At 45.6% G+C, this 72,089-nt stretch overlaps 1 protein-coding gene across 1 annotated transcript; it reads left to right on the forward strand.

The window, feature by feature from the left end:
* The first annotated feature begins 24,839 nt into the window (after positions 1 to 24,839).
* On the forward strand, positions 24,840 to 54,553 carry SLCO4A1 (solute carrier organic anion transporter family member 4A1). Its single transcript, XM_063120829.1, has 11 exons — positions 24,840 to 25,789; positions 33,450 to 33,540; positions 36,527 to 36,648; positions 37,299 to 37,410; positions 44,752 to 44,906; positions 46,266 to 46,461; positions 47,639 to 47,804; positions 49,781 to 49,953; positions 50,374 to 50,438; positions 52,207 to 52,355; positions 54,374 to 54,553. Exons 1-11 carry the CDS (start codon positions 24,976 to 24,978, stop codon positions 54,521 to 54,523), a joined length of 2,193 nt encoding a protein of 730 aa, XP_062976899.1. The 5' UTR covers positions 24,840 to 24,975; the 3' UTR covers positions 54,524 to 54,553.
* The last annotated feature ends 17,536 nt before the right edge of the window (positions 54,554 to 72,089 follow it).

Consider the following 72,089-nt stretch of genomic DNA (forward strand, 5'->3'; position numbering starts at 1 on the left):
CCTGTGTGTCACCTAGATGAACGGGTTTGACCCCTGGACGATCCAGGGATAAACCTTAGGTCTAGCTATGGCCCTAGTTGGTCCAAAAGGTCGGGATCATCCGCTTCCTTCCTCCATCCAACCAGAGCAGTTTCACCAGGCCACGTCATTTGGGTGCTGATCCTAGCCCGGCAAAGACAGAGAGGGGGATGGAGATTGGAAACGGCCAGGGAAAGGCGAGGCAGCTCCTTGCACTTGAAAAGAAGTGGGGTGGGAGAGCCGGAAAGTGGTTGGGGGAGGAAAGCGCTTCTTCGATCGGAACTGCAAAATATGCTGCTGTTCATGGTATGCAAAATCCCTTTGAAGGATTTGCGATTTCCAAGGAAACCTACCCCCCCCCACCTCCGGTGACAGCTGCCGGGCAGTGCTGATGTTTCTCAGGAGAGTGAGCGCCCATTTGCTCGGCTACTGTCTCTCCCGCTGCTGGAAAATGAACCATTCGGAATGCCAACAGATGCTTGCGCCTGACAATGGAAACATTATCCGCCCTTCTTTCCCTTTATCTTGGAAAGAAATGCCACGTCCATTTTTGGCAGCGTGTTGTTGCTGGGTTGTTGTTGTTTTTTTATCCTTGGCTCTGGGAATGAATTGGTGGCCCGATCAACCCCTCTTTGTTTCGAAAGGGCATCCTGGGAAGAAAGTAGTTTCACAAGCCCTGCCCCTGAGCTGATGTCTCTTTCTTAAGCCTTTGGTTGCTTTGGGGAAGTTCCCCCTTTCTCCCCCAAGCTCCAGAATTTGCATTTGGTTTCTTGGATCGTACTTTCAAAGAGGAACCCAGGAAGTGGCCTTATGATAGGTCTGACTATCTGTTCATCCAGCCCAGTTTTGTCTACTCCTGGGGTGCTCCGTGTTGGCCTGCAACTCCCATGATCCCTCACTCTTGGCTAGGGAGTTGTAGGCTGAAATATCTGGAGCGCCACCAGTGGCCTGCCCCGGGTCTGCTCCAACTAGCAGTGGTTCTAGGGTGATCAGGTGCCCTACTTGGTATTTAGTAACCTATGGCTGTGAGAGCTGGACCATAAGGAAAGCTGAGCGAAGGAAGATAGATGCTTTTGAACTGTGGTGTTGGAGGAAAATTCTGAGAGTGCCTTGGACTGCAAGAAGATCAAACCAGTCCATACTCCAGGAAATAAAGCCAGACTGCTCACTTGAGGGAATGGTATTAAAGGCAAAGCTGAAGGACTTTGGCCACATAATGAGAAGACAGGATACTCTGGAGAAGAGGCTGATGCTGGGGAAAGTGGAAGGCAAAAGGAAGAGGGGCCGACCAAGGGCAAGATGGATGGATGATATTCTGGAGATGAAGGACTTGACCTTGGGGGAGCTAGGGGTGGCGACGGCCGACAGAAAGCTCTGGCATGGGCTGGTCCATGAAGTCACGAAGAGTCGGAAGCGACTGAACGAATAAACAACAACAAACTTCACAGAGGAGAGTCCTCTATTTGAAGGTGGCCTTTATTTGAAGGACTGTCCGGTCTAAATCTGGTTTTAAGCTTGTGAGTCATCAGAAGGGGGTGCAAGTTGCCTATCAACAGATAACACCTGGACAAATAACACTGGGGTGTGTGTGTCTTCACAACACTGCTTTGCTGCTCCTTCCTGTTGAAACCCTGCAGCCTCTCTGCTGCGGGGTGGGGGCGGGAAATCCCCAAGGCAGAAGGGAGCGTGGGCTTTCTGGAGGCCATCTGGCTTACTGAGGCCCACACACACACACCCTTTGCCAGGCCTCACCACACCCCTGGTGACCGTTCCGTTCTTGCCATCTGTCCTGGAATGCCCCCCTCTCGATGCCGAAGCGAGGTCACACGGTGGAAGGTCTGTGGTGACCTCGCTTCAAAGCAAGAAGTTGGGTAGGTCCCCGGCTTTTTAAATTCACAGTTTTGGGGGAAAGCCCCACGGTGGCCGTGAGTTGGCAGCTGCATCGTATAACCAATGCAGCGCCACCACGCAGCCACGGCGGGGCAAATAAGGCTATTGGGCGGTATAGAAATGCAATAAATAAATAAATAAAATATAGGCAGCCCCCCGGTTTGGACAAATTCACGGAGAAGGCTGTCAGTGGCTGCTGGTCATGATGGCTATGTGCTACTTCCAGTATCAGATGGCAGTAAGCCTATATGCCCCCTTTGCTGTGGAACATGGGTGATAGGGTGCTGTTGCACTCGGGTTCAGCCTATGGGTTTTCCATGGGAAGCTGCTCAGCCACAAGGCTAGATGGAACTTGGTCTGATCCAGCAGGGTTCTTCTTATAGTCTTAGGATCTCTTTCCCCAATTTAGCATCACTTAAACTTACTAACAATTTTCTCTTTTAAGGCCTATTCCACCAGGTTGAAGAATTCCTTTTTGGGGCTCTGCACAATGAAGATCGCTTCATGTGAACATATGCTTAACTGCTTTGGTTTTAAATTAAAATGCATTTATCCTGATTTACGCAAAACTCCCATGTCCCCCAATCTGATGTTTTTATTACATTTATACCCCACCGTTTTTCCTCTTGCAAGGAACCCAAGGTGGCTTACCTAGCACAAAGTACTAGATCTAATACTTGTGCAAGGTTCAAGATGGGGCTACTGCTAAGGGTCAGAAGCTTCTCAGCGTCAGAATAATACGACTAGATACAACCCAAGAGCTTGGCCAGGAAAGGGTTATACTTTTTGCCATCTGGGAGAGATTTTTTTTGGCAGAAATATTCACAGCTCATAAGCATTGCATGTCAATTATCATTTTCCCATGCTCATTCAGCTAACAAAAGTTTAGTTTTTCACTCAGATCATTGCTATTGACGGGGGTGGGGGTGGAGGATGTCGTGCTGTGAACGAAGCACGTAGTTTGCTTGTATGCAAGATTCTTTGTTATCAGGACTGTTGGTAATGTTTGTGGCAAACGTTTGCATCGCCTTGCACACAGCAAGACCTAGATAGGCTTTTTCTTGTTTTGTGGGGAAGGTTCTTCCGGTGAACTTGTACAAAATGTTTAGCTGTTATTTGAAAGCTAGGCATTGTGGTTAAGATGGAGCTGTTTTAATCCTCCATTAATAGAGAAGTAGGCTATCAATCAAATTAAAATACCTGCAGGATGCTATTAGCTTAAGTATGACACTGTTTGCATGTTAAAAAAAAAATTACGTCTTCATTGAGAACTTCCCTTTTAAGTAGAACAGAATAAGTGCAAAGACCTCATCAGAGTCAATAATGCCCTCCAATATAAAGTGCAGACATTTACCAGAATAAGTGTGCCTGTGGTTGGTCCTGGGTGTACCTGACCCAACAGATTTTAAAGCATAAAACAACACATTGGGCCATTAACATCTATATAATGTAATTCTAACAGTTGCATAAGTATAGCAGTGCAACAGTCATGAGTTGTGTATTACCCGTAAGAGCAACAAATTTAGCAGAATTGCTAGCCACAGCCCTTGCGACTCAAGAAGCACTTTGCACGTATACGTCATTTCACAACTCTGTGAGTCAGGCAAACAAATAGTTACGTGAAGCACATCGTTGCTGCGATTTTTCACCATTGCATCAACTGCAGATATAACAGCAGCCTTTGTCCTTGGTGTCAGGCGCGGCAGGTCCTACCAGGTCTGAAGTTGCCTGTCTTGATGTCCTAGGCAAGCTAGACTCAACCCGGGGTTTGATCAATTCTAGGCCTAGGTCTATTAGGAAGAGACATCTTTGGAGATATCCACACCCACAGCTGGCTCCAGGTTTTGGATAGCAAGACACCACAGTGAGTCTACCTTTTCACTATCTTTGTCAACAGCTGCTGTTGCTCCTCACCTTCTCTCTCATCAGAGAGCGTGTTCAGAGGAGGGCAACCAGGATGAGCAGGGGTCTGAAACAAAGCCCTATGAAGAGACACTGAAAGAACTGGGCATGTTTAGCCTGGAGAAGAGAAGATTGAGGGGAGACATGAGAGCACTCTTCAAATACTTAAAAGGTTGTCACACAGAGGAGGGCCAGGATCTCTTGTTGATCCTCCCAGAGTGCAGGACACAGAATAACGGGTTCAAGTTAAAGGAAGCCAGATTCCGGCTGGACATCAGGAAAAACTTCCTGACTGTTAGAGCAGTACGACAATGGAATCAGTTGCCTGGTGAGGTTGTGGGCTCTCCCACACTAGAGGCCTTCAAGAGGCAGCTGGAAAACCATCTGTCAGGGATGCTTTAGGGTGGATTCCTGCATTGAGCAGGGGGTTGGACTCGATGGCCTTGTAGGCCCCTTCCAACTCTGCTATTCTATTCTATGATCATGTTCACCACTTGCTTGCTTGACAGGCAGAGAGCCAGTGAGCAAGTAGGCCGTGGCTTCTGCTCCTCCTCCTTCTCACCACCACTGTTATCTGGGCCAGAATGAGGGGCAGGTGAAAGCGCAGGTTGCAAGGGGGAGGAGGAGAAAGTCCAGTGGGCCCTTGCTGGGATATGGACCCTCAGCAGGTGCCCAACTATGCCTTTTCTTGATCCTGGCTTTGTTCACACTAACCGTCATGGATTGTTTAGCTTCCCCCTCCCCCCCCCAAAAAAATAGGCATTTAAACAGGCAATTTCTACTATATTTGAAAAATCTCTCTGACAATGCTTGGAAAGTATGCAAATGTTTTCCCCCAAAACTGATGTGTTATTTACATGAAGGTGGTGAATCATTACCCTTTCATTCACTTTGTCCTGGGATTTGGAGGGATGCCCTGTTTACTTCTGGATTAAGACAAAGAACTATAAGAATTGCTGTCCATCAACAGTTAGCATCTGGACAGCAAACTGAACAGGTCAGCTGGTCAGTCGTCCAACACTAAAGTGAGATGTGCTCTTTTTCAATTTAAATTACAAGATTTATTTCAAAGTTTGTATCTATACATATAAATTGGCACATGTGAATTTTATGCGAACTGCTGTCCTCTTTTTTGACAACCCTTAGGTGGCCACCTTAGCGGAGAGGGATTTACGAGGCCATGTTGAAATTGTGAAGTATAATTCAGCCTAATATATATTGGAACGCTGTGAGATAACTGAAAACCATAAGACTTCCACGATTCTTTCACACACACACACACACACACACACACACACACACACACACACACCCCTGCTCCCATCTTCAAAACAGTGCTTATTCATTTGTACAATTTCATCCTGGACCATCTACAGTGGCATGATTTGGACATCATATTTTAATCATAGTTTAGAACCCCAGCCATGCTTCGAGCTTCCACATTTGCAAACTAACCATGGTTGAGAGGTACTTGTCTGTTTCTATTTCCCAACTGCTTAGCACTCTTAGGCTCTCGGTGCACTGCCTTCCAGTGGTAGAGAACATGCCGTAATGATGATTTGTCAATTTCAGATGCCACACCAAATCCATGCATTGGAAACTGCTTCAAACCATGGTTTCTAATTCTAGCTTGTTAGCCAAAGACAAACTATGGCTTGCAATTCAGATATCACACTAAATCGTAGTTACTTTTTCTTAGCTGGGATTTGTACGATGCCTGAATTGAAGCCAGTGTGCCATGCAATTGATAATTTGTTGTTGTTTATTCGTTCTGTCATTTCCGACTCTTCGTGACTTCATGGACCAGCCCACGCCAGAGCTTTCTGTCGGCTGTCGCCACCCCTAGCTCCCCCAAGGTCAAGTCTGTCACCTCCAGAATATCATCCCTCCATCTTGCCCTTGGTCGGCCCCTCTTCCTTTTGCCTTCCACTTTCCCTAGCATCAGCCTCTTCTCCAGGGTATCCTGTCTTCTCATTATGTGGCCAAAGTCCTTCAGCTTTGCCTTTAATACCATTCCCTCAAGTGAGCAGCCTGGCTTTATTTCCTGGAGTATGGACTGGTTTGGTCTTCTTGCAGTCCAAGGCACTCTCAGAATTTTCCTCCAACACCACAGTTCAAAAGCATCTATCTTCCTTCGCTCAGCTTTCCTTATGGTCCAGCTCTCGCAGCCTGGCAATTGATATTTGGCAATTAGGAATTGATAATACATGCACTTATTTCCCATCTGATAACCGCTGGAAAGTATGCAAATGTTTCCCCAAAAGCTGGTGCTTTATTTACATGGAGATGCGGAATGATTACCCTTTAATTTGCTTTGTCCTGGGAGTTGAGCCAGAAATAATGAGTCAAATAATGCCTGTCCTTTCTCCATATTTTTCAAATGTATAATAAGGTTTCTCTGAGCAGAGAGAAGGAGGTAAGATCAAAATACAGCTGATGCTGGTTTCTTTCAGCCTTCCTAAAATGCAATATCATACCTTTTAAAGTGCTGCCTCTTTAAAAGCAAAACAGGCATTTGTATTGATATATGCAGGTACACAACTCCATTTGGACCCTTTCACATGGAACGAAGCCAGAAATAGATTCTGAATCCATTTCCATTACAGGCTGCCAAAATAAATCTATTGATCATGAATTGGAAACAAACTAAAGAGGAGGGCCGGACTGGAATGTCATTTGACTCTGGGCTTACCCAGTACGATAAAAACAAAACATCATAATTGGTGACAATAATTGGCACATTCATTTTTTCCTATGACCTTTAAGAAAACAATTTCTGGTAAGAGAAAAAAATAAACAAATAACTCCGTAAGAGGGTTCACAACTATTCATGTAATTTATGTTAGTCTGTAACATCTAGTGTATTGCACACACACACACACACACACACACACACAATCCATTCAACTTTTCCCCGCTTATATTTTCCAGAATGGCAAATGCTAGGGTGACCCTATGAAAAGGAGGACAGGGCTCCTGTATCTTTAACAGTTGCATAGAAAAGGGAATTTCTGCAAGTGTCATTTGTATATATGGGGAACCTGGGGAAATTCCCTCTTCATCACAACAGTTAAAGCTGCAGGAGCTATACTAGAGTGACCAGATTTAAAAGAGGGCAGGGCACCTGCAGCTTTAACTGTTGTGATGAAGAAGAAATTTCACCAGGTTCCCCATATATACAAATGACACCTGATGAAATTTCCTTTTCAATAGAACTGTTAAAGATACAGGAGCCCTGTCCTCCTTTTCATAGGGTCACCCTAGATAACACCTCACTCTCCCATCATGCCTCACTGAACTTCGCTTGCCATTTTTATGTCAAGACTGCCAGTACTTTGTTCATAGCTATTGGACAAATCCTTTCCAAACAGGACTATGGGTAAACTCCAGCATAAGTCCAACTTAGAGCAGACCCATTGAAATGAATGGGTCTTAAGTTAATCGTGACTAACTGAAGTCCCATTCATTTCAATGGGTCTGCTCTAAGTAGGACTTATTTTGGATTTTTACCCTATGTGTTTCGGCTTCAACTCGTTCCATCCAGCATCCTTATGGTCACCTATGATTTCTCGGGTGGTATATAGCAACGAAGACCCCACCCAAAATAATAATAATTCTAGGCCCACCTCTATGATCCTGGAAGAACTTCAAATGGGACTCTGCCTCAATCCCTTCAGAATTTGACAAACCTTATATAGAGAATAAATTCTTGTAATAAATTGTGCATTGCTATAGGTTCACACCCTCGCTCAAAAGTAACCCTCAAAAGTGAACAAGCCTTAAGTCCCTTTTTGTTTCACTTCCTTAACCAAGATTCGCTTTATTTTTAGCTCTCTGGAGAGCTGTGTAGATAAATTTATCTTTGTGGTACTTTCATTACGAAGGCCAGATACGTATCTGAGATGGATGGATATTAATAGGTTAGTTATAAGCACACAAGTTAGGTATTATTGAGTCCAGCACCTCTCAGGTAAAAACACCATTAAACAAGGCCCAAAGTGTCATTAATTCCAAAGCATTTAAACTCTACACTTACAATATTGTCAAGCTCAGCTAATCACTATGAAAACAAATGTCTTCCTGTAAGCCAACCTAGATACCAGCCACCACTTATCCAGAGAACATTCAACATTGTTGCAATCTGTAGCCTAGAGAGTGCTCTGGAGTGCACTTTTATTACTCTTTATCTCTAGCAAGGGCAGGCATAGAATAAACCTTACAGAATTCTCTTTGCCATTAAGTGCATCTTGTCCAATACAAATTTTGCGTCGTGGGTAGGTGCAATCAGTACCTTTATCAAGGCTATTGCCTGATTAAAGACATTGTAGGTGATTAACGATATGATGTTTAACTCATGAATGAGCTGCTTAAGTCGGCATATATTTGCATAAGGATTCAACTGTCATTCTGAACGTTGGGTGGGGGAAGCATTTGTTTTTGGAAGATTTGCATATTTATTTATTTGTTACTAGGGATGTGCTCCGCTTCTAATCGGACCGGAGAAGCAGTAGCGGAGCGGGGGGGCTTCGCCTGCCCTTAAGGCGGAGGCGAAGAGGATTGGGGGGCCGGCGGAGCGTGGCGAAGAGGATCGAGGTGAAGGTGGATCCTTCGCCTCAATCCGGAGCTCCGCCGGAAAGGTAAGTGGGGTTTACCGGGCCCTGTCGCTGTCGCCCATGCGGCGACGGCAGCAGGGCCCGGTAACGCCCCCCGCCCTCCTCTCCCTTACCTGCCTCCATCCGCGGTCCGTCAGCGTCTCCAATTGAGCCCGTGGTTCCAGCAGGAAGTCTGGGCCGCACTGCGGCCCAGACTTCCTGGTGGAACCACGGGCTCAATTGAAGACAGCGATGGACCACGGACGGAGGCAGGTAAGGCCCCCCTCCTCCTTACCGGGCTCTGCCGCCGTCGCCGCATGGGCAGCGATGGCGGCAGGGCCCGGTAACCCCCCCTATGGGGGGGGACCGGAGCTCCGATCTGGATCCGGAGCTCCGAGCGGAGCAGAGTGGGCACAGGCAGAGTGGGGGCGTGGCGGAGCGGGCCGATCCGAAAATGGCGGATCTTAAAGTGAAGCGGAGTGGGGGGTCCGTGTACACCCCTATTTATTACATTTATATACCAACCCATAGCCGAAGCTCTCTGGATGGTTTACAAAAGTTTAAAACAAATTTGAACATTAAAAACAAATTAAAAAATTTAAAACCATCAAACGCATAAAAACAACAATATCCACTTAAAACAAACTCTTCTGGGGTCAGTTAAAAACTCAGCATGTGTTGTTAAATGCCTGGAAGAAGAGAAAAGTCTTGACCTGGCACTGGAAAGATAACAATGTTGGCACCAGGCGAGCCTCTTTGGGGAGATCATTCCACAATTGGGGGGCCACCACTGAAAAGGCCCTCTTCCTTGTTGCCATCCTCTGCGCTTCTAAAATTACTTTGCTGCATCCCTGCTAGGGGAAGGGAGAGGTGTATGAGAATATGAGCCCTGCTGATCAGGGGTCCACCTAGTCAAGCATTCTGTTCACATGGTGGCCAACCAGCTATCAACCAGGGACCCACAAGCAGAACAAGTCATGGTTAGTAACTCAGGCCTTAGCTAGACCTACCTTATAATCCAGGACGGAGGAGGGAAAATCTCGCATTGTGTTTAACACGAGATCCCTCCTCCATTTACACATGAGGTGCAACGACCTCAGGAAGAGAGGCGTCGTGCCCGCCATTTTAAAAAATAAATAAAGGAGAAGCAGCGCACAAATGCTTGTGCGCTGAAGGTAAGTGTTTTTTTTTATTTAATTTAGTTTCTCCGCTCCCACCACCCTACCCCCGATGGGTGCAGCGCTCCTGAGGAGCCCCATATGCCGCTCCCGGTTCCGCGGTCTCGGGCTGAGCCCGCGGAAAAACCAAGCCCAAAGAGGAGGGCTCTATCCCGGGGCAAGGGAGAGATGATCCCTCCCTGATCCTGGGATCTCCTGTGCATCATGTGGATGCACAGGTCTGATCCCGGGGTTCACCCTGTGATAAAGCCTGGTCTAGATAAGGCCTAACAGAAGTATAGGCTTTTTTTAAAATTCATTAAGCCCAAGTGTGGGAAATGTCACTCCCTGCTTTCTAATCAGTGTTGATAACGTGTCTTCATCTTGCAGATTGATTTATCTTATTATTGCTTCTACCTGCTGGATCTACAACGTGCATAACAAACTCAGTGGTTTTAATTGGCTTTTCCCATTGCTAGCTGGTTTTGTTTATCAAAGTGGTCACAATCTTTTTTCTTCCTGATAAAAGGCACTGGGCTTTCAGTTCCTACAATGTTGGCAGAAATTCAACAGGTTTAGCTTTAGCCAGCAAAGGGGGGGGGGACTGAGAAAACTGACCATAAATGTTGGGAAAAGAAAGGTTTTCCCTCCCTCAGGCCTCAAATCAACATCCTAAGGAGCAGATCCATGAGAAGCCTTTCTTTCATCGTCTGTTATTCCAGAAGACTAGGAACACCTGCATCAAGAGAGGGTTGAGAAAGGAAAGTTGGCTTCTCCTGCAAAACTCTTGCCCCCTATGAAGTGCTGCCCTAGACATCCATCTAGGTTTTGCCGCTGTCGTTTTTATTACATGTTTCTATAAAGACATTACATAGCAAATATACTAATAAACATGCTTTAAAAAGGTTTATTTTACATCTCATAATATATACAACATAGAGGCAAAGTCTACAAATATCCTACACTTGGGCCATAGCTAGACGGGGTTATATCCCAGGGATGATCCCGGGATCGTCCCTGTGCGCCCACATGATGCATGGGGGATCCCGGGAGCAGGGAGGAATGATCCCTCCCTTTCCCCGAGATATCACCCTACCCTTTTTTCATGGTTTTTCCACGGTCTCGGGATGATCCTGAGACCACGGAAAGTGTGGCCCGCCATCACGGTGGCTCCGCGAGGAGTGCGCCCTCTCCAATAAAAACAAAACAAAATGGCGGCCGCATGTAAACGAGGGCGACAATCTCGCGACCATAAAATCGTGAGATCGTTGCCCTTTTACCCCCCTCGTTTAGCTGAGGCCTTAAAAAGGAAGAAGATGGACCATTCCTGACAAGTTTAACAAAGCAACATTCTTTGTTAAACTTGTCAGGAATGGCGTTCCTGAGGCATTCCATCAGGTGGTAGCAGCCGCATGTCCTGCTAAATGGACACACCAACCTTAACAGGAACGTAAGAACATAAGAATTGCCCTCCTGGATCAGACCAAGGCTCCATCTAGTCCAGCGCTCTGTTCACACAGTGGCCAACCAGCTGTCGGCCAGGGACCAACAAAGCAGGACATGGTGTAACAGCACCCCACCCACCCATGTTCCCCAGCAACTGGTGCACACAGGTTACTGCCTCAGATACTGGAGGTAGCACATAATCATCAGGGCTAGTCGCCATTGGTAGACTTCTCCAACCCGCTTTTAAAGCCATCCCAATTGGTGGCCATCACTACATCTTGTGGTAGTGAATTCCATAATTTAACTATGCACTGTGTGAAGAAGTCCTTCCTTTCATCTGTCCTGAAAATCCCACCATCAGCTTCATGGGATGAACCCGGGTTCTAGTATGATGGGAGAGGGAGAAAAAATGTCTCCCTATCTGCATTCTCCACACCATGCATCATTTTGTACACCTCTGTCATGTCTCCCCTTAGCCTCCTTTTTTCCAAGCTGAACAATTCCAGCTATTGTAACTAAAAACTTTTCTTTTCCCTAAAGCTTTTAAAACTTGATGTTACTCGGACTTTAGACTGTTAGTTATACTGTTAGTTTTTCCCTACCCTGTGCCTGTTTACCCTACCCAGTGCCTGTTTGCATTGTCTCCCCCTCCTTATTGCTTTACTATGACTTTATTAGAATGTAAGCCTATGCGGCACGGTCTTGCTATTTACTGTTTTACTCTGTACAGCACCATGTACATTGATGGTGCTATATAAATAAATAATAATAATAATAATTCCCTCATAGGGGAGACGCTCCAGCCCCTTAATCATTTTAGTTGCCCTTTTCTGCACTTTTTCCATACTCTGTAATATCTTTCTTTAGGTGTGGCGACCAGACCTGTACATAGTATTCTAAGTGTGGTTGCACCATAGATTTGTATAAAGGCAGGACGATACTGGCAGTTTTATTCTCAATTCCTTTTCTTATAATGCCTAACATGGAGTTATAAAGAAACCTTTAATAATTTCACTCTCATTTTTTATGGTTGGGAATTGAGCACACTACACCACACACTTCCGATACGATAATCCACTTTTACTGGAGATCTGAATGTAAAAATTGCCTTTGCTCCCTATTGCTGTGGACTTGTGACATTCCTGGGAAGCTTTCTCTCTCCCATGCCCCTCCTCCTTTCATAAATGAAAGATGGGATTACATCCTTCCATATGGAAGTTATCATCTGTGACAGAAGTAATATGGATAATCCTCATGGCCCATGAACAAATTCAAGACGTGTTATGAATACAATGGGAGAAGATGGGGTTGAGTGGATTTGGTTGTTTTGTCGAGGATGGGTGGCCACTGGGGTTGAAACAGGACTTTTCTGAGAGTAGGGGTGTTGACATTTAGGATTTGGCACTGGAAACTTCTGCAGTTTCTTTCCTCTGTTGATTTAGCTATTTCAGAATACAGGCCGTAGCTAGACCTAAGGTTTATCCCAGGATCATCCCGGGTTCGTCCCTGCCTGAGCGCTGGATGCCCTGTGTGGCACTTAGATGAACAGGTTTGACCCCAGGACAATCCTGGGATAAACCTTAGGTCTAGCTATGGCCACAGTCTGAAAGAGCATAGAATCCATGGGTCAGTCCCTAAAATAACGGCAGCAAAAGTTTGCTAAAGATCTGGACAACCTTCCTCAACATGATAGCCTATATATGTTTTTGACTATAACTCCCATCAGCTCCCAGCAGGCACGGGTGATGGTTGGAGATTATGGGAGTTGGAGTCCAAACATCTGGAGGGCACCAGATTGGGAAATGCTGCTTGGTGACTTGAGGGATATCTCTTTAAGTGAGTGATGTAATACAAGAATCATGGAATTGACTCATCTCAACCATGGCATCTTCTGTGGATTGAAAAATACATCACAAGGCTTTAGAGCTCAGAGAAGTAGCGGTGGCTGAGATCCAATAGCTAAGCACAACACTGAAGATGGTAGGTGTCACTCAACAGAATCAATACCTAGGGTTGATTTGACCAATCAAAAGTCATGCAGTCACTACCTCTGTATTTGCTACATTCTTTGTATTCTGGCTTTCTACAAATCCTAGGAACATAGGAAGCTGACTTAGTCCAAGTCAGGTCTTTGGTCCTGTGGATAATCCATAGCAGACAACGTCCACATGTAGTCACGCATCCCGCTGCAAGCTGAAGCCTTTCCAGCTGAGCGATTGTGACTTGACATGTTATGGATTATTCACAGTCCATCTAGCTCAGTTTTTGCCTACATGGCAAATAGTGGCACTAGGGACTGAATCGGAGACATTCTAAGCATGTGCTCTACCTCTGGACTACAGCCCATCCCTATTTATTCCCCTGAAGGTACAGCCATCTTTTCCCCACATGCATGGGCTTGTCTCCCCATGATCCTGCCCTCAATTTAACCTCACATAAACCCTGTGAGAAAGCTGAGGCACCAATGACCCAGAGAGTATTGTGACTCTGCAGAGATTTGACCATTGGTCTCACTAGTCTAACTAACCACTGTACCCTATTTGCTTACAGATTTACTAGATGACGGGGTTGGCTGATTGCTGTATGGAACAGGAGTGGGGGCTAAATCTGGACCCTTTGAGGATGCCAGCACCATGTACATTGATGGTGCTATATAAATAAATAAATAATAATAATAATAATAATAATAATAATAATAATAATAATAATAATGCCAATCTAGCCCTCTGGGTTTCCCCAGGAGAAGTGTGACCATATGAAAAGGAGGACAGGACTCCTAACTCTTGTATTGAAAGGGGAATTTCAGCAGGTGTCATTTGTATGCATATGCAGCACCTGGTGAAATTCCCTCTTCATCACAACAGTGAAAACTGCAGGAGCCCTGCCTAAAGCAACCAGATACAAAAGAGGGCAGGGTTCTTGCAGCTTTCACTGTTGTGATAAAGAGGGAATATCGCCAGGTGCTGCATATGCATACTGAAATTCCCCTTTCAATACAACTGTTAAAGATACAGGAGCGCTGTCCTCCTTTTCATATGGTCACCATACCCAGGAGGCCAAACATCATTTCCCAGCTCAGAGTGTGGCTAGATCAGGCAGTGTGGCTCTACAATAAAGTCACCACCACCTAGTAGTGTGGACTTCTCATTAATTGGACACATGGACTTGGAGAATGGGTATCTCTCTTGGACACCTCTTAAAAACAACAGTGTATTTCTTTTCCTTCCTTCCTTTTCCTTCCTTTACTAAGCCTTGAATGAAATCTGATAAGGCTGACAAAGGGAGAGATTTAGATGGCTTCAAGAGCACAGGTCTGTTGGGTTGTAAGTTAACCCTCCTTGCATGGATGTAGTTAAGTCCAGCAATCCCATCCTTCTGTGACCCACTCTGGGAAAGTGGAAGTCTTGTAAAAAATGGTCTAAATTGCCTAGATCTATACATGTCTCCTGCCCCCACCCCCACAGTTACAGGGCATATTTGGCCCCCTGTGCCTGCTTACCCTACCCTGTACCTGTTTGCATTCTCTTCCCCTCCTTATTGTTTTACTATGATTTTATTAGATTGTAAGCCTATGCGGCAGGGTCTTGCTATTTGCTGTTTTACTCTGTACAGCACCATGTACATTGATGGTGCTATATAAAATAATAATAATAATAATAATAATAATAATAATAATAATAATAATACTGCATGGCTTCTACAAGTCAAATCAGTCTAACCCACCTGCTGAACCGAGGAGACACTGGGTTAAATGTTATGATTAGAGAATCCAAGTGATTCCTCCCCATAACAGTTGCAAGTCAAGATGTCACAAGAGTTCATAATCTGGTATAGAATTCAAATTTCTCCAGCTTGTAATGCTCAGATGCATTACAGAACAAGCATCATTTCCCCCCAAGATGTTATTTTCTGGCTCGGAAGGTAAAAGAAGATTCTGCACATGTGCAGCCGGCATACAGGCTGACCAGGGTGCTTTGCATGGACGTACAGAAAACAGGAAAGTTGCCCATCGCTGGTTATAGGCGATGCCCAGTAAGATGTCTAGAAGTTGAAGATTCTTTTGGTTAGAGAGGCATCCTGATATGGGGCCAGCAGGTGATTTGTTGGACAGCCAAAATAATGTTATCAGAGAACAATGGCCCAGTCACAATGGGGAGAGGCCAAGGGGTCATGAAGATATTTAAGCCTAAGAAGACTGATGGCCTTCCAAAGGACTGAGGAGGCCCCCACGTTGTGGTACCCACTTCATGGCAGACCTACCATTAGGCAGAGTGAAGCTGTTGCCTCAGGCGGCAGAAGTTGGGTCATGTGGAGGGGGCGGTAACAGCAGCCCCCTGGCCATTGCCCTCTTTTGAAAGTCAGAGCTGTGTATTCCAGGCAGTCTCTCTTGTACCCTGTGAGTTAGCCTGCTGCCCTGAGATGTGGTGGAAGATGTTGTCCCATCACCAGGTCTGAAATAAGATGGAGGCCATGGCTAGACCAGGCCTATATCCCAGGATTGTCCAGGGATCATCCCTGTGCATGCAAATGACACACAGGGGATCCTGGGAGCAGGCAGGGATGACCCCTCCATTTGCCTGGGATAATCCTTAGGTCTACCTATGGCCTGAATCATAAGTCTGCTTGACTCCTGCATAAGAACATAAGAAGAGCCATACTGGATCAGTCCAAGGGTCCGTCTAGTGGCCAACCATCTGCCGACAGGAAACCCACAAGTAGGACACGAATACGACAGCACCCTCCCACCCGTGTTCCTCACCAACTGGTGTACATAGTCATAGTGCCTCTGATACTGGACGCAGAATATAACCACCAGGACTAGTAGCCATGGATAGCCTCCATGAATTTTTCCAACCCCCTTTTCAATCCATCCACATTGGTGGCCATCACCACATCTTGTGGTAGCGAATTCCATAGTTCCACTATGCGCTGTGTGAATTATGTGTGAACTATGCATTGCAGGTGGAATGGGAGGCGTTCTTGTCCTTCTTCATCTCACACAGCGCAAAGGTCTTGGGCCATCCCTGAACCACATAATTCCACCTTTTCCGTTGTTTCCGTGCTCCAAACGTTCCATTTGAGTTAAGCCTGCAGATCATTATGTCTCAGTTTCTCCACACACCTCCTTCGCTATTCTGCGGTATTATAAAGGGCAGTTAACTAATTTCACTTTGCATGGCGTAAGCCGCTCCCGGCTATGAGAAAATGCAAGATAAGAGTGAATCCCATTTGCTAGAGTAATTCCTTATCACAAAGCCAGTGAGAGTGAAAAGAGAAGATTACCTACCACTGAGGAATGCCTTGGGAAATGGGATTATTTTACATGCCATTTGGCAGCCAAGTCATAACATTCATCTCGCCGAGAGTCGTCGCAGCTGAGTTTCCACCGAGCGCTATTAATTGGCCTTACGACTTTTTATGCTGATTAAAATGAGAGACTGATGAAAAGCTCTGTCCTATTGTGTCTGAAACGATTGTTTTCGAGGCCAAACACTTCATGGATCACACCATGAAGTGAGAAGTCAAGCCTTCGATTGTTTCTCCAATTTTGTAACGTGACGGGGGTGAGGACAGGGGACAGATTGTACACTGGGTTTTTTTAAAATCTTTCAGCTCTTTCTGCAACAATGTTCTCATCATCTTTACCCATATTATTCAATCTGTTCGTCTAACGCTCCTCCGTCTTAAAATACTTCCACTAACATTTGAGAAATGAAGAGGATGAAGCTTGAACATGTAGTAAATGAAAGGCCTTTTCTACACCTACAGGAGTAGAGGGAGGGAGAGGGGTGATCCTGGACTTACCTGCTTCCTGGATCGTCGGCCTCAATCTAAATGGGCCGCGCGACCATCACAACCACCATTTTTTTAAAAGGGACAGAGCTGGAGCGCACTTGTGCTCCAGCGAAAATTAAAAGGTAAGGGGGAAAAGCCCTGACCCTGCTCCCCACCCCACCCCACCCCCAATGGCCCTGGACTCCCCCCCCCCCCCGGTCCCAGCTCCTTCCTGCTGATGACCACTGCTACTCGCGGGGAAGAGGAAAGAAGCCAGGACGGGCACCTGCACCACCCGTGGTCCTCGGGATCATCCCAGGACCGCATGTAAAACTGGGTTAACTGAGGTCTCCGTTATCCCAGGGAAATGGAGGGATCATCCCTCCCTGATCCTGGGATCCCCTGTGCGTCATTTGGACACACAGGGATGATCCCGGGATGATCCCTCCAAAAAACGATGGTGCAGAAATGGCCAAAGAGTTACTAACAAACTCTCCCTTCCAAGCATGATACTTGATAAAGGCCCCCCAACGGTTGAACTCCCCCGTTCCTCCTATATGGGTGGTAACAAGTCTTAGCAGCTTTTGGCACCAGCTAAAGACCTTTTTTTATTATTGAATTTTCTTCTTTCCTTTTGCTGCGTTGTGTAAACTGATTATTTATCCATGACTGTTCTCCCCAGTTGATTATGTTCCTTCTCAGTGTTGTATTACTTCACTTTGTTATGATATTTATTTGTATTCTGCCTTTTGCCCAATGCTGGGCCTCAAGGCGGCCTTACAAAGTTTAAAACATACAAAACATATTTGTTTTGTTGCTTTTGACCCACCTTGGGGTTATTTTATAATGAAATGCAGATAAGATATTACTTAAATAAATAAATAAATAAATAAATAAATAAATAAAAGGTAACAGTGGTGCAGTTCAGTTATTTTAAACTCTGGATTTAATTAGAACAGAAGAACAGAAGGAGTGCCATTTATTTATTAATGTAATAAATAAATAAATAAATATTTGTGAACCGCCCAGAGAGCTCCGGCTATTGGGCGGTATAGAAATGCAATAAATAAAAATAAATGCTGGATCAGACCAAGGGTCCATCTAATCCAGCACTCTGTTCACACAGTGGCCAACCAGCTGTCGACCAGGGATTCATGAGCAGGACACAGTGCAACTGGTGTATATAGGCTTACTTATTGTGTGGGTCTGGGCTGTGTGCGTGCATGTGGGTGGTCTTTAGATAGTAAAGTGTATTACTTCACTTCAGTGAAGGCTGGTGGCTCCGATGTCAGTGGAGCAGTGAATCCACTCCGGGTTTCAGTCAGAACCAGCCATTCTTAGTGGAAGAGTGCAGACGGTTGTGGCTTCAATCCCCAGCATTTCCAGACAGGGACGGAAAAGACGGCTGTCTAAAACCCTAGAGAGATGCTGCCAGGCAAAGAACAGTTAGTATGAGTGTGCACTCCGCTCCAGAAATCTGTCGGAGCTCCGAGTTTTCAGAGCAGAGAGGGGATGGTTTAAAAACCATTGAATACCCGCAGAACAGAAATGGAGTTCAGATCTGGTTTTGGATAAACGTACCATTATAGTCTATGGAAATTAACAAAAATGCTTGTAGCAGCAGCAGCAGCACACACCCATTTCACCCCATTAGCGCAAATGGTCAGGGAACACAGCAGATCTCTATTTTTATAAACTGAAGATACACAGCTGCTGTGTATCAGGAAAGTAAAAGAGAAAAGGTCCCTCCATATGCATGCAGGGGTGAATTGATGCAGAATCTGAGAGGCATGTGTGTGTTTATGGAGGGAATGGAGGGGGTGGGTTTAAAAAATCCTAAAAATCAAGAGATGAACTTATCTGCTTCAAACATGGCATAGCTAAATACCCATGTAAGAGCTATCATAGTGCCAAGTTTCATCTCTTTATCTTTAAAAATGACAGTGTTTTTTTAAAATAATAATTTTAAAACCTCAAACTTTAAAAAAAAAATCTTAAAAATCAAAGGATGAACAGATCTGCTTCAAACTTAGTAGGGCTGAAGCCCTACTTAAGAGCTATCAAGGTTCCAGGTTTCATCTCTTTATTTTTAAAAATGACTGAGCTGTAAGCACTTTTGTTAATTCCCATAGGCTATAATGCAGCAGCTGAGCTGTCAAACTTTTAAAAATCCTAAAAATCAAAGGATGAACAAATCTGCTTCGAACTTGGCATAGCTAAAGCCCAACTGAAGAGCTATCATGGTGCCAAGTTTCAACTCTTTATCTTTACAAATGACAGAGATGTAAGCAATTTTGTTAATTCCCATAGACTATAATGGAACAGTTATCCGAAAACAGATTGGAGCTCCAACAGGTAATCCAATGGTATGGAGAGACAGAGCTGCTCTGAAAATCGGAACGTAAAAGCAGCTCATCAGAGCTCCGCTTCGAGTTTTGAAGTGGAGGAGACCTGCTCTACACACCCCTAACAGTTAGAGCTTTTCTTCACGAGGCTGCTAAAGTGCTGTATTTACTCTTGGTTTCATTACAGAATTGAGATCTGAGCACTGCCTGAAGAGTAGTATTATTATTATGTATTTATATCGTACCATCAATGTACATGGTGCTGTACATAGTAAAAGAATAAAACAGCAACACCCTGCCACATAGGCTTACGTTCCAATAAAATCATAATAAGAGAGGGAAGAGAATGCACCAAATATACACAAGGGACAGTAAAACTAAGAGTGTGAAAGTAAGAGCAAAGTCAAGTTCTAAAAGCTGTAGAAAAAAGAAAAGTTTTCAATTGATCTTTCAAAACAGTAATTGAAACAGTATTTCCCTTTCCTGCATTTCTGCTGCATAACCTCTAGGTGGCATTGTGGTATAGCAGAATAGTGGAATTACACAAGTGGAAAATGCATTTCTTTCACACAAATATTGCATTTTCCTCGCTTGAACAAAACTCGCCCAAAGTGCTGTTTAAAAACCTAAGTGAAACTGGAGGGTCACAACATTGTCTCAAGAACCAGTAAACAGCCATAATCAAGGAATGATGAGTGCACGATAAATGCCTCATATAGAAAAGCTCAATACCAAGCTAGACAAAGCAGTGGTCTGACTTGGCATAGGGCAGCTTCCTATATTCCATTTTCCATCTACATTGCAATGCCGCTGGGGCCGTGCATCCCCAGTCACTGCCTGAGCCAGCATTTGTATCCCTCTCTGTGACTGTATTTGAATTGGGTGGGGGGCATTCATGCCAAAGGATTCTTAGGAGTGCGGCATTTCTTCAGCTGAAATGTCATCGTACAAATCATTGCAAAATTTATTTGCAACCCAGTTTTGCCATCCCAGTGGCTTTGAGACAGAACAAAAAGTCCTCTCAGTTGTTAACAATTGGAACATTTCACAAAGTGAATGTTTTCAATTCACTAGCCTGGAGAGTGATCCATTCTCTCTGGCCTTTTCCCCAACAATAACAGATAGACATGGAGTCTATTAGTTCTCTCTGGGCTTCTCCTCTAAACATTCTTTCCTTTCTTCTCAGGTTTGTTTCATCCTTCTCCTTTGGGGAGGGGGTTGGGCAGGGGATGCTTCTGCTGCATTAGAACTTTCCCCATAGGATTCACTCGACCTGTTTCAAAGGAGAAACAGAGAAATGTCCTTAACAAAGTAATTCATCCTAAATATGAGAATCAGTTTTTATTCAAGCCCTGCGTTTCATCATAGTCACTCATAATCAGACATTATGCTATGCGGAAATGTAGATTTTTCTCAGTGATTTCCCCCCCTTTCTTATTGCAACCTTTTTAGGCCATGAGTGCATTTGATAGTTTGAGAAACTGTGCTGGGCACAAAGGCTTGCGCACGGGGTGTGCCGGGTGTGCCCAGGCACACCCTAATGTCTCTGGGGCCATCTCCGCATCCCCCTTCCACTCCTCAAATTGCGGCCTTTAAGGAGGGCAGGAAAGTGCACTGTCTGGGGCCTCTGGAAAGTATGGAATTCCCCCAGGTATGCTAATAGCAGCCGCGGGGGTGGGGGGGATGTGTCCAGGGGGATTATGCACTTTCCCATCCTCCTTAAAAGCCCCAATTCAAGCAGTGGGGTGGGGAGGGTGCGAGAAAGCAGAGGTGGCCCCAGAGACATTAGGGTGTGTCTGGGCAGACCTAGTACACCCCATGTATACATCTATGTGCCCAGGACAGTTTCTCAAAGGCCCTGACTGGAGCAGAGCACATTCCATTAGGGTGTGCACCTTAAGGCCCTGATTGGAGCACAGCATGCTTTCTGGGGCCTCTGGAAAGTGCGCAATTCCCCTGCCGAGTTAAAGGTGGCTTCCATTAGTGTGGTGGGGGAGAATTATGCACTGGAGTAGAATATGTTCTTATTCTTGGAGGAGAAGGCTATCAGTGGCTACTAGTCCTGATGGCAATGTGTTAGCTCCAGTATCAGAGGCAATAAGCCTCTGTGCACCAGTTGCTGGGGAACATGGGTGGGAGGGTGCTGTTGTACCATGTCCTGCTTGTAGTTCCCTGGTTGGCAGCTGGTTGTGCACTGTGTGCAGAGAACTGGATTAGATGGACCTTTTGTCTGATCCAGCATGGCTCCTCTTATGTTCTTAAGTGTCAGGTCACTTGATGGCTGGTCCTTGATGGCAAACCTACCATTAGGCAGAGTGAAGTGGTCTCCCCAGGCATCTGATTTTGGAGTGTAATGAAAAGGATGATGAGGATGAGGATGATGGTTTCCTGCTAGAGATGGGAGAAGGTGCTTGGGAGATTTTATGCCAAACCAACTTGGCTGCTTGGGGACTACATACCTTGACTTGGGTATCAAAATGTCTTGGGCCAGCCATATGGCCCCTTCAAGGCCTGACCCCTATAAAAGGACACCACTTTTGCACCCACATCACTTGATGCATTGTTGGTAGTAAGCGAATAGTAGAGCCATTCAACTCTTACAGCTTGCTATAGACCAGCGGTTCTCAACCTGTGGGTCAGGACCCCTTTGGGGGTCGAACGACCCTTTCACAGGGGTCGCCTAAGACCATCGGAAAACACATATTTCCGATGGTCTTAGGAAACTGTATTGACTGAACTATGTCATGTATCATCTTTTGTATTATTAAAACTATTGTTATGTTTTATTTTCATTAGCAAACCATCCCATGACAATGGATCGTGTAGAGAAGAACGAAAATAATTTTTTGGTTGGGGGTCACCACAACATGAGGAACTGTATTAAAGGGTCGCGGCATTAGGAAGGTTGAGAACCACCGAGGCCTTAGCTAGACCTAAGGATTATCCCAGGCCAATGGAGGGGTCGTCCCTGCCTGCCCCCGATATCCCCTGTGTGTCATTTGGATGTACAGGGATGATCCTGGGACGATCCTGGGATATAGGCCTGGTCTAGCCATGGCCTCTGATGGTGGATCTTCAACAATCTCTATTACACAGGGAGTTCTTTACAATAAAGGGGCGGCACTTTTATATTGTATTTTATATGTTTTTATACTGTTGTTTTATACTTTGAATGGCTTTAATTTTTGTGAACTGCCCAGAGAGCTTCGGCTATTGGACGGTATAAAAATGCAATAAATAAATAATAAAAGCCAAAGCAACCTTCTTCTTTTTAAAACATAAATCTGTCTTTGCCTCCAAGCAGATTTTCCTAGAGAGCGGACGTAGTTCAATTAGCTACTGACAGGCTTGGGCTGAATTGTGGTAAACAGGCTTAAAGACCCGGAATAAAATTATTCTGACAGTAGGGAACACCTCGTGACAATTATAAGCAGCTCTTAAACCACAGAGAGATGGAAAGAATAGCATAGGGGCCACTACAAACTTTAGAAATGTGGAGTTCTTGGAAAGGAGAGGAGAGGCATATATTAGAGAGGGACACGTAGGACCTGCAACAAAATGTTGCAGCGTGATGTGTTCCCCAATGAGAATCCTATCCACTCCATTCCATGCCCCCCATCCATTTTCCATTTTGTCTCCTAACAGTCAACATTGCATGCCTTGTCCCTGAATAATAGGTATCCGCGCCTTTGATAACTCCTTTAGAGTTCTGACTGAATCTTGGAGCAGATTCACCACCCTACTTACATCAGAGACACCAACCTCTGCTCATCGCTAGGGGCAGTTCCCCATCCGGCCTAGAGGCCCCACCCACTTGCCGAGCCCCACCCCCTAGAGGCTGTCAGGGAGAGGAATCCCTGCTCGTTTTAATTGGGAGGGCAGCGTGTAGGGGAATCCTGGCTGTTATCTCCAGTCACTGATTGGAGATAACAGCAGGGGTTCCTCTCCCCACTAGAAAAGCATTTCCTCCACGGAAGAGGCAGGGAGCGATGGCTCCCTTTGTGTCAGGGCATGGAGGAAAAAAGCATTTGTCTTTCTGCAGAGACAGGCAGGGAGAAATTGTGGTATGATGTCCGAAGGTGGGGCTCATGACACCATTCAGGCCCCATGAGGTGAGCTGGAGAGTAATCTGGCTCCTGGGTGCTAAACTGTTGCCTATCCCTGCTTTATGCAAACTACTATTGCTCAGCTTTGAGTCTCTTCTATCTATCTATCTATCTATCTATCTATCTATCTATCTATCTTGCCTTATCCTGTCTCTCTTCCATCATGGAATTCAAAGTAGAAAATATGGTTTCCCATGCAATCTCCCATCCAGGCACTGATCAGACCCAGACCTGGTTAGCCTCCAATGTACAAATTATTTGGGTGGAGAGAGGAGAGAAGGACCAACTCTCTTACCTTGTGTGATGTCCCCCTTTAGGCTATGGGTGGGCATGATTTGGCTAAAATGGAAGGGGTCAGGCGTTGGCGGGCTTGGGGAGGGAAGCTAGGTACATTGTACATTGCCCTGTCTTTTCTCAAGGGAAGTCAGGATAAAAATATTCCATAATAAAAATGGAGGATGTGTCTGTTTGTCTGCCCATCTGCATCATAGTGTCAAGACTGTGAAATCTAGACACCTGAAACTCCTTATGCACACTATGGGTTTCCCACGGGTGTTTGTTCTGGGGTTATTTTGATTTTAAAACACAGCTATTAATTTTAATTAATTCAAAAGAGTCCATGCCATTGAAACCTGCAGTAACGTCTTCAGCCACTAGGGACCGATCTTGCTAACAAGCCCAGAGTTTTGCAGTCCGTACAGTTTGAGCAGCCTTCACTTCTCAGGGGACAGACTCCTCCCTTAGGGGGCTATAGGGGCGCCCCATGGTACGGGACATGCTTACAGGTACCAGCATAACTCACCACGTGTAAGTTTGCTTGAATGCTTTGCCATACCACACCAAAGTCTAGTCCAACGCATGCAAAGCCAATTCCATTCACTAGTAATAAAATAAATAAGGAATTTATCTCCAAGGCAGGATCCACACTACTGCTTTATAATGGTTTATAACGGTATTGACAACTGTTGGGGCCCAGGACACAGGGCATTTTAGCATGTTTTAATCATGTATACTATGTTTTTAATTCAGTTTCATATATTTTATACTTACTGTTGTTCCCTGCCTCGATCCAAACGGAGAGGCGGGTAAGAAATAAAATTATTATTATTATTGTTATTATTATTTCATATACTGTTTTCAAACCGTTTTCAAAGTATTGTATTCCGCTTGGTGCAGAAAAGGAAAAGAAAGGAACCTCTCGTGCAAGCACTGAGTCATTACTGACTCTTGGAGGGACGCCAGCTTTCGCTGACGTTTTCTTGGCAGGCCTTATAGCAGGGTGGTTTGCCGTTGCCTTCCCCGGCCATTATTACCTTTCCCCCAGCTAACTGGGTACTCATTTTACCGACCTCGGGAGGATGGAAGGCTGAGTCGACCCGAGCCGGCTGCCTGAAACCAGCTTCTGCTGGGATCGCACTCAGGCCGTGGGGAGAGTTTCAGCTGCAGAAACTGCTGCTTTACCGCTCTGCGCCACATGAGGCTTTTGCTTGGTGCAGATCTGGCCCTAATTCCTCTCAATGTTCTTTTTTGCAGAATGAAGTGGTTGAGGGTCTCTCTTTGGATCGTCCGCTCCTTTGCTCCCTCACCACAAATTCTCTCCTCCTGAAAACCAAGACCTCAACCCACTGCTACAACGATCCAAACCAGCCCTTGGGACGAGGGGAGGAAAAGAGAGAAAAAGGGAGAAAGAGAGAGAGAGTCAGAGAGGAAGCAGCAAACGGACATCGGCTCCTCTTTGACGGAAATGCCTCACAAGTTGGTGGGAGAAAATGGCTTCAACTCTACCCAGAAACTTATTTTTCCCAGCACATCTAACCCAGTGGAGAACAGCCTTACTTTTGATACCCCCAGTCCCAAGGACCCTTGCAACACCCCTCTGAGCAACGGCACTTTCTACTCCAATGCAAGCAGCCCCTCTGACTCTTGCATCAAACCCCTCTGTGATGCGGGATCTGAAAGCGGAAGCCAGTTCAAGGCGGGAATTAAGTACATCTCCTCGGAAGGCGAGCCTCTCGTGTGTGGGTGGGGGGGCTTCACCCCGAGTTGTTTACAGTTCTTCAACACCCCCAAGGGGGTCTTGTTCTTCCTCTGCGTGGCGTCATTCCTGCAAGGGATGACGGTGAACGGTTTCATTAACACCGTCATCACCTCGATCGAGCGGCGCTTCGACCTGCGGAGCTACGAGAGCGGGCTGATCGCCAGCTCCTACGACATCGCGGCCTGCGTGTGCTTGACGTTTGTCAGTTACTTTGGGGGGAACGGGCATAAACCGCGGTGGCTCGGGTGGGGAGTGTTGATCATGGGGATTGGGTCCATCGTCTTTGCCCTGCCCCAGTTCACCACCAGCCAATACGAAGCACATTTCTCAGAGGAGGTTGGCATGTGCTCCTCCAATCAGAGCGTGAGGTGCTCAGAAAGCGTCTCCAGTCTTTCTAATTACCGGTTTGTCTTCATGCTCGGACAGTTCCTACACGGGATAGGAGCGACGCCACTTTACACCCTTGGAGTGACCTATTTGGATGAAAATGTCAAGTCCAACTATTCCCCTGTGTATATTGGTAAGTTGTATTGCCTACGTCAGGACTGGTTTCAATCTCTTTCCCCCCCCCCCTCTATCAGTGTTTTGAACTGCAAATAATAGGCCATAAATCAGTTAAATGGAACTGGTTAGTATTAGTGTTGATTGCAATTGCATTTTGTTATGTATTTCTTTTGTAAAGTATTTTTATTGTGCAATTCTTTCTAGTGAGATGAGTAGCTACTTCTCGCTCCATCTGACTAGCTTGTTTCTCAAAGTTGAACAGCTGTATCTATGGCCACAGCTAAACCTAAGGTTTATCCTGGGATCATCCAGGGTTCGCCCCTGCCTGAGCACTGGATCCCGTGTGTGTCACCTAGATGAACAGGTTTGACCCCTGGACAATCCAGGGATAAACCTTAGGTCTAGCTACGGCCTGAGACGGACAAACCGCACTCAGTGATTTACACATCTTTACCAAATGTTTTGGGCTTCAAGAATTATTTCATGGGTAGTGGTCCCTGAAACTTCTCTCAAGCCAGATAACACAAATGTGGTATTAAAGAAGGTCTTATGGCTCAATCAGTCTAGGGCCGTAGCTAGACCTAAGGTTTATCCCAGGATCATCCCGGGTTTGTCCCTGCCTGAGCACTGGATGCCCTGTGTGGCACTTAGATGAACAGGTTTGACCCCAGGTCAATCCTGGGATAAACCTTAGGTCTAGCTGTGGCCTAAGAGAATAACAAACTTTATCAAAGATGAGGCAAATCACAAACATCCCAAAATACACACAAGTTATAATTACTAAAACAATACTGAAAACAGTAGCAAGCATATTGTCAACACAGTGAGGAGCTCATTCCATAGTCAGGGGGCCACCACTGAGAAGGCCCTCTCCCTTATTGTCACCTTCTGAGCCTCCCTTGCTGCTGACATTTGAAGGTGGGCCCCAGATGTCGGTAGTAGTGTCCAGGAATGTTCAGTTGAGGAGCGGCATTCCACCAGGTAATGCAGTTCCAAGTCATGTAAGTCTTTATAGGCTAAAACCAGTACCTTGAATCGTGCTCGGCTGTATGGAATTGGTCTTATATGCTCAGAACTTGTGGTCCCAGTTAGAAGTCTCACCTTCTTCAATAAGGATTGCGCCGGAAAGATAGCAGCGTTGGCGCCAGGCGAGCCTCATCAGGGAGATTGTTCCATAGTCTGGGGGCCACCACCGAAAAGGCCCTGTCCCTCGTTGCCACACTCCGAGCCTCTCTTGGAGTAGGCACCTGGAGGAGGACCTTAGATGTTGAACGTAGTGACCGGGTATATTCACGTCGGGAGAGGCGGTCCGTCAGGTATTGTGGTCCCAAGCCGTGTAAGGCTTTATAGGTCAAAACCAGCACCTTGAATTGGGCTCGGAAACATACAGGCAGCCAATGCAAGCGGACCAGAGCAGGTGTTATATGGTCGAACCTTCTGGTTTTTGAAATCAGTCTGCCTGCGTTTAGACAGAAAAAAAGTCCTACAACTCCCAGCATAGCTGGCTGGGGAATATTGGGAGTTATAGCACTTTTTTTCTGTCTAAACATGTATAATATTGCACCCTAAGTGTGTTTAAGATTGCAGCCTTAGCATCCTCATCAGGGAATAAGTCTGATGGAGCTCAGTGGATTTTACAGCCCAGTAAACATGCTTAGAATTGAATGGGCATGCCCTTTGGGCCAAGAAGCACCCAATCCAAATATCACCTCACCTTCAACCTCTGCGTGTGGCTGTAGACAAGCCACTACTTTCACAGTTTCCCATCTGCAGTATAGAAAGAACAACACAATAGCCAATCAATGGGTGGTTGTAAAACAACAACAATTTTATTGCACTCAATAGATCATTCCAGCAAAAGTTACATACAAAAGGACCGAGCGTACATTTAGTTATTAAAAAAATCACGTTCCTGTTTTGAAAGTGGAGTAAAGATATGACGATGATCCTTGATTTGTCCTCTAGCTTTCTGTGTTCTTTGACTAATTATGAGACACCCGTTATATAAATAGAGTGTCTATTTTAGGGACATGCATAATCCCACTGAGAAATTTTGCTGGTCTCATCGAAACCCATTCAGCTCTTACCTCAAAGTCTCCCTGGATCGTTGTCCTGAGGAGGAAGCCCTTGCCTCTCCCAATTTGCATTGAGTTGCACTTTAGGTAGGGTAACCCTATGGAAAGGAGGACAGGGTTCCTGTATCTCCAACAGTTGTATTGAAAAAGGAATTTCAGCAGGTGTCATTTGTATGCATGCAGCACCTGGTGAAATCTCCTCTTCATACAACAGTTAAAGATACAAAAGCCCTGTCCTTTTTATATGGTCACCCGACTTTAGGGGAATTTTCAGGAGGGAGGCTGGCAGCTGCTAGGTCTGATCCTTGGAAGCTGACTAGGGATTTAAAATACTACAGGTAAGGAGTATACTGGAAGGAAGGAATATCCGGATTTTGTGAAAGCCATCTCCCACATGTGTTTCGTGAATTGTGCAGTATCAATAATTCTGGCATCTGTTCAGAATGCAGAAAAATAAGCAAATAATGCCACAAGAAAGTTTACAATGATTTGCATAACTTATGTTAGCATGTAACATTTAGCAGATCATTCCCCATTCCATTCAATTTTTCCCTACGTACATTTTCCAGCATGGCATATGTCTCAGCAGAAATGTGCGTAGTTTCGTGCAAATAAATTTGTGCAAATTTCAGGAGGGTAAAAAAAAAAAGAGAAAAACAATCCAGACCTCTGCGGTGTCCGTGCAGCCTGGGGAGGCTGATCTAAAGCGGATTCCGCAGGTCAGATTCTTAAGAGATCTGAATTCATTTCAGTTGGTGTCGAATTCTGCCAGCATCCCTACTGGAGGGATCCCACATGCAAACCAAAGGCACTCAGAGTGCCGAGGTTTTTGAAGACCCTTGTACAGGACACCCTCAATAGCGCCTCTTCCTGAGTGAGTCCACCTTCTCATTGTCATTGTCACCATCTGCTCTCACTCCTCCTCCTCCTCCTCCTTCTCATCATTGCTATCGCTTCTTTGCTTGACACACAGAGAGCAAGTGGGCAGTGGCATCTGTTACTCCGCATCACCACCACTGCCTGGGCCACAGCGAGAGGCAGGTGAACAGGCAGGATGCAATGGTGGAGAAGAGGAACAAGTCCGGGGGGCTGTTGCCAGTCAACTCCTGCTGGGGAGTGAGCCCTCAGCAGGCACCTGACTAGGCCTATCTTTGATGACGGCCCTGGGCACTCACCCGATAAATCCCACATTGCTTGCTGGTGTGAACGCACCATCTGATACCACGTAGCCTGTCTCACCACCTCCACAAGGAAATGTACACCTGAACCTTACAGCCCTGCTCTTATTCATCTCAATTAATTATGCCGCACACGAAAGAGCATGTGAGTCACAGATGCAACTATTAGCCAGCTTTAGTGCTGAATGCAAAGTAGTTAATGGCTTCCCTCGCTAACATCTGCCTCTGCTTCATTCACCCGCACAACATGTTGACAAGAAACATCCCTCCTCTTTATCTGCAGAGAGGGTTTGTATTTAGGCCCAGCTGGGCCTAAATACAACATATTATGAATTAGCTGTGCACTGTCCCCTTAAGTATAGCCTAGCTGTCACCCTGTTGGAAGTAAACTCTTCTCAAAGATAAGCAGAGTTGGAAGCGTCTCTCAGTAGGAATGCAGCAAAGACTCAAATAAGGCTCAGATACTTTGTTAAGATAAAACAAAGCTTCTTTTACTGGCACAGAAGTTTGGTTGACTAAATTAGTTACAGCATCACACGTATACTCACAACGATCACATCAGATACACAGCAGTAGCAGTAAAGATGGGGAGTAAGTAAGAGGGAGGTCATACACCATACACAGCCATATAGAGAGAGCAAAAAACTGTACAGTCATCCCAGCCACTGATTGACTAATTGAATAATCATCCCATGCCAATAATTCAATAATTGCATTGTCCAAATGTGGCCTTGACATTTAGAAAGCATTTCTTCGTATTTCTTCATGTCTTCTGCCAGTGGGCATTTCTAAAGCACAGCAATAAAGTAAAACAGATCCATTCCAGGATCCAACACATCCTCCCTCGGACTAGGAGAAACCGTGCTGCAGGCCCAAGTTTTAGAGCCCTACCCAGGAGCTATAGGTAGCCTTCTGAATAAAGCCACTGGTCCAGTTTGCATCCCACCATGAATGCAGCACAGTTGCTCCCACTGAACGCAGGAGTAGCTGAACAACTAAGGGGTGCACTATTCCTGGGTTATTTATTGTTGCATTCAGATCAGATCTCTGGCTTGCCTCTCCCCTGACAAGCCAGAGAAACAACCCAGAACAAACCATGCTTTCTTTTTCTAGCTTGTCTGGGGAAAGACAAGCCAGAGGTCCAGGTTCTGATGCAACCCTAAACATGCCAGTAAAAGAGCATCCTTGGGTTATATAGCCAATCCTACTTGCTGTGGTGTGTTTGAACCCAGACGTCTGGCTTGCATCTCCCACAACAAGTCTACAGCTTCTTTCTCTAGCTTGTCAGAGGGAGACAAGCCAGAGTTCTGGGTTCGGATGGAATGCTAAACAACTGGGAACCAGGTCCAGTGTCAGGTGTAGGCAAGACTGGGCAGCACCTGAGGGCTCACGGATTCAGGAGGGCTCACTCTTGTTCCTGTTCCTCTCACCACTGCTGCCACCACCACCCATCCTCTGGAGAGCCATGTCAGAAGCAGAAAGTGCTCTCTGGGGATTGAGGTGAGTCCCCAGAGAGTTGACCAAACCCAAATGCCTGTTTCTCTTGGGTCCTTCTTCAAACCCTGTCATTGTGGAGACTGGAGGCTCATCTACACCAAGCAGGATATTCCACTATGAAAGTGGTATGAAAATAATACATAAAAAGCAGGAGCCACACGACTGCTTTATAGGGGTCTTGAAGTGCACTGACAACTATGACACATCTACACCAAGCAAGATATAGCACTATGAAAGTGGTGTATGGCATGTGTCCTGGGCCCCAACAGTTGTCAGTGCACTTCAAGACCACTATAAAGCAGTAGTGTGGCTCCTGCCTTTTATGTACCACTTTCATAGTGGAATATCCTGCTTGGTGTAGATGAGCCCTGGGAAGGTATCCAAGGAGGTTGCCCATGCTGCATGTACCTGTACCTCCAGAGTACCTGTCCATCATCTATTTAGCTAGAGCTAAGAGAGGAGAAGTGACTACTCTAGAGGAGAGATGTCCTAGGAGGTTGCCCTCTCCAGGCTCCAGAATGCCTGGCTTGCAGGAAGGACACCACCAGAGGCCGGCATTTGGCAATGAATAGCAATGATTGAGTGAAGGGGGGAAGGAGGGCCATGGCACGTGTGAGCGGATAGGGCGGGGAGGGTAAGTGGGAGAAAGGGAGGGTATGAGTGGGGGTGGGGAGGCAAGTCGTGGGGGCAGGCAGCTGTGGGGTGGGTGAGTGGAGGTTAGGGTGACCCTATGAAAAGGAGGACCGGGCTCCTGTATCTTTAACAGTTGCATAGAAAAGGGAATTTCAGCAGGTGTCATTTGTATATATGGAGAACCTGTTGAAATTCCCTCTTCTTCACAACAGTTAAAGGTGCAGGTACCCTGCCCTCTTTTAAATCTGGTCACAGTACAGCTACAGTATAGCTCCTGCAGCTTTAACTGTTGTGATGAAGAGGGAATTTCACCAGGTGTGATATGCATACAAATGACACCTGCTGAAATTCCCTTTTCTATGAAACTATTAAAGATACAGGAGCCCGGTCCTCCTTTTCCATAGGGTCACCCTAGTGGAGGTGGAAGGCAAGTGGCAAAGGGAGACGGAAGGGAGCAGCAGCAGCAGTGGGATAAGGCAGGTGGCAAAAGCAGGGAGGAGGAGGAGCGGGGGGCAGGGGACTTCAGCAGCACCAGGTCCAAGGGCCCCCACCCTGTCAGGGCCACGGTGTTCCTGGGTTGTTGAGCTGCTCCCACTTGCAGCATTGTCTCTAAACCTGGACCCCTCTGGCTTGTGTCTCTCCTGAGAAGTCTGAGAAACATCCCTCAAACAAACCGTGGGTTTTTTCTCTGACTTGTAAGAGGAAAGACAACCCAAGGCTACTAGCCCTGATGGCTATGTGCCACCTCCAGTATCTGAGGCAGTAAGCCTATTTGCACCAGTTGCTGGGGAACATGGGTGGGAGGGTGCTGTTGCACCATGTCCTGCTTTGATGGTCCCTAGTCAGCAGCTGGTTGGTCAGTGTGTGAACAGAGTGCTGGACTAGATGGACCCTGGGTCTAATCCAGCATGGGGGCACTTCTGATGTTCTTGGAGGTTCGGGTTTGGATGCAACATTTAACAACCCAGGGACAGAGCATCCCTGGGATTTGTAGCCCCTCTTGTTCGCAGCAGCAACAATGGCACAGCATGCGCCAGCACACTGCTTCATTCATAGTGTGAGAACTGGACCATTTCAGCTACCAACACCTGTGTTGTACGCCATGTGTTCTACTTTACAGAGGGCAGTCCTCTCTTTGGAGGCCTTTCCAGTCCAAGACTGGTTTAAAGATAAAGAACCCTAAGAAGGTAGAGCTCAGGGCACCCAGTCACTGTCTTCCTCATGATGGCGAGGACAGATTTTGTTCATTTTATTATTATTTATTTCATTACGGTGTCCATATGGAAAGGAGGACAGGGCTCCTATATCTTTAACCGTTGTACAGAAGAGGGCATTTCAGCAGGAGGCATTTGCATCCCTGCAGCACCTGATAAAATTCCCTCTTCATCACAGCAATCAAAGCTGCAAGAGACCTGTCCTCTTGACCAAATACAAAAGAGGGCAGGGCTCCTGCAGCTTTAACTGCTGTGATGAAGAGGGGACTTCACCGGTTGCTGCATGCATACAAATGACACCTGCTGAAAATCCCTTTTCTGTACAGCTGTTAAATATACAGGAGCCCTGTCCTCCTTTCCATGTGGTCACTCTAGCATGTACATCCCACTTTCCCCCCCTCTTGCTAGGAACCCAAGGCAGCTTACCTGGTCTTCCTCCTCTCCATTTTATCATTACAACAACCCTGTGAGGTAGGTTAGGCTGAGAGTCTGTGACCGGCCCAAAGTTGCCAAGTGAGCTTCATGGCCGAGAGGGGACTATAACCTGGATCTCCCGAGTCCCAATCCAACATTCTCAAATTCACTGTATTTCTGTGTTCATTGTAGTAATTATTTCTACATCTGCATCTATATAAGTTAGCTAATCCACGTTTTATGCAAGTCTCTGCCCTCTTTTGTGTCCTTTTTTAATTGTTGTAAACCGCCCAGAGAGCTTCGGCTGGGGGGCGGTTTATAAATGTAATAAAATAAATAAATAAATAATTTTTTTGGTGATGCGTTTCCCCGTTTGGGTTTCATGCATAAGGGGCCATCCTAACACCCTCGTATTGCCTGAAGGTGTACCACGGATTGTAAACAGCAGGGACAATCTCTAAGGCATGTCACTGCTTAATTAGGAATTATTTAATATTTACAAAATGATATGCAGATTCCAGGCAAAACCAAAGCAACAAAACAGCTGGAGAAACTGATAATGATGTTTGTGTGTGTGGTGTGTGTGTCTTTTGTTGTTTTTGCATGAATCTAATCAGCAAATGATTTGAACCTTTTCAACTGTTGGTCATGCCTTTCTTTTCCAGCTATTTTCTACACTGCTGCCATATTGGGTCCTGCAGCCGGCTATCTGGTTGGAGGAGTCTTTCTAAATATTTACACTGAAATTGGAAGACAGTAAGTTAGCGATCACAGAAATGCTGGTGCCCTTTATCTCTTTTGGGGTGGTGATGGTATGGGACAGACGAACTGCAGTCTGTTTACATCCCGCTGGCATCAGAACCGTCTAGTCTCAAACACGAAAGGACCTAAACTTGAGCATTTTCAGAGTGTCACTTCACACCTCATGTTTTCATGCAAGATGCTTCAATGCAAACCTAGAAATATCAGCAGAGCTACCACATAGCACACAGGCATGCTCACCCAGCAGCTACAACCGGCTGCAACTCTGTAGCCCTGAATGGTCAGTACTGTTGTTCCCTGCCTCGATCCAAGTGGAGAGGCAGGTAAGAAGATGATGATGATGATGATGATGATGATGATGATGATGGATGGGTGGATGCTCTGATAACAGTTTCCCGTGTATACCTCTATTAGAGCTGGTGGGAAATGGTGATTGGACCAAAACTCTTTTGCTTTGAGTATAAAGCTCAAGCCCTGTGCTCTGCTCACAATGGATCCAATATACTTCAGTGGTGAGTAACGCTGACATTCAGAACGTACAGTCAGTTTGGAACAGTTTACAACTTCCAGTCTGACCCCGGATGGACAAATTGGTCCATTTCATTTTCTCATCCCCCCCCCCAAACTTAAATTCGCTTCATCCCAAACTTTGAGAATCATTTAAGAGAAATTCTCATGAAAATTGGTATGCATTTTTTGTGCATTTCGATGTGTTTGAGCACAGTTCTGCCTACTGTACACATTTGTCGCAAGCCACCCAAGGTCGTCGTACCACAAACTCAGAGAGTGCTACCGGAGTTCTGCTGAATCCAGCGGTTGCACGTTACAGTTGCCCGACCCATTGTGAAATCAGTGGACCAACTGGTTGCACAAGTGTAACGCGCATCGTGAATGGCGAGCTCCTCGGGCGCACACCTCATGGGCTCGCTGAGCGCTGCCAGATCAGCCCTCTTCCGGCTGAGCCGGCCTGGCGAGCGCTCGATGTTGCACGCATCCAAGGTCGCCGGAAAGTGCACAATCCCTGCGGCACACCATTAACATGCTGGGGGAATTGTGCACTTTCCAGAGGCCTTGGACATGCGCTTTCTCTCCCTTCCACCTCATGGCCATCGGGGCTTGGAAAGGTCTCACAACACTTGCGTTAAGAGGCCCTTTCTAACCCGATAGGCGAGGGAGGGGGAGAAGAATGGGAAAGCACACTTTCTGGGCTTCTGGAAAGTGCGCAAATTCCACAGTCCATGCTAATGGCAAGGCCAGGGGAATCTGCGCATTTTCTGGAGACCTGAAAGTGCACTTTCCTGGCCCCTCCACCTATCGGTGCCTGAAAGGGCGTCTTAGTGCTTGCATTAAGAGGCTCTTTCAGGCCCCAATGGACATGAGGGGGGAGGAGGAGACTTCTCTTCCTCCTCCTCCCCACCCTGTTTATAGGGCCTTTAAGACCCCCGTCAGTGAGGGGAAGGAGGACTAATGCAGTTTCCCCAAGGCTGGGGAAACTGTATTTTTCCCCGCTGCAGCAATGGTGGCTGCCATTACTGCAACAGGGGGAAAAGGGAAATAGTACACAGAGGTCAGGGCGGAAGTCCGACCGGACCTGCGCCTCCTTTGTATGCCTGCAGCACCTGGTGAAATTCTCTCTTCATCGCAACAGTTAAAGTTGCAGGAGCCATACCCTCTTTTGTATCTGGCGCTCTAGTATAGACAGCAGGGCTTCTGCAGTTTTAACTGTTGTGACGAAGAGGGCATTTCACCAGGTGCTGCATGCATACCAATGACACCTGCTGACGTTCCTTTTCTATGCAACTGTTAAAAATACATGGGCCCTGTCCTCCTTTCCATAGGATCACCCTAGGTAGGCTTCACATGGGTTACTAGTACTAGATGGGAAGCTATCTTCTTCTTATCTGCGTTGTGCAGTGCTTAAGGAGGTTACATTGCCTGGGCCACAGGTGCATGGACATCACTATGGGCATATGAAGCTGCACATAGAAAGCTGAGCGAGTGTCAGGGGGCGGCTCCACCTAGTATTGGCAGTGGGTGTCCAATAAGGTGACCATACGGAAAGGAGGACAGGGCTCCTGTATCTTTAACAGTTGCATTGAAAGGGGGAATTTCAGCAGGTGTCATTTGTATGCATGTCGCACCTGGTGGAATTCCCTCTTCATCACAACAGTTAAAGCTGCTGGAGCTGTACTAGAGTGACCAGATTTGGTCACCCTACTTGATAATGATGGCATGGGTAATTCATTATTGTACTGTCCCCTGGAAGGCACTCTTTTTTTCTTTTTTTTCCCATTTAGTTCTTTTTTGCCACATTACTCCCTTGTTCCTCTTCTTGTCCTTTTTCCATTTTGCATCTGTGTGCTCCTTGCAAGCTCATTCATGTAGGAGCTACTGTATACTCGAGTGACCAGATACAAAAGAGGGCAGGGCTCCTGGAGCTTTAACTGTTGTGATGGAATTCCACCAGGTGCTGCATTGCGTAGAAATGACACCTGCTGACACCCCCCTTTTCTAAACAACTGTTAAAGATGCAGGAGCCCTGTCCTCATTTCCATAGGGTCACCCTACTCTAATAAGAATATGCGACAATAGCACCAGACTATTTCCTATTAGAGTGGATTCCTGCATTGAGCAGGGGGTTGGACTCGATGGCCTTATAGGCCCATTCCAACTCTACTATTCTATGATTCTATGTTTCTATTTTGGAACACAAGCAAAAAAATAAAGCCCCACCCGTGCCTGGAATCAAGTAGGGCAACACATTTGAATACGTAAATAGGATTGCATGTGTAACCATTGTAAAAAGTTCCTCCCCATTTCAAAGTTTCCTTCCAGTCAATGAAGCTGGGGAGCTCTTGTATATTGGTGTAGAATCCCAGTGTGTGTGAGAAGCCCAGGAGAGACCCATATGACTTGATTTCCATAAATGAATGGCCTTTCTCCTCCTTGTCCTCCTCCTCCTCCTCCCTTTTACTTGCAGAATTGACCTTACACCAGACAACACTCTGTGGGTTGGAGCTTGGTGGATCGGATTCCTGGGTGCAGGGGCTGGTTCCCTTTTGATTGCGATCCCCATCCTGGGTTATCCTCACCGCTTGCCAGGTAGGTGAAGAATGTCCCAACCAAGTTCATTCAGCTGAGCATTCTGTGGCCTTCTCAGGAGATTGGGTGGATGTTGAGTGGCAGGGAGTCTTGTAACTCTCCACTTCTTCCTATTATTTGAGTAATCCTACACACACACACACACACACACACACCCTGCAGCAGGGATGGTCAAAGACATTTTGCTGCCTGAGACAATGGACAAGATGGCGCCCTCTCCTATTCCATGTACGAAAGCCATGGGTTGGCCAATGAATGTTCTTCAACACTGGCAGTGAGATAACCCTCTTCCCCACACTGGAAGGTAGCAGGGGGCACGGAGCTCTGCTCCACCACTGTGTCCTGCTTGTGGGCTTCCCATATACAACCGGGTGACCGGTATGGGAATCAAACACTGGACAAGATAGGCCTTTGGTGTGATCCAGCACGGCTCTCCTTACCTGCTTAGATATTGCTGGTCGATTATTTTTTGACTGGTGGGTCAGAAATCAAGCAGGCCTAGATTGGTCTATGCTCAAGATTATGTTTTTTCCTATTGTGCCCCTTTTTGTGCAAGGGAAAGTCTTTGCAAGGTTTACAGTTATACATAGGAAGTTACTATACTAAACCAGCCCATTAATCCATATGCGTCATGAAATGTATGCTTTCAGGATCCCAGCGCTACATCGTCATGAGGGTTTCGGAAGCCCATCAGCTGAAGGACGGCAGCCACAAAACAGCCTCCGATCCTGATTTTGGAAAGACGGTGAAAGACCTGCCACGGTGAGCACTTCTGGTATCCCTGTCACTCAAGACAATTTGGAGGTGGTATCCAGTCCAACACACTGGCTCTTATATACCAAAGGGCCCACCTGAATAGAAATCTCTTTGCATGCTAGCAGAAGGACAACAGAGTGGAGGCTAACCTAGCTTCCCTCAGCAGGGACAGCTGACCAGCAGTCCAAGGCCATAGCTAGACCTAAGGTTTATCCCTGGATCATCCAGCGGTCAAATCTGTTCATCTAGGTGACACACAGGGGATCCAGTGCTCAGGCAGGGGCGAACCCTGGATGATCCCAGGATAAACCTTAGGTCTATCTGTGGCCTAAATGTAGTCCAGAAGCAGGAGTGGATTAAGAAGATAAGAAGAGCCTAGCTGGATCAGACCAACGGTCCGTCCAGTTCAGCACTCTGTTCACCCAGGGGCCAACCAGCTGTTGACCAGGGACCCACAAGCAAGACATGGGTACAGCAGTACCCTCCCACCCATGTTCCCCAGCAACTGGTGTACATAGGCATACTGCCATCTGATACTGGAGGTAGCATATAGCCATCAGGTCTAATAGCTATTGTTTGCCTTCTCCTCCAGGAATTTGTCTACCCCACTTTTAAAGCTATACAAATTGGTTGCCGTTACGACATGCAAACGGGCATAAAAACTGTAGATCACCATAAAAAAAAAATGCAAAAAGTTCCTGGAGTCTGGGAAAACCTACAGCTCGGCCCAGAAATGAAAACTGAGTCAGGCATGCCGTGGAACTCCACAAAGCAAAAAGACATCCCTACCCATAGGAAACCCCCAGGCAGGACATGAGGTCAGCAGCACCTTCTCAGCCAAGTTCCTACCCACTACATCTTGTGGTAGCAAATTCCATAGTTTAACTATGCACTGTGTGAAGAAGTACTTCCTTTTATCTGTCCTGAATCTTCATGGGATGATCCCATTGGGTTCTAGTACTTTGAGAGAGGGTGAAAAATGTCTCTCTATCCGCACTCTCCACATCATGCATAATTTTGTACACCTCTATCATGTTCCCCCCTTAGCCTCCTTTTTACCAAACTAAACCATCCTAGCTGTTGCAACCTGGCAGAGGTCATGAAGATCCAAGGCAGCAAGAACCAGCCCATTTAGGCCGTAGCTAGACCTAAGGTTTAACCCAGGATCATCCCGGGTTCGTCCCTGCCTGAGCGCTGGATGCCCTGTGTGGCACTTAGATGAACAGGTTTGACCCCAGGACAATCCTGGGATAAACCTTAGGTCTAGCTACGGCCTTAGGCAGCAGTATACATTGCTGAGGCTGAGGAGAAGCTACTTCTGAAGCGATGGCTTTATAGGCCTTGGTGGACAGGGGTCAGCTGACTGAGGGCATGTCTAGACAAGGCAATATCCCGGTGATTGTCCCGGGATCATCCCTGTGCATCCACATGATGCACAGGGCATCCCGGGAGCAGGGAAGGACAATCCCTCTCTTGGCCTAGGATATCGCCCTACCATTAAATTCAGATTTTTCCATGGTCTCGGGATGATCCCAAGACCGCAGAACATGTGGCCCGCTGAGGAGCCGAGACCCGGGTACGGGGCCTGCAGCTCCTCAGGAGCTCTGTGCCCATTGGGGGTGGGGTGGGGGAGCAGGAGGGCTTTTTTTAAAAAACAACAACTTTCTGACTAAAACAAAAAACAAAATGGCGGGTGCGATGTTCTCTTCCTCCCGGGACATTGCGCGCGTGTGTAGACGAGGGGGACGATCTCGCAATCATAAAATCACGAGATCATACCCCTCCTGCCTCCTCGTCTAGACATGTCCTGAGTGTTCAAGCAGGCTGGTACTGCAACCTCGATGTCGCCTCTGAAGCGCAGAACTCAGTCTGCCGGATTTGCAGTGGAAATAGAATGGTAGAAGAGGAGGACCAAAGATGTTGGTGCCTAGCTAATGAGAGCCCTAATGACATCCCCCACTTCATGCCAGTTGCTCACTGATCACATTTCATTGCTACTGGCCAAGTGGTGCCAAAGCTAGAGAGGGCTTAGGACCAGCATGGCCTCTACTGCTTGAAACGTAATGGCATTCACTGACAACTGGGCCTTACAGCCTAGCCAAATTGAAACAGATGTTTACAGAGAGCTGTTCTGAAGCCTACAGGAAGTTCTTTGAGGTCATGGCCACAGTCCAATGCAGAGTCACGCGTGCATTATGCACACCGATCCTAGTGGGCTTCAGCACATGTACTCCTGTGTTGGATGGCGGCCCGTATGTCTTGGTTGGCCGGGAGACATGCGTGGTTTATGCAGAATGGCTCGTTTGAAGACATTTCAGCTTAGTTACTGAGGGAAATTCTTGACTCAGTGCCACTTTCCAAGATTATGACTCACTTCTGCCATCAGGAAATTAAATTCCAAAACAGCATTTCAATGCCAGTCAGGGTCTGAACAACCTAATGAGAATGCGAAGAAAGCAGAGCATTAAACGTAAAGTTTGCTTTACTTTTCGCTTCAGGTTTACTTCAAGTGTTAATTCAGTAATCACACCAGTAATTTGCAAATTTTCTAGCTCCAGGGACCTTTCCCCCACCCCCTTCTCAATGACTTTCCTGCTGTCTGTCACAGAAGATTTTGTTTATTGTTTACTTATTTAAAGCATGTTTGCTCCACTCTTTATCCAAGAAAAAAGCTTCCCAAGTGGATTACAAAATACATGGCAGACAAAGAAAAATAGCGAAGAGGAAGGAAAAGGAAAAGAGCAAGCTCGGGCAGGAACCAGTTCTTAAAGGCATGGTTGTTATAATGACCACCTGGGATGGAAATGATTTAGGTAGCCTGATGGAATGGCTCCTCTTAGGTGACAGTTGAGGGAGGACCAAAGGCAACTGGTCTCTCAGAAGAGGCAACGGGCCTTTGCTTCTCTTCTCCCCAGCTCGGCAGTGTGATGGATTTTTGACAGGTGTTCTAGAATTTTACATTCAAAACATGTACCCTGACTGTTCTTTGGTAGGGTGACCATATGAAAAGGAGGAAAAGGGCTCCTGTATCTTTGACAGTTGTATTGAAAAGGGAATTTCAGCAGGTGTCATTTGTATATATGGAGAACCTGGTGGAATTCCCTCTTCATCACCACAGTTACAGCTGCAGGTGCCCTGCCCTCTTTTAAATCTGGTTACTCTAATATAGCTCCTGCAGCTTTAACTGCTGTGATGAAGAGGGAATTTCCCCAGGTTCCCCATATATACAAATGACCCCTGCTGAAATTCCCTTTTCTATGCAACTGTTAAAGATACAGGAACCCTGTCCTCCTTTTCATATGGTCACCCTATCTTTGGGCCTTGCTGTCATCCCTCATTAACTGCATGTGCATCCTGGTAGAACGTAATAATAATAATAATAATAATAATAATAATAATAATAATAATAATAATAATAATAATAATTTGTTACCCGCCTCTCCATCCAGATCGAGGCGGGGTACAACATAAATGCAAATGCCATAAAATACATATAATTAAAACATTTAAAACTAATACATTATTAAAAGCAGCACATTATTAAAAGGCATCTTAAAATTCAACCGGGTAGGCCTGCCGGAAGAGATCAGTCTTTTATAGCTTTCTTAAAATCCGGAAGACTGTTAAATTGACGAATCTCTCCCGGCAGGTCATTCCATAATCTGGGAGCGGCAGAGGAAAAGTTCCTCTGGGTAATAGTTGTCAGCCTTGTTTTTATTGACTGGAGTCAATTCTTCCCAGAGGACCTGAGTGTGCGGGGCGGATTGTACGGGAGAAGGTGATCTAGTGGGCACTTGCCATGATTTACCTAGTAAGAGTTAAGTTCCCCACTTTCCGATAACCTTCACTTCTGAAAGGACTATTGTACCATGTATCTTATACTGCTAATTTCTTGTCTCGAATGGATAGAGAAGGGAAACAGTACTCAGCACAGTGGCACAAAGCACGAAAGTAACATTTTAGAACACAACTAGTTTTAGAACACAATTAGTTTCTCACCAGCTAGTGCATTCGTGCGTCACACACATCTCCGAGAAACACATCTCTATCGTTACAGAACATCACAAGAAGTCCAGGACGAGGTCAATCTCCAATCAGTTATTTCTCAAGTTCATGACCAAGAATTTGATACTGTCTTTCTTTTCCCAGCGTGCAGATTCCAACGCAGCTGATGAAACTGCACATGAGAAATCAAGTGCTGAACATTTATACACAAACAAGGGGAGCTGCAACAAACTGTTGCAGCGTGGAATGCTTCTGCTCAGGGTTCCAACCACTCCATTCCATTGTCCCATCGCCTTCCCAACAGTCAGTTGCTGTAGCTAAAATCACACATTTCCAAGTTAACCATTTCCATGCATCATTCCTATTGAAATCTTAAAGTGCTCGATTTTTCTGAGTTGTACCCACCCAACATTTTATGGAATGTGCCAAAATATAATGCCCAAAGCTATTAAGATTGATCAGCTGATGGAATTATACATTTAAAAAATCTATATTTGTCCAAGTGGATCCATCTTGCATATCACTTCTTTGGCCATTCTGCTACAGCCGGGACAGGAAAGATTTTTCATGGGTAAATCCTTAGTACGTAGCCTCAGTGCAATGTTTTAGTATGTATTACTGTGCTGGCTCAGGAAGCTTTTGGCCTCATCCTCTGGATCAGTTTACTGATGCAATGTGCCTTCATGGGTCAGGACCTGTGTTGTCGATTTCATTGGTGATGGGGTGGAGATGAGCAAAGGTGTCCATGAAGTTGTATAAGTAAGAGATTGAACTCAGCCCAGACGAAATCCCACTGAATTTGAATAAACCTGACTGGTCTTAGTATTATTTAGTATTACCCGGTCACTACGTTCAACATCTAAGGTCCTCCTCCGGGTGCCTACTCCAAGAGAGGCTCGGAGTGTGGCAACGAGGGACAGGGCCTTTTCGGTGGTGGCCCCCAGACTATGGAATGATCTCCCTGACGAGGCTTGCCTGGCACCAACGCTGCTATCCTTCCGGCGCCAGGTTAAGACTTTCCTCTTTGCCCAGGCATATGGCAGCACATCTTAATCACCCACATGTTTAGTTTTTTAACGGTTTTTAATGTTTTATGTGTGTATGTTCTGTGTTCTAGAATTTTAAATTTTGTATAGTTGTTTTTATCTCAATTTTAGAATTTCTGTAAACCGCCCAGAGAGCCCTGGCTATGGGAGCGGTATATAAGTGCAATAAATAAATACATAAATAAAATTTATTTATGTATTTATGTATTTATTGCATTTTTATACTGCCCAATAGCCAAAGGTCTCTGGGTAGTTCACAGAAATCAAAACTACTCAAAGTATAAAACAAACAGTATAAAAGCATCACATAAAATACACTATGAAAGCACAACCAGGATAGTATTTGAGAGAGGAACAGATAATTGGGACCATCTTGGCTCCCCAAGGCCCTTTCTGTACCCAGAAAAAAGGGTCACAGCTGGAACCATTTTCTGAAGGAAAATACACAAGTGATTGCCACATGTCAGATGTGCTGAAATAGTTTTTGGCACTCACCCGATCAAAGGTTTATCTGTGCCTTATGTTGACCGGGTACTATTTAATCATTTGTGCCAATATTTCCCCAGATATTGATGTCAAGCTAACTGGTCTGTAATTCTGTGGCAGGGTCGGGAGTGTCTTCCATTCTTTAACACTAGGAATTATATTCGTCATGCTCTAGTTTTCTGGTAGAACATCAGTATTTTATAAACTCTCACATAAAAGTGTCAGAGATTCTGAGATTTCCCAATAGAAGACTGAGGCCATTGCTAGACCACGGGTTAGTGCGGTGCGAGGCCCATACTTGTCCCTGTGCGTCCAGATGACGCACAGGGGACCCCGGCCTCAGCCAGGACTCAAGCCACCCTGGCACCGCGCTAACAGGAACCGCTTGTAGCGCGGTTCTTCCCACGGTCCCGGCCTCAGGTGGGGCTGAGCCTGGGACCGCAGGCGTGTGGACTGGTCCACCGCTTTTCCCGGCTACCGCACTTACGCACGAGTAGCTGGGGAAAGCGGCAGATGGGCCGCAGCACTCCTGCCGCCGCTGAGTCCCCGGCATCCATTTCCTGCCCCCCCATGTCCCCGGCCTGTGATGGCCTCTGCCGCCGAGTCCCCGGCCTGTGATGGCCTCTGCCGCCAAGTCCCCAGCCTGTGATGGCCTCTGCCACCGAGTCCCCGGCCGGGGGACATGGCAGTGTTGGCCATCACAGGCTGGGGACTCGGTGGCAGAGGCCATCACAGGCTGGGGACATGGGGGGGTGAAAAACAGAGGCCGGGGACATGGGAGGGAATTGCAGGTGGGGGGGAGGAGAACGGGCCGTGGGACTGGACATCGCGGGGGGGCTGGGGGGGAAGGAGAACGGGCCAGGGAGGGGAGATGGAGACTTTAAAAAACAACAACTACCTACCTGTCCTGGCTCCTGCGCTGCTGCTGCCTCTTTTTTAAAAATAAAATAAAAATGGCGGCTGCGCCGGCTCTCCTCCAGAGTTCGTCGCAGCTCCCATCTGAATAAGGGCGAGATCTTGCATTATTCCTAACGCGAGATCTCCCCTCCTCTCCTCCGGATTATCAGGTAGGTCTAGCAAGGCCCCAATAGAACACAGTTATGAAACAGAAGAGAGGGTAGAAAAGAACGGATGGGGAGCCAGTATGATGTAGCATAGCGTTTCCCAAAACAATAAACCCCAGATGTTTTGGATTGTAACTGGGTGTGTAAGAGAAATTAGTTTCAGTTTGTTTTTGATTAGGGGTTTATCCAATTCGCACCTTCCGGACTGAACAGGGACTCAGACATAATCCACTATTGAAATCTATACATTTCCAAGTCTGCAGTGTGATTTGCAAACCACCACAAATGTGTTCGACAGCATGCACACATTTCAAAGGTGCTCATGAAAGAAATGCATGCTTTTGAAAAATGTGTACCAATATGTTTTAATCAATGGGAGATAACATATACAATTCATGTGCACATTTGAAAAAAATATTACACATGAAAATAATCTCTTCCCATCTGACCTACTTCACAAGGTTGTAGTAAGGAAAAAGGTGGACCATGTGCACCATCCTACGCTCTTCAGAGGAAAGACAGGATTAAACATCATAAGAAATGGGGAGGGGGAACTATTCCAAGAAATTAGGGGGAATCAGATGGCTATGAAGGAGAGAGACTAGAATGATCAGGAAATGCATTGATGAAAAGATTACAGTGAAATAAAATATAGGAGTAGAATGAACTTCACACATTGCTGAAGGTGAGCTTGTTTCATCTCGCTTGTCACCATTCTTGTTTCCTTGTGCCCTTGGATCCTGCAGGTCAGTACTGCTGCTATTGAAGAACCCAACCTTCATCTTCCTTTGCTTAGCTGGAGCAACCGAGGCTACACTCATTGCTGGGATGTCCACCTTTGGGCCAAAGTTCCTTGAATCCCAGTTTAGCTTAAGTGCCTCGGAAGCAGCAACCTTGTTTGGTAAGAAAACCTTCCTTGAGAGATGCTTTTGGTGGCTTCCAGGTTCTTGAAATTTGGGGTGTGGTTATTTACTGCAGTTCTTTGTCATTATTCCGCCCCCCTCAAAATAATTACGTCCAGATTTGTTTAAACTCTTCTGTTGGAGCAAATGTCACGTCATTCAAAGGGCAATTACTTAATAATCCCCTTTGCAACAGGGGTGTTGAACCTCTTGCAGCCGGAGGGCCGAAGTCAGCTTCAGAGAAACTTTTGGGGGCTGCATTCCACTGGTGAGCGGAGCAAAAGGGGTGGGGCCAAGACATCAACAATACCAGCATATTTTAGCTTAAAGCTCTAAAATCCACTAAAGGCTTTGGAGAGGTATTTCAACCTTTTAGAATGGGGGCGGGGGAAACGGCACGAAAGCTGGGAAACCACCCAATGATTGATGGTCAGGGGGAAAGGGGCGTGGTCATCCGGGGGAACCCTGGAAGGCTGGATGGAGACCCCAGGGAGGGTGGATTTGGCCTCACCATGAGGTCCTGTGCTCTTGCCATGTGTCATTCAAACTCAATGACTTATACTGAGATGTTTAGGGATGAGTAGGGATGTCAGAAAAATCCTCCATGGATTAAAATGACTTCAGATTTCTATGAATCCAATCCCTGGATTCCATAGCAGACTTGGGTTTTCCAAGTTGCGCTGATTCCGGCAGGATCTACACTACGACTTATAACAGTTTATAAGGGTTATGACAACTGTTCAGGCCCAAGACCCATTACATATACTGTTTTCATAACGTTTTTAAAGTGTTATATCCTGCTTGGTGTAGATCGGGCCCTAGTCATTTTGTGGATCAAATAAAAAATATATACTTTCCAGAATTGTTTGCAAATTTAGTTCCACAAAATTATTATTATTATTATTATTATTATTATTATTATTATTATTATTATTATTTCAAAAACACTGACTGAAAGTGTGCAGTCCCCCCCCATAGGTTAAAGTGTGAACATGTGGATGGAGGTTTTTGCACAAATGCACATTTCTGGGAGTGCACATTTGTACAAGTGTGCACTTTCCAATTAAACAATTTACGCCTATAATTTTGCAGAAATGGCGTTAGTTGTGGCGCCCATTTTGCACAAGTGGTGATCTCTGTAATATTTATACCTGTGTTTTTTGCGCAAAATGGTGGCTCACGGGGAAAAGAAATGTCGTGAGCACCCACGGACCATCTGGCGGTTCAGTCCGCACACCCACCAGGGTCAGGTAGCTGGTGGGAGTCTGGTGAGCAGACCCTGAACAAGACGAAGGGGAGTTCATCCATCCCTACCTTAATGACATCTGTGAACTTGCCCCTCTCTTCTTCTTTGTCAGGCTACCTCGTGGTTCCAGCAGGAGGAGGAGGCACATTCCTGGGAGGGTTCATTGTGAACAAATTTAAGCTGCGTTGTTCAGGGATCATCAAGTTCTGCTTGTTTTGCACCATGTCGAGTCTGCTGGCGATCTTCATCTTTTTTATTGATTGCCCCAATATGCCCATGGCTGGAGTAACACAGATGTATGACAGAAGGTAGGCACTATCATAGCGCTCTCGCTCGCTCTCCTTGCTGAAACTGGTGCTCCTGAAGATGTGGCAGAGGGGAAGCAGATTACGAACTCTAGCGATTGTTCAAATATGCAGGGCAAAAGCTACCCAAAACACGATCTCGAATAAGGTAGAGCAGAGGTGTTGAACCTCTTTCAGCCCGAAGGCTGGATTCCATTTTTGGAGAAGTTTTGGGAGGTCTGCATTCCGGTGGTGGGTGGTGCCAAAGGCATAGAGGTGGGTCCAAAATATAAAAAAGTATTGGCCATAACTAAGCCTTTGGGAAAGGGGGAAAACTGGGCAAAAGCCAGGAAAATGATCAGTGATGGTGGAAAAAGGTGGTGGAAAACCTGGAGGGCCGGATTGGGACCCCAGACCTGAGGTTCTGCTCTCCCTCATGTAGAGCCTCACATTTCTACTACAGTTTTCCTGTTGCTAGTAATCCATATAATATTTAATATCCCTATAACATTCAATATCCAATTTAATATTCCTTACTATTTATCACATTAAGACTGAAATACCAAGTACACTTACTAGGAAGTCCTATCAAACACAGTGGAGTTTACATCCATGTAAACACATTTAGAATTGGGCTGCATGTTGCTTTTGGAGAGTCAATGTACCACCGGGAACCAACTCCTCCTTTGCAACTCATAATTCTTTTTCACTCCTTCTAAAGAACAGCCAAAAAAAGAGGAAATGATGGTGGTGGGGCCACTGATGAAAGCCACCCAAGGGCTGGCCCCACGCTTGGGGTCGTAGCCAGGATTGGATCCCCTCCTATGCCAGTGGGGCCCCTGGTAGATCAATCCAGTGGTGGTGGGTCACTAGTTGGTGCTCGACAGCCGCCATTTTTAATTACTTCACAATGCCCCAGAGCAGCGCTACATCTGGGGCATTGTGGGAAATTAAAATGGTGGCTACCTAGTGCTGAGCAGTGGGAGAAAAAGGTACAGGGTGGCCCAGGACAGGTGTCAATAGTGGGTGCTGTCCAGGGATGTCTCATGCTAATAACAGTACTGGGTTGACCCAGGTATTTACATACCTCCTAGTTCTGTGCCCCATTGTTGGGAAGCTGAGCCTTCCACAGTGTCTCCAAGAGCACAAATCTCATAGAACTAAGGAGACTATTTCTTTGCTAATTGTATGTTTTGTTCAGCGTCTTGCCTGAAGGCCACCTCAACCTGTCGGCCCCCTGCAATGTGGGATGTGATTGTCTGCGAGAGGCGTACAGTCCCGTGTGCGGAAATGACAACATCATGTATTACTCCCCTTGCCACGCCGGATGTAAGAACGTATCAACCAGCCGTGATGGTGGGAAAAAGGTGTGTCCTGTGGAGAAGTTCCGTCCTCACCAATGTGCCGTTGTGCTGGCACCAAAGCCCTGCTGATGTTTAGCTGGGCTTGAAACTGTGCTAAAATGATCTGTGGGCATAGGGGAAGACTTACAGTAAACTCTCCCTTGAATATATGTGTATTTTCTAGTGCTGTGCCGAATCCTGCCCCTATTTTCAGGAACTTTTCTCTCTCCCTGCGAAAGAGGCGTTGTTTCTTCTGCTTCTTTCACAGGGAGGGGGAGAATTTCAGAGATTTTTCTCCTTGGCCAGTGTTTCCACATGGGCTCTCCCACACTAGAGGCCTTCAAGAGGCAGCTGGACAGCCATCCGTCAGGTATGCTTTGAGGTGGATTCCTGCATTGAGGAAGGGGGTTGGACTCGATGGCCTTATAGGCCCCTTCCAACTCTAATGTTTGATGATTCTAAGGAGGTTCTCCAAGGTTTCACATGGGTCTTTCCAAGCCTCAAGTGAAGATGCCTCACTCTGCTGTATGTGTAGGCCAAATTTTAGTGATTCCTGGGGAAGAGGAGGAATGTCCCTTTCTTGCTTAGCTCAGAGAGCAATCCTATGGCCCCTTGACAGCATCTAGCTCCCTGCCCTCTCCACCTCCCCCTTGCAGCTGGCACAGAAAGGGCCCCACCGGTTGCCTCTCCAAGCTTGCAGATGTGACCGCAGAGAGGACAGAAAGGGGGCGGATCTATGGGCAGGGAGGGGAAGCATAGATACGAGCTTATCCCCAGCCTCCTTCCATTCCCCACCACAACGCCCTTAGGTAGACGGGCAAAAGCGCCTCTCTAGCAGAGCAGGAGAAGCATGGCAGCAGTGATCTCCTCCATGCTCCTCCCATTCTGCCCAGGATGCCCATCAGCCTCCAAGTTTGGAATGCACATCACTCAGGTAGACCCTAATCGCTTCATACGTTGTGAGGATTGCACCTTCCGTCTCCTATAGTCCAATATCAAAAGCATTAAGCCTATATACACCAGTTTCTGGGGAACATGGGTGGGAGGGTGCTGTTGTACCCTTGTCCTGCTGGTGGGTTCCAGATCGACAGCCGGTTGGCCACTGGGTGAGCAGAATACTGGAGTAGATCGATCCGTGGTCTGATCCAGCACGGCTCTTCTTAATTATTTATTTAAAACATTTATATCCCGCCCTATATCATTAAGATCTCAGGGCGGCGTACAGATAAAAACATACAGTATAAAACAATAGATATGCACAGTTAAAAACAAATTAAACCATGATCCAAGTTAAAACAATCTATAATTTAAAAGCAGTAAAAGCAGTTAAAACAATATGCCAGTGAGTTTAACCATCACAGGCTTTGTTAAAAAGCCATGTTTTTACTTGGCTTCGAAATGCAGTCAATGTTGGTGCCAATCAGGCCTCCAAGGAGAGGGCATTCCACAGTCGGGGTGCCACCACAGAGAAAGCCCTCTCCCTTGTCCCAACATAGCGTATATGTTGCATTGGTGGGATGAGGAGAAGGGCTCCTCCAACAGATCTAAGGTCTCGGGCAGGCATATATAAGGAGAGGTGCTCTCTCAAGTATCGAGGTCCCAAGCCATTGAGGGCTTTAAACGTCATTACCAACACCTTGAGTTCCGACCGGAAGCGTATAGGCAGCCAGTGCAGTTCCTTTAAGACCGGTGTTATGTGGTCTCTGTAAAATGTACCCGCCAGCAGTCTAGCTGCTGCATTTTGCACTAGCTGCAACTTCCGCGTCGTCTTCAAGGGCAGCCCCACGTAGAGTGCATTGCAGTAGTCTAAGCGGGAAGCTACCAGTGCATTCTTTGCTAGACAATTTCTTCCGATGCACTTTCTCCCTGCCATCTATATTGGGGGTTTGTTCTGCAGGGCTCCCCCCCCCCGGGGGTGGGGGAGGTGTAGGTAATGTTGCATCCTGGCAGCATGTGGACTTCTTCTAAATTGGAACTGCTGCTGTTGTTTGCTTGTCTAGGTTTACCACGAGTGCAGCTGCATTCTGGAACGTGCTCCTCCTGCATCTAGCTTTGCGACAGCAGGAAAGTGTACATCCTCCTGCGAGAAAAGGTCCCTCCTGCTGCTTTTCATGTTCATTGTCATTCTCTTCACATTCCTAAGCAGTATTCCTGCTCTGACAGCTACTTTACGGTAAGCCACCGGAACGAGACTTCATCCCTCAAAGCTTATCCGAGAAGACCGATTTGGCTTGCCACCTAACTACAATGTCCCACCGCTTTGCTGGGATCAAGTTCGCAAATTTCTTCACATTCCGTCTTATCATTAGCTACAAGTCCAGGTGTTCTGCTTAATTTGAAAGCTGAAACTTTCAGAATGTCTTGGGCAAATGATTTATGTTCCTTTTGTTCTGGTGGACCGGCATGGCCACCCCGACATTAATCCATCGTAGTTCTAAACAAATAATATTACAGATGCATTTGAATATTTAACATCAACCAGATAATTGTGTCCTTAATTGTTGGGGCCCACAGTTTGGTGGTATTACAGGATGCAGAATTACAGATTGCTCTGCTGAAAATAACTTCTAAATGTCTATTTTATGCATCCTAGGTGTGTCTCGGACAGGCAGCGGTCATTTGCTCTAGGAATCCAGTGGATTGTAGTGAGGACACTAGGTATAGTATGCAACCATTGATAATCAATTCTTTACATAGTTCTTCTTCAGCCTGAATCCATGTAGCTTGTGGACAGGTTCTGGAAGCGTATAGCAGTGCAAAGACCACAAGAAAGTGCCTTAGGCAGCAGCTGCCATATTGTGGCTTGACATTTCATATGCCACAGCATACTTGATCAGATAAACTAAGTAACTAGCAGAGGCTTCCTTCTAAACTGGAATATGAGGACAGAGTCCAGTGTCTAGGCTCTTCCTTACAGAGGGAGGGAGCAGCAGATAGATCCAGGGGTTTTATGAATTGGTTTCAGGGCCGGCTCTACCATTAGGCAGAGTGAAGCAGCCACCTCAGGATGCAGAAGCTAGGAGGCAGCATGAAGGTCTTGGCGGTGGCTTGCTCTGCACCACCTAAGTGAGCCTGTTGCCTTCAGGTGCAGTGCAGGATGCTGCCCCATAGTCAGTGTTGAAGACAGATTTGTCTGTCAGTCCAGACAGCTTTTGTAGATGGAATGGGAGACTGTGCCATCTTGTCCTTTGCCCCCGGCAGCAAAATGTTTCGGGCCTCCCAGAATTAGTTTCATTAAATCATGATACAGCCAAATCAGTTTCCACAGGAGGGCAGGAAGCATTGCCCTTACTCTGAATAACTCTGAATTGGTTTTGTGACATCTTCATGTAGTGAAATTTGATTGGCTACATAGCCTTGTGGCGTTATTACATTCATGATGTGATTGCTGATTGGCTGGGGTCTGTCAAGGTCATAGGGATGGGAGAACTCCCTTGTGTCATGTTTGTGCTCTGCTCACCAGGCTCCTGCTGGTTGCTTGACCCTGGTGGATCTGGAGGGTTAGCTGCCAGACGGTCTGCAGGTGACCCCGCAACTTTTCTCCCCACAAACCATGATTTTGTGCAAAATTGCAGGTGGGAACATTTTCAGAAATCACAATTTGCACAAATTCACAAGCGTAAATGGTGCAATTTGTGCAAAATCGCATGTGTAAAAGACCCTTTACGCTGCATTTTTGCACAAGATGCACTGTTTATGGCCACAAATTTGCACAAATCAAGATTTTTGTCAATGTTCCCACCCACAATTTTGCGCAAATGTGGATTTGTGCAAATATGCATTTGCGCAAATCACGATTTGCACCCACCCACACAATGATGGGTGGTACCATAGCAGTGTGTGGCCCATTGTGACCATGCGAAGCTGAACATATATCACGAGCTGTCATAGTGTACCATCCACTGCTCTGGAAAAGCTAAGCCATGGAGATCTCCATAAATTGAACCGGTCAAATCTGGGGATTGGGACGTTTCACTGTCACTGTATTTCCGGTGAGCATGATTGGCATTTTGATGTGTTACACATCTGAACAGAGATCCCTGTGTTAGGTTAAAGATGAGCAGACTGGAAATTTTCTTCATCCAAGAATTACAATGTGTGTTATTATTCAAGGGTGTGTGCTTGTGCGTACGTAAAACATTAATCTTGGAATTGTATTTATAAAGATACCATAAAATGTTCTAAGCAGCTATTGTGTAAGTGTCCCCTAGTGATAATTTTCATGCAATTACTGGAGCTGACCTAACCGCCAAAGACAGGGCCTTTCTGAACAAATCTGCCTTCAACAAATACAGCAGAAACCATCCCACTGAGTTCCATGAAATCTGGATTTTCAGATATTCTAGATGTGCTTTGGGAGGGACGTAATGAGCGTGAGTTCCATATTTTTTGGCAGCAAATCTTTCTCATTTCTGTCTTTGTCTAGGTGGCATTCCAGGACCAATTGCTTTTGGGTCAATGATTGACAAGTCGTGTCTCCTCTGGCAGAACCAGTGTGGTGAACAAGGTTCTTGCTACGTCTACCAGAACTTTGCCATGAGTCGATACACCTTGTTTGCTGGACTTTTATACAAAGTAATCCCAAATTTTCTTTCTCTCCCTCCCCTTTTTAATTAACTTTAGCTGAGGGCTTTTCCAGCTCTCTGTTCCATGAGGTCGGGTCACTTGGTCTAGTTGAACACTAATCCCACTGGCCAAAAAATAAAGCCTATTTCTCTCTGGGGTGGTGAACCCATGTCTGGACTGTACCAATTCACAATGTTCCCGGGGCTCGCAGGATTGATTATTCCTCCTTATAAAACTAAATAGGCCCTAGTCTAGCCTCACTGACGAGCTAGTTTTCTGGGTGCAAGGCATTTTTGAGTAAGGCAGAGCCTTACAGCCCAAATATGCTTTATAACCTAAGTGACTACCAAGCCCAAGCAATGCACTGTGGTTTGTGTGATGAATGGGACACCAAATGGTTCATTGGGAGGAGATCCTAGTTCAAAACTTGGCCAGCCAACTAACCTAGATGGCTAGGAGCATATATTTATCCCGGCTTTCCAGTGCAAATGTGCTAATCCAAGCTGCTTAAAACAGCTAAAATAATTCATTTAAAGAGATAGGTGAAAACAGCCTTCCCTGACCTGGTGCTTCTCCCCCTGATGGTTTGGACTTCAACTCCCATCAACCCCAGTCAGCATGGTTAGGGATGCTGGGAGTTGTAGTCCAAAACATCTAAAAGGCACCAGGTTCACAAAGGTTGGGTTGAAATTAAATTTGCTATAGAAAACCTTTGTCTACCTTACAAGCCAAGTCTGCCAGAGTAAAAAAATCTTCCGTGACTAACGAAAAACGGCAAGGGAGTGGGCGCTTTCCTTCATGGGGCACGGTGTTCCATAGAGAGCTTCGGCTATTGGGCGTTATAAAAATGAAATAAATAAATAAATAAATAAATAAAAATAACCGCGCTATGGCCACTGAGAAGACTGTCTCTTTCTTCTACTACTCTGCCATAGTTCTGCAATAAGCAGGACTTGGAGAAGAGCCCCTCCATCATTTCTGGTTCAATAGCTGAAATGTTAGAAACCACATATTGGAGATTAAGGACACAAGACTGTCCTTGGTGGATTAAACCATAGCCATTACAATAGTGGCCAGTTAGATCAGTGGTTCCCAAACCTTTTCAGGTCACCGCCCCTTTGGTTCCACAAACTCATGCCCAGTGCCCCCTACCCTACACTATAAAAATCATTATTCAGAATAGTGGTTTTCAACAACCCACTAAGGAAGATAATAACAATAACATTCAAAACATTAACAATTAATTGAATATTTATTCAAAATCCGAAGCACCCGCTGCAGCGCCGCAGGCTTGCCGAGGGAGGGAGGGAAAAGAGAACGAACGCCTCTGTTTTGCAGCCAGCGTGGCGGGGCACACTAAGCAGGTTATATCTCTTCATTAGTGTCTTGGTGGGTTTGAAACATTTCAATTCACTGTTAAAAGGACTCTTCTTAAACAGTATTAAATTAATACATGTGTGGCTTCTTCCCCTATATGGCTTGGGACCAAACTACCTTCTCCCATAAAAACGTCCCTGGGTTTTAAGACCTTCTGGAGAGGCGGTTTTCGGAAAATACCACCTCGAGCGCCCCCCTGCCGCTCTTTTGCTTCTTAGCACCCCCCTATGCAATTCCACCGCCCCCAAGGGGGCAGTACCATCCACTTTAGGAACCACTGAGTTACATACTTCTAGGAAACTAGCAAGTGAAGCCAGAAAATGACATCTGCCCCACTGACGTCAGAGTCACCAGTTCCTGCACCGATTGCAATTACTTGGAAGTTATTGAGATAGCCAAATGGGCAAGGCCAGAATGAGCTAGACCTAACTTGGAAGCATTTATACTGAAGCTTGACCAGGAGGAAGCAGTGAGTGGTGCTATGGTGAAAGGTGGGGGAGTAATCCAATTCTTTACGGCCTTGGGTGGCCAACCAAGATGGGCAATGGATCACACAGCTCAGGTGATCTTTATTTTTGGTCCTGCCCAGGACAAGTGGAAATGGTGCACAGCTGAAAGGTTCACAAACCCAACATCTTGGTTTCTTGCAGGTGATGGGATCCTTCTTCTTCCTGCTTGCCTGCATGCTCTACAAACCACCTCCTCCTGAATCCTTCCCAGGAAGCTCGGATGCTTCTGAAAATGGCAACTGTGACCCCCCGGAGAAAAAATGTCCACATCAATCTCAAGACAATGTATAGCACTTTGAATGCGACAAGTGACTTTCACACGCCTTCCAAGATACTGTGTCAAAAGAAGATGTATTAGCCTCTTCTTGTTAATGATTGATTCAGTTTTGTTCCTTTTTCTTTTCCCCTTCCAGGAAGAATGATTTAATGAAGTTCAGTTATAATTTAGTATTTTATGAGCAGCAAAAGCACACTGCAAAACCTGTGCATTGGCCTTTTCACCTCCGGATGAGGGTGTCACCAGAACTTTGGAGCTTTCCCCCAAAGCGATGGATGGAAATGCAAGGACTTCGGAGAGAAAGATGCTGCATCTCGAATTATTGCCATATTTGAGTGCTGCCATTTTCAAGTGGAGTGCCACCATCTTAAAAAATAATAATCAAGATGGCAGCACCAAAGGGGCATGCGGATATGGTGTCCTGGTTTGCCCAAGTGAGGGACAATCACTTGTCGAGGTGTCTTAAGCTTGCATTTCGACACTGTTTCAGCCTGACCTCAGAATACCACAAAGTTGTGTGGCATTAATTTTACCAACATCACAGTATTTATTTAAAGAAGGGCTAAACATAGCTTCAGACCATTCCTGTTTAAAGCACTTAAAAAGGCAACCAGCCAGCAGGCCATCTACTCAAGCTGCCACAAGTCTCCTCTAGAGTAAATGAGATTGGGTTGGTCCATTCTTCCTCGTTGTCAGGACGTTCTGATGTCTTTCTTGAGGCCTGTTTCTTTTTCTTCTTCATCATCACTTGATGGCTGCAGCATGCTGGTGACATGCATTTGTAAATCAACCATCGCAGCTCAAATACCACACCACAAGGCGCCTCAAGCGATGGAAGCCATTCTTCGTACATTCAGCTGTGAATCCGTGAGTGTGATAACTCACCAAGTGATGAGTATGCATGCGAGAATCAGCCATTTCTGACCTTTGACAAGCCTCTTGCCAGCACAACTCCTGTCCTCTGTTTCCTTTTCCAGCTCTTTGTTGTATTGATTTTGTTCTTTGTGCACCATCGCATGGACAGTCTCACCCCCGTCCATACAACAAGCCACCATTTTGCAACAAAAAAACAACAACCCACAGTGCTTGGGTTTTTCCATCAAAGTAATGTTGTGTAAATGTCAGTCATAAAGGGGCCATTTCAGGAACATTACTTCCATAGAATCATAGAATCATAGAATAGCAGAGTTGGAAGGGGCCTACAAGGCCATCTAGTCCAACCCCCTGCTCAATGCAGGAATCCACCCTAAAGCATCCCTGACAGATGGAAAGCCGAGCCGGCATTCACACACGCACACAAATAGCAGCTCAGCGGGGGGAATAGGTGGCCACTGGGCCATTGTGGACCACACTGGCTTGGCGAACAGGTCTGCTAAAGACACAGAGGCTTGGCTGAATGGGGTTCAGGAGGCCAAGTGGGGGGACTCCACCAGACCCAAGCCCCCCCCCCCCCGATTCCCACATCATCCCTACTTCACATGATGGCTTCTCACACCCTGTAACATTTACCCAGAAGCACAGGAAGCACCCCAGGCAAGGCAGATCTCCCAAACTGCTCTGTATGCAAGAAAATGTCTTAATACAGGTTGTCCACTGATACGTTGCCTGGGTTGTTGGAGTTGGTATCCTGTTCCCATTGGGACCAGCTTTATTTCTTCTGCAGTGGAAGCCCTAATAATGTCCATCTGTTGCTGTAGTTGACACAGAGTTCGCCCCCTGATATGCGTGTGGTAGGCTCTAGAATCTGCCCACGTTGGGGGACTCTCTTCAGGCTCAGACTGTACACTTGTTCAGGGTTGACAAGACGTGTTACAACAAATCCCTTCCTCTCACATTTGTGCAGTCATATTTTTGACTTTTCATTCCTCTGGAATTTAGGGCTTCTGCCACTACCAAAGAAGTCCTCCAATTTCAAAATGGGTTGTGTTCCTAAACAGGACCCTAACCAGCATGTGGCATCTTGGACAGCTGTCAAGAACTTGGCAGGGTCTGCTTCGATGCCTCAGCTGAACGCCCCATCCACCCTGACTTTAAGTGCTCCAATCAGGGTCAGGCAGCTGGGTCTGGGAGCCATCACTTCAGTTTCCCACAATACAGCATTGCTGAGTGCATAGTGGGAAATTAAAACAATAGCTCCAAGCCCTCTGCTGCCCAGTGCTAATGGGAGGGTTTCCTCACCAAAATGCCCTCCTAAATACCTGGGTTTCTTCAACCAGCTGCCAAGGAAGCCCATTAGGAAGCCCAGTTCCACACCCACCACTTCTCAAAAACAAAAACAACCCTACCCCAAATGTGTGTGTGTGTGTGTGTTTCCTTCTCTTGTTTAACTGGGATTATAGGCTAGATATTGTTTAGTGTACAAATCCACAAAATCATGCAGTCAAACATTTCTTGGACTTCTTCAGGCTAGGGATGAGGAAGAAATTCATTCAGTTTTCATTTCAATGTGAACTTCGTTAACTTTGCACTCTTGATGCACCGTGTGAACCACAACTCAATTATGCTCCAAAATGAGCATTTCTCTCAATTTTGCGATGGAGTTCTCAAATCACAAAATGTGTACAAAAATGTATATATTAGGGTAAATGACATTAAAATGTATTATATGAAGAACATTGCTTGCAAAAAAAACATGTATAGTAGATAAAAATGCATACGAAATCAGATGTATTAGGAGAAACGTGCACCAAAAAGCGTATGAGTTTTCATGCAAACTTTTTTTAAAAAATCCTCGAAGTCTGAGATTCCCCGAATTTAAGATGACAGAAATTCTCAAAGTATGAGACAATCCAAATTTAAGTTGGGGGAAAAAAAAATTGAAATGGAGAGAAAATGACAGACTAGTCTATCCCTCCCTCAGATTGCAGAAGGTGAAACATAGAGCTGTTCACCATTTCGGCTCTGAATCTGAATTCCAAACTGAGGCAGGCCCGTTCGGTCTGAATCGAACCAGATCCGAAGCGGGTTGGGATTGGCTTGATTTGGCCCAAAGCACGTCAGTTTGGTCCAAAGTGCTTCAAACTGACCTGGACAGCTGCGTGAGCCCCCTGCTCCTTACCTGGAGTACTGGACCCATTGAGGAGCACCCACAACCATTGCCATCTTCAAGGGCATGACCATTTACTTTTTAAATGGCGACTCTTCTTTTTACAGAAAGATTGCCATTTACACAACTTTTAATTTCTGAAAGAAAAGGAGTCACCATTTTAAAAGAAAATGGCGACCCCCCCTCAAAGACAGCGGCGGCTGCAGGCGCTCTTCCAACCAGTCCTGGCCTCCAGGTAAAGAGCAGTTGGCTCTTGCAGTTGGGCAGGGACACAAGGCAATTCAGATGTTTGAATTCTGCTTCGGAGCCCGGGTCAGATCGGGTCCAAAGCGGGCCAAGGTGGGTCCTGGCTGACCTGGAAGACATGAATTGGCCTCCAAAGCAGGTTACAGGTCCATGCACAACTCTAGTGAAATGCATATTTGAATAATTCCTCAATTAAAAATAACACCTGCCTTCCCATTGAAAACTAGCCTGAGAGGGAAAAGCATAGGCTAAGCCCTTTCCCTTGACATGCTACTTTCCCATATGCTAGGAAAGGCTTTTGGGGGTGTCGGGGGGGGGATGTCGGAGAAAATAACTGCTTTTTGTTTACAAATAGGAGAGGAAACTGTAGGTTAGTGATGGAGCACACGCTTTTCATGGAAAAGGTCCCAGGCTCAATGCTTGGAAGCATCTTTTCAAAATAGGTAGCAGGAAAACCCTCTACCTGAGACTGGAGAGCCCCCACCAATCAGAATTAACCATACTGGGCTAGCTTATAACATGATTCTACTGATTTTCTCAATTGGACCATAGATTAACTTGCCCCAGTTTCGGTCTCCTAATTAGAAATGTACGTACCAGCAAAACTCAAAGTTCATCAAAGTTCTCCCAATTCCACTTTGAAGCTTGTTCCGTCTTATGCTTGTATCTGACTGCAATCTTTTTTATATTTTTCCTGGAAATTCATACTTTCCCCTAATGAACGCACCAGTTGTGCACATCTTTCAAATCTCCACCTTCCACCCCTATCGATTAAAGTATGCTTGTGTGCATTTTTCAAAAGCGCACATTTTTTCATGCACATTTTTCAAACGCACGCTGACGAACGTGATCTTGGGATCCGCGAATCACGTTGTGTGCTCAGAAACGTAGAGACTTCATCCGCAAACCACGTCAGGGTCTGTGTTTGGTGCAAAAAGTGCGAACTGGGCAAATCCTGATCAAAAAGGAACTGAAAAGAATTTCACACATCCCTACTCCTTGATGACTTCCAAATCAATACTTTGTATGCTGCTCATGCAACAGTAGAAGCTATATACCATTCTGTCCAGACAATTTTAGACCGGGACAGTCTCCCACGTTCAGATTAACAATCTGAATTGCAAAGCACATGGCTACTGCTTCCGTCTACCGTATGCAAAGTGATGAATGAAACTGCCTCCCGTATCTTCTTTCTGCTTCATTCCACACAATGTTCTTTGTCTTCTCTCCACCAGTGTTAAGCTCTTTGTTTATATTGTACATACAAGTGGGAATCGCTTCATAATACTTCGCAGTGGAAGAAGTTCTTATGTTCTAAAGTGTAAGAGAAATGGAAGGGCTATCCGGGCAAGCCCGTCATCCCACAGAAGGTTGCTGTACCGAAACATGAATGCAAATTGTCGTCATTCCACCACCACCACCACTTGCCTCCAGATGGTGTTTACACATTTCAATCCCACTTCCCAGGACTTTCAAAACAAATGAACCGCCATACATGTTGCCACAATCTGCTTTGGTCCTACTGTTTTGAAACGGACACCCTTTTTAATGTACTGTAACTTCTTGGTTGTGAATGATCGTGCTGTTGCCAATGCTGTTTTGACATGGGAAACATGTAAAAAAAAATGGATCTATGCAATGTTTGCTTGCTCTGCTCTGTAAAGAAACTGTTTTTAGATACATGCAAAAAACAAAAACAAAAAAACCCAGAATGATAATGGATTTTTTTTTCTTCCTCTCGGAGTTCATGTTAAACAAACTAAATGCCTGCTAAAATTAGGGAATGTTAACTGGTAACTCCAAAGCCTCCCAGTCGGATTGTTGTAGTTCCCCATTCTTTCCCCACCTCCCCAACAGGCTCATGGATCCCAGAAATGGTGTGTGACCAAGAAGCAAATGTTCTAAGCTGCTTTTTCACACACATAATAAATAGGGCTGTGCTCCGCTTCGCTTCGGAGAAGCGATAGCGAGGCGGACTAATTTGCCTCCGACAAAGGCAGAGACAGATCAGGTTGAGGGAGCTGCGGATCGGGACCAAGCAGATCGAGACCAAGAGGATCCTTCGCCTCGATCTGGAGCTCCGAAAAAAAGGTAAGTGGGGGCTTACCTGGCACTGCTGCAGTCTGTGCAGCAACAGTGGCACAGCCAGGTAAGGGGCAGGGGGGAGGGTGGCTTACCTGGCTCCATCGCGATTCGGCGGCAGCTTCAACTGAGGCTGAGGATTCAAACCGGAAGACCAGGCCGTGCTGCGGCCTGGTCTTCCCGTTTGAGTCCTCAGCCTCAGTTGAAGCCGCCGCCAGACCACGACGGAGACAGGTAAATTGTGAGGGGGGGGCTTACCTGGCTGCGGCGCCATGGAGCTCCAGATCCGGAGCTCCATAGCAGAGCGGACCATAGGCGGATTGACGCGGGACTGAGCAGACCTGGGTTTCGGTCAGAACCAGCCAGAACTGTAAAGGAGCTCTCCAAAGTGCAATGTTTTACTGATGACGACATGTTGTCCTACGCACTTGGAAACCATCACACACAGAAAGGTTGATACAGCCTTGTGATGTTCAGCTGCCTTATGTGTTATAAGTGTGTGTGTGTGCATATATATAAAGTTATTGTTTGTTTTATGTATAAGGTTCAGGAAATAAGTAGGCCTCAAGGTACTTACAAATTGTAAAGGGGAGGGGTTGAATGCCTGAGTGTTGATTGGATGGTTGAGGGGGAGTGCAGATTGGCTGAGTAAGAGTGGGAGGAGCTGGAGAAATGTATCTATATATAGTTGTGAGTGAGAGGAGGAGGTGGTATGAGATGGTCTGTGAAGAGAGAGAGAGAGAGAGAGAGAGAGAGAGAGAGAGAGAGAGAGAGTGACAGTGTGTAGGTTAGAATTCCGTGAAGTAGAGAGAAGTAGATGATTTTAGGACTCTATAGTGAAATCTTGTAATAAAGAAGTGACAGAAACCAAGGCCACAGCTAGACCTAAGGTTTATCCTGGGATCATCCAGGGTTCGCCTCTGCCTGAGCACTGGATCCCGTGTGTGTCACCTAGATGAACAGGTTTGACCCTTGGACGATCCAGGGATAAACCTTAGGTCTAGCTGTGGCCAAATACGCTTAGAACCTAGTAACCATATGCATTTGCACTGAGAAAACCATTAAGCTTGTACACGCGTTTACGTAAGTTAATAAATTCAAATTACATTTAAGAACTGGTGAGGTCGGTGGAGGAGTGACGGAGGAGAGAACAACGTATAGTGGCAGAGGAGTGGGAAACTGAGAGCTAGGTTGCTGAGCTGCGGAGCTGTGGAGCCTGAAGAATAAAGGCAAGACAGGAGCAGCAGCAGTAGGCCTAAACCCTCACACACGTCATTAGCACAGGGGGGGGGGGATTGAAGTGGTCCTGGGTGCTAGTGGCATGGATAGTCCTGTCAGGTAGGTTGTGGGTGTCTCAGGTGAAGTTGAGTTGACAAGGGGGGGCAGGACGTCACAAACCTTACATATGAACATGTCAAGACTGCTTTCTTTCAGTGTTTTAGGAAAGCCAGATTGCATCAGTAAGTCTGAGGGGAAAACTATGCATATGAACCAGAGGCATTGGCAGCTAAAGCAAACTATGCATACTACATGGTATTATCTTGATGCATATGATAATGTAGATGGGAGAAGAAGACCAGAATTAACATAAAAGCTACCGCAAACTGTGCATGCACTAGAGCTGTGCCAAACTTCCAGCCAGACTTTGGAGGCTTCGGGTAGGGCAAAAACGTCTGCCCCAAAGATCAGGAGGGTGGTAAACATTCAGGGAGTGGGGGTGTTTTTCTAGGGGTGGTCTTAATATTACACAAGCCAGCCTGTTGGTCTTTCTCGTATATTCTCTCTCTCTCTCTCTCTCTCTCTCTCTCTCTCTCTCTCTCTCTCTCTCTCTCTCTCTCTGAAATGAATTTCAAAGGTATGCAGCAGTTTAGGAGTTGCACCATCACAAATGCCTCTAGGAACAATGGTACATTATGACGTCCTTCCGTTCCAATGGGCATTTGAGACTCCGATTTTAAAAGGAGGAAGACCATCCGGCCACTTCACCACCAGAAAATGCTGCAGCTTTCACAGGCCCTCTAAAAATCAAAGAAATCCCCCCATCCCCAACTTCATGGGAGACAAAGGGGGAGACATTCAGCCTAGCTGTAGCATTTACAGCACAGGAATTCTGATGAACCTGTGCCACTTCAGAAACAAGACAATGTATTCAGAACGCCAAAATCTAGGGAGAAATTCAGATGGGAAGAATTTTGGAAACACACTTAAGTTTATTGCCTAAATGCTAAATTAGCCATTGTTCGGATGCAGATTTAAGAATTCCCACTGAAGTTTTTAAAATAATACACTTCCTGCATGGTTTCCATATAGCCACTAGATGGCAGCCGAGGCAATATTTTCATAAAATTGTCCTATGTTCAGACTGTTCGAAATTCCTCCTTATTAGGAACAGAATCATGGAATTATAAACCAGAATGCTCTGCCTCCATTCAAGCCGTGACCCACTGCATCCCCATAGATGCATCCACACAACAAAACAACCCGAAGGAGCTGCATGAGCATGCAAAGTGTGTCATACCAAGGCAATGCAAAACAGATATTCAAGATAAATCAGACCAGTGAGCTATGCCACATCTATATGGAAAGTCAGAGTGGGGAGTGTGGTTGGATACTAATGGTGTCGGCTTGTCTAACCTTGGAAATATTCCTTCTTGGCCTTAGATGGTGATTAGTTAAAATCATAGCAAAAAATCCAACATACATCGTACTTAGTTCAGTATGTTTACTGAAACGACTAGGATTTATGTTAGTCAGTGCCACGACACAGGATCTGAACACCAGACCTCACGGCTGCCACTACTTATTATGGGGTGACACAGGCTCTGAACAACAGACCCGGCCGTGGCTACTCCCTGCTCAAGCCAAGCACCACCGCTTGATACACCTGAGGCAAGGGATAAAACTCACCTTCCTCCAAACTATGTGGAGAAAGGGGTTAAAATGGAGAAAGATTTTAATATATAAAATAAAACACTGTGAGTTATATGTGCTGAGGTGAATGATTGTCAGAGTGGGTGCTAAATGAGTAAACTTTAGATGATAAATGCCAAACAGACACGTGGGATTTTTGTGGTAGTTTAAAAACAAAACAATCAAAATTTATTTTCAAAGGTACACAAGCTTTGTTTCAAATAAACCACTTAAAAACCTTTTTGAAACCTTTCATACAATCCTTTCACTCACTCACATACGCACTTTCCTTTTTCTCACACAATCAATCTTGAACTTCCTTTATTATCAGTATTGATTAATATACATCAACTACGTGCACACTACACTCCAAAGACACCACTCTCTACACTGACCCTCAAATTTCCCAGAACTTAAGTACTCTAAACACAGAGAGCACTAAAGACTCTAAGAGGACCTAACAAGTCCCTCACAATCCCTTCAGTCATTCCCTTATATATCACTCCTCCCCCTCCCCAGACATTCTAACTCCGCCCACTCAGGCCAACATTCTAAAAACCACAGACTTACACACTGCAGACATACATTTGGGAACTGACTTGTGGGGTGTAACGCCACAGTCAGTTCCATTCATTTAGTGGGTCTACTCTAAACAGGGTCTACTTATGTTAGGTTTTACAATAGATCTATGCTCTGCCCCCATTCAAACAACCCCCCCATAGATTCATCCACACAACAAAACCACCTCAAGGATCCTGTTGTGATACTCGACTTGGCCTGAAGCAAGTGGGGTCAGTTCATAGCATTCTGGGAATTTTCTACGTGTATTTTTGACTGCTGAGCTGAAAAAAAATGGTAGTAGGAGTATTAACCTCCTGGGAAGGGTAAGCTGAAGAGGTAAGAGGATTTATCTCACCTCTATCCCATTAAAAACAGGCTATTTTGTCCTTATTGTTCAGCAGATGACTGAGGACACAGCTATCTAACAATGTTAAATTGCCCTTCCAACACCTCAGCTTGTTAAAAACTGTATGTATATGAACTGTCACAAGTTATTCTGAGAGTGCCTTGGACTGCAAGAAGATCAAACCAGTCCATACTCCAGGAAATAAAGCCAGACTGCTCACTTGAGGAAATGGTATTAAAGGCAAAACTGAAGTACTTTGGCCACATAATGAGAAGACAGGACACCCTGGAGAAGAGGCTGATGCTAGGGAAAGTGGAAGGCAAAAGGAAGAGGGGCCGACCAAGGGCAAGATGGAGGGATGATATTCTGGAGGTGACAGACTCGACTTTGGGGGAGCTAGGGGTGGCGACAGCCGACAGAAAGCTCTGGCGTGGGCTGGTCCATGAAGTCACAAAGAGTCGGAAGTGACTGAACGAATAAACAACAAAAACAGCAACACCTGAGAAGGATTCCCGTTCAAAACAGAGTTTTACCAGGTTTTTGTTATTGTATTGTTTAAAAGTTGCATTTAATAAATGGTATTGTTTTAAAAATTATATAAATACCTGTAGTCGTTTAGCCACACAGGAATGCCTTTGGCAAAACCCCTCTGTAAAATGTGTAGTGACACTGTTTAGTTACATCCTTTCTGATATATTGTTGGTTGGAAATGTAATGATCTATTAATACAAAATTATATATTGTACACAAAAGAATTTAGTCCAGGGTATTGTGATTGCTTCCTTGCACTTGTCGTGTTCGGGTGTAACTAGGTAGGTAAGAGACATTGTGAGCTTTATCACACCAGCGTTATACTGTGCAATCACTGCGAATTGTGTGCAAAGGATACCAACGTTTTCCAGTTTATAACCTGCTTTGACTGTGAAGTACTCCCATGCATCCTGCTTTAATTGTGCTATAAAGGGAAACAAATTGAGGTATTTTGCTAGTAGTTTTTGAGCGAATCATTTGTTGTTTTCTGAGTAGCCACTGGGGCACTGGAGCAGGATTTGATATGTTTAAAGAAAATTTAAACAAATGCTTACATCTGCGTAAGCTTTAAAGATAAAGCCATCAAAATTGGCACAGTAATAGATTTTAAGGAGAGCTTTAAGCATACCAAATTTGAATCAGGTTGGGTCATCCGTTGATTTTTTATGATTTTTTTACATTTCCCCCTTAAACCCTCTGCAAAGGATCTTAGGAGCGCTGACGCCTGGGGTGTGATTTAGCAGCAACAACAATGATGCCAGCTTAGCATTGTAGGGGATAATTCGAGGGAAACAGGTACGTGAGATGAAGCTAAAAGACAGATTCTTCAAAAAGCCAGTGTAGCATTTTAGAGCAATGTTGCAACTGGGATTTTGCAACTTGCTTCTGAACAGAGCAATATGATGATGATGATGATGATGATGAAGAAGAAGAAGAAGAAGAAGAAGAAGAAGAAGAAGAAGAAGAAGAAGTTGTTGTTGTTGCTTGCAGGGCAAAAATGGCATTTCCAACTCATTGACATAATGGAGGAGATTTGGTTGAAACTGAAGTGGAAAGCATGGATTACCGTAATATCCAATGTGAGCACTTGACAAGCCATTTAATTACTGCAAGTTGTGCTGGGGGCCGACTGAGGGAAGCCTGCCAAATGGAGGTCAACAGTAAAGAGCATTAATGCCCTGCAAAATGGTCTTTTAATGAGCAAGCAGGTCAGCGACGTGCCTGCCGCCTTGTGTCGCTTTTCGGCCACAGCTAGACCAAAGGTTTATCCTGGGATCATCCCAGGTTCGCCCCTGCCTGAGCACTGGATCCCCTGTGTATCACCTAGATGAACAGGTTTGACCCCTGGATGATCCAGGGATAAACCTTAAGTCTAGCTACAGCCCAAGTCTCAGCGACCTCAGACCTGGTGCCTGCCACCTGCTCAAACTTTGGACCGCTCAGGATGTGCTCTCCTGACCTCACAGTCCTCTGAAGAATCTCTTTTTGGGCCTGAAATGCAGGGTGTAGCAATTTAGATGGTCAGAGATGGCTCCAGATGTTAGTGCCTTTGCAGACAGTCCTACTTGTCTCCATCTGGGGAAATATTTTTTTATGTATGTAGCCATAAGTGAAGTCATAGGACCCAAACAGCCATTTTTATTGAGTTGAGAAGCCCCCTTCAGACTTTACTCCCACAAAGTGCAAAGCATGGGGCCTCTGACCTTTCCTCTGATGACACACCACTCCTCCCACACCCATACCAGCCATAAGGACATAAGAAGAGCCATGCTGGATCAATCGAATGGGCTATCCAGTCCAGCATTCTATTCACACAGTAGCCAGCCTATGGGGCCTTTGCTAGACCATGGGTTAGCCCGGGGTGAACCCCGAGTTCACCCCTGTGCATCCAGGTGACGCACAGGGGATCCCAGGCTCCGGCAGGGGTCAACCCTCCCTGGCCCAGGGATAACGGGCACCACTTTTGGCCTGGTATTTCCTGTGGTCTCGGGCTGAGCCCAAGACCACGAGTGTGTAGCCTGTTCCGCTGCTTTTCCCGGCTACTGCAATTACTCGCGAGTAGTCGGGAAAAGCAGCAGACGGGGCACAGCGTTCCGCAGGAGCACTACGGCCATCAGGGCAGAGTGGGGAGATCGGGGCGAGGGGGAGGGGAGATCGAGGAGAACTTTTTTTAAAAAAAAAACTTACCTAAGCACACAAGCGTTCGTGCACATCTGGCCCTTTAATTTTTTAAAAAATGGCAGACACGACGGAGCTTTCCTTTAGCCCGTCGCGTCTGACGTGTGGATTGGAGCACTATATAAAGTGCCAAAAAGGCACACAACTACTCCAAACACCAATAAAAGGTGATAATTATCAAATAACCCATTTATTTACAATTTATAAAACCAACTGATGTGTCTCAAAGTGGTTAACCATCACAATGTTGGGTACTATAACAACCAATCATATATATATCATATATACAAGAATACAAATCTAATACAGTCCAACAATATTACAGACTTTCATAACATTTAGCACCTGAGACAATACCATCAATAATATAAGTACAGAAATAGGGTTTCTTCTCTTTTTCTATTCTTGTCTGTGTTGTCAATACATTGAATGACAGGAATTTGCAATTAAACTTCCTGTTTATGCTATTCCAGCTTCTTCGGACTCAACGCTATAAAGATAAGAGATTCAATACAAAATTATCAACATTAGTTCTAACCCACTTTATAGTTAAAGACACCAGATACCCGTTTCCACAGTAGCGTGAGAACACTCACTGACCCATATCAGGTAATACCCTCATTAGAGCTGTTTCTGTCTTGGGGAAACAATCCCTCCAGTAAAACTCTGTGAAAAACATATGTTTAGCTTTTTAAAACATAAACATAATACTTTTATTTTAGTTTTTGACGCATAATCTCGGACATTCAGAAAATAGTATCTTACCAGCTTCACTTGTTTGTTCTAGTCTTTAACAGACCGCAGGTCGCAGCTGTGTAAGATAAATGCAACAGCATTGCTTTTATCCAGGAAAACAGTTCCTTAATTAGTAGAGGCTCTTATCCTGTCAGGAAGACAGAATAATCTATATTGGCGTTAAGGCCATGTGGATTGACTGTATTCAATCTAAATATCCATTCAGCCTCTTTCTTAAGTAATGTCATTACAATTGGACCCCAAAATTGGGGCTGTATAGATTCTGTCAATGACCAAAAATTTAAAGTCATCATGTTTATGTGAACAATCCATAAAATGTTGTACCATAGGTGCCTCTATTATTTTATTCTTAATCTTTGAACGGTGTTCTATCATTCTAGTCCCAATACTCCGTGTTGTTTACCCCACATATAATAGATTACATGGACAAATTATGATATAAATAACGTTTTTTGTAGAACAGTTTGAAAAATGTCGTAGATACCAGATTTGGTTAGTTTTTGGATGTTGAAACACTTTAGTTTGTAAGCTTAAGGAACAGACAGTGCATCCTCCACATTTAAAGTGACCTTTGATATTATTTAATGATCTCCTTGGAGTTCTGATATCTGAGTGTATTAGTTGGTCTCGTTGGCCCCTCCTCCCGCACGGATTACCAGGTAGGTCTACCAAAGGCCTGAGAAACCCAAATTGGTGGCCATCGCTACATCTTGTGGTAGTGAATTCCATAGTTTAACTATGTGTTGTGTGAAAAAGTCCTTCCTTTCATCTGTCCTGAATCTCCCACCAACCTTCTTCTGGGATGACCCCAGGTTCTAGTATTAAGAGAGAGGGTCTTACAGGCATCCAAACCTTGAGGCTTATGGGTGTCCAAGGCAGAGCAGGAGTATCAGAGGTGACCTTAGCCTCTGAGCTCCTCCGGCTCTGCATTTCTGCTAGATGGTTTTTTTACCCATCTAGCTGGGATGCTGTGGAGGAGGGAAAGAAGCTGGAGAGGCCTTTGAAACTTCATAAGGCAGTTAGGAGGAGCTCTGCCACAATGTCTATTGTTAATTGTTATTTTAAGGGGTGCTTGTGCAGGAAAATTCACTGGTGGATCATGTCTCAATGACCAGACCTGTTGGCCTCTCACTTTGTTACTCAGAATGGCACACAAAATCCACTGCTGAGGGTAATTGCCTCACCCTCCTCATGGAAGGGGCTACCTCTGACCTCCCATGTACTGAGCTCCACAACTCAGTGAACGTTATTGCTGAGAATCTGTGTGCAATGGAGGGGATGTTATTGTACCAGTCTGGCATAAGAGGCTGAAGACAGCTCTTTTCATCCTTTACAGAGGGCAATTTTGCAGTCAGTTACTATGCTAACTTCCTGCCTTGTTAACATGAATTAACTACATATTTGCATAGAATCATAGAATAGTAGAGTTGTAAGGGGCCTCTAAGGCCATCGAGCCCAACCTCCTGCTCAGTGCAGGAATCTACATTAAAGCATCCCTGACAGATGACTGTCCAGCTGTCTCTTGAATGCCTCTAGTGTGGGAGAGCCCACAACCTCCCTAGGTAACTGGTTTCATTGTCATACTGCTCTAACAGTCAGGAAGTTTTTCCTGATGTTCAACTGGAATCTGGCTTCCTGTAACTTGAGCGCATTATTCCATGTCCTGCACTCTGGGATAATTGAGAAGAGATCCTGGCCCTCCTTTATGTGATAAATGTTTAAGTACTTGAAGACTGCTATCATGTCTCCCCTCAGTCTTCTCTTCTCAATCACTCTGTCACCACTGACACAAATTGGGTGCTCAGAACTATGAGACTATGATACGGCATTGTGAACACATGAAAACAATGACCTCCTGAATCCTCCTCAAAAGATGCCAGAAACCTAGAGAGGAGCAGATATGGGAGAATTCATGCTGCTTTCAACTGCGAGAGCCACTTACAGTGACTTACTGTAATGCAGTTAGTCTAAGAAATTAATTGAGTTAATTGAGTTGCGTCCTGAGAGCTTCTCATCAGTTGAAGAAATGGGGCATGTATAAGAAGGGGTTCCTCTAAATGAGCAATTTATTGCACACTAGTGTCTGGCCACTCATGGAAGTTTGTGGATCGATTACACATCATTGTCAATGACCAGGATGTCTCCCACACGATTCTCTGGAAACCCCACTATTAAAAGAACCACTTTTAATGTGGAAATATCCAGAAAAAAACTGGATTTTCCACCACTAGATAGTGCTGCCTACGTAGAAGTCAATGGAGTACCCTTCTCTGCCTGTGTAATGCAGCCCATAACAATCATGCCAGAGAAGCAGGAAGCACAAAACCCCTGGTAAGCCACACAATATCCCCTTAATATAGAGATGCTCAATATATATTTCAATGGCATTAGTTATTGCATTTTCAAATTTAACCCCATCCCTTTTCTCAATCATTCACAAAGCTGCAATCCTATGTTACCTAAGATAGTTCAGATCAGAGGGTGGAGAGAGAGACTTTTGAAAGGAGAGATCTGACCGCAGATGACCCCACCCCCAGGGCCGGTGCGTCCATAGAGGCCACTAAGGCAACCGCCTAGAGCGCCAAGCTCAGAAGGGGCGCCGCCGGCCGGGTGCAGCACGCGCAGCACTCACCTGCGTATTGGCTGTGACTGTGAGGATGGCTTCCTGGCCCGAGGATTCAATTGGGGATGCTGGAGGAGGGACGGCACTCCATATTGGGCTTCTGAAATGCGCCTGGAAGCCACCCTGCGCCCCCGCTCCCAGAGCCGCTCTAGCAGCTCTAAAGAGAAACGACTGAGTGGGCGAGATTGAGATCCGCCCCTGCGCCTGCCCAGCCGAGCAAAGCAGGGATGCTGGGGGGGGGGTGCAGGGCGGCTCCACTCGGCACACACGTTCATTCAGGCTTCCGGAACGCGCCAGGAAGCTGCCTGCCCCTCCCGCAGCCGCAATAGCCGAGCAACACGAGGCACAGGCGAGGCGAAGGCAAGCAGCCGTCGTCGTTCATGAAAGTAAGCTATTTTCTTGGTTTCTTCCTCGTTAGCTTTGCTCTGGGACTGCCAGTCTGCTAATAGTAGCCATTGGTCCCCCTCACTTTGCCAGTTTCTTTCTGGTGGTGCCTGAACCTGCTGCAGAGAGGGGCTCTGTGATGTTTTAGCCAATCCTGTTAGCTGTATACTGTTGTTTTTATGTCTCTGATGTTTTAATTTTTTTATATACTTTTGATGTTTACTGTTTATGGCTTTTGTGAACCGCCCAGGGGCGGTATATAAATGAAATAAATAAATAAATCCTGAATGGTGAAAATCAGTTTAGGCTAATGAAGGCAGAGGAGATGGGCATCCTTTAAAGGGTCTTTAGTGTTAATCCTCTGCTACGTCCTTTTTTGTGTGTAACTTGGTATTTAACGGTATGGCTAAACACAGCAAGTAATTGCATTGTTAATTGCACCAAGTTACAGAAAAGGACACAAGCAGAGCACTCTGTTAGTTTGTTACAATAATCACAAAATAAGAGAACGGGGGCACCCTAAAGTCTGATGTTTATTGTGGCTGAAGTTTTCATGGTGCTCACAAAAACTCACACTGTAATAAATTCAATTTTAAACATTTCTCTTCCCTCTTCATCTCCTTGTGTGTTGTGTCATTTTGGATTGTTAAGTCTGTAGGCAGGATCTGTCTCGTTTTACTACTGTTCTAGGAGCCTTTTTGTCTATGGAGGTGGTTAAAAATACTTTAAAGAAATTCTATGGATTCTAAAGTGCCACACTATGCTTTGTACTAATACCCTCCTTTGGCACAACAAAGAGCCCTTGTGGCATCTTAAAGATTAACACATTGTGCCATAAATTTAGCCTTACATTTGTTAGCCTTTTATGGTTTCATAGGGTTTTTTACAGTATGCTCTTATAAACGTCTATTCTGAAGAAAGTCCTATTGAGTGTACTCTCAGATAGTGTGTGTGTCTGTGGGATTGTAGTAAAACTGACAAACATGGTTACACGTGGGGTTGCAGTTCATGTGTGATGTGTCTGACTGATGGGTTTTTTTCTTCCTTTTTTAATGACTTTTTCATACTGAGCACTAACATATGTCAGAGTAAATATTGACATGCATGCAGAATTACATTAAGATGTAATATAGCCAATTGTTTGCTAAATGTGAGGTGATTTGTCAGTACTATTTTGTGCACATTGACTTGAAAGTAAGGGGGGATCTACACTACTGCTTTAAAGCGCTTTATAACAGTTTTGACAACTGTTGGGGCCCAGGACACACTGCATATACAGTTTTCAAAACGTTTTCAAAGCGCTTTAAAGCGCTTTAAAAGCAATAGTGTAATCCCCCCTAAGTCCATTGTTTTAAGTATGACTGCTTTCTGGATGTTGGCGTGCATGTATTTTGGTAGGCCTAATTTCTGAAGGTTTTCTGTAAAAAAACCCAATGATGTCATGCTGTTGACTGATGCGACTAACGAATAATTGTAAGTTCTTCCTGTTGCCATAGTTCTTTACCTTCCATAGCCAGTGGTGTATATTTTTCTCTCTTTTCCTTTTCCTTTTCTGTAACGTTTTTGCCATTTCAATGAAGTAGGTGTGTTTTTCTTGGTTGTTTTTGACTGTTATGTCTGGTTTATTGATGTTACATTTATATCCAGCCTTTTATGTGCTTGCAAAGAGGCCATTGTGGATTTTTTTTCTACAAAACATCTCTTCTTAAAAATCAAAGTTAGCCATTTTTCGGGTGGGTGGGTGAAAATAGCTCACCTCACCTAGGGCGCAAAATAGTCTGGCACCCCATCGAAACTTCCATGGCCTTTGCCCCTCTTTTATCTGGTACAAGCAAACAGGGGGCATACTAGGGGGTATCATGGACAGGTCAGAGGAGGCTTTGGTTCCACAGGCTCCGAAGGGCTCCCAGTCCTGAG

This window comes from Elgaria multicarinata, chromosome 1 (assembly GCF_023053635.1).
Source record: "Elgaria multicarinata webbii isolate HBS135686 ecotype San Diego chromosome 1, rElgMul1.1.pri, whole genome shotgun sequence".
NCBI lineage: Eukaryota > Metazoa > Chordata > Lepidosauria > Squamata > Anguidae > Elgaria > Elgaria multicarinata.

Bases quoted from the DNA above. Each gene is read 5' to 3' on its own strand.
- SLCO4A1 (XM_063120829.1), top strand. From the start codon at position 24,976: ATGCCTCACAAGTTGGTGGGAGAAAATGGCTTCAACTCTACCCAGAAA. The intron at 25,790-33,449 runs GTAAGTTGTATT...TTTCTTTTCCAG, and splicing joins CTATTCCCCTGTGTATATTG to CTATTTTCTACACTGCTGCC. The intron at 46,462-47,638 runs GTAGGCACTATC...TGTTTTGTTCAG, and splicing joins ACACAGATGTATGACAGAAG to CGTCTTGCCTGAAGGCCACC.